The sequence below is a fragment of the Scleropages formosus genome, chromosome 3, assembly GCF_900964775.1.
Source record: "Scleropages formosus chromosome 3, fSclFor1.1, whole genome shotgun sequence".
NCBI classification, from domain to species: Eukaryota; Metazoa; Chordata; class Actinopteri; order Osteoglossiformes; family Osteoglossidae; genus Scleropages; species Scleropages formosus.
The window spans coordinates 6341133-6409972 of NC_041808.1; the positions used below are offsets into that span (position 1 = coordinate 6341133).

General features: G+C 46.6%; 7 protein-coding genes across 7 annotated transcripts in view; 3 read left to right on the plus strand and 4 right to left on the minus strand.

Annotated features, from left to right (window-relative positions):
* Positions 1-1427: 1427 nt before the first annotated feature.
* Positions 1428-4830, plus strand: sh2d4bb (SH2 domain containing 4Bb). The gene is made up of 8 exons (XM_029250130.1): positions 1428-1590; positions 2102-2261; positions 2374-2521; positions 3025-3163; positions 3398-3704; positions 3996-4123; positions 4432-4652; positions 4738-4830. Exons 1-8 carry the CDS (start codon positions 1428-1430, stop codon positions 4828-4830), a joined length of 1359 nt encoding a protein of 452 aa, XP_029105963.1.
* A 6431-nt stretch (positions 4831-11261) lies between these two features.
* On the minus strand, positions 11262-16729 carry LOC108940413 (tetraspanin-14-like). Its single transcript, XM_018762572.2, has 9 exons — positions 16669-16729; positions 15177-15268; positions 14619-14669; positions 14285-14431; positions 14034-14204; positions 13158-13280; positions 12990-13040; positions 12768-12887; positions 11262-12438 (listed from the first exon to the last, which is right to left on the minus strand). The coding sequence occupies exons 2-9, from the start codon at positions 15255-15257 to the stop codon at positions 12373-12375; spliced, it is 810 nt and encodes a 269-aa protein (XP_018618088.1). The 5' UTR covers positions 15258-15268; positions 16669-16729; the 3' UTR covers positions 11262-12372.
* Positions 16730-17415: 686 nt separating this feature from the next.
* bms1 (BMS1 ribosome biogenesis factor) lies at positions 17416-27398 on the minus strand. Its single transcript, XM_018762654.2, has 23 exons — positions 27241-27398; positions 26609-26788; positions 24826-25016; positions 24629-24708; positions 24310-24498; positions 24085-24227; positions 23863-23984; positions 22893-23086; positions 22649-22788; positions 21800-22539; positions 21589-21690; positions 21353-21510; positions 21190-21271; positions 20994-21076; positions 20556-20729; positions 20266-20454; positions 19923-20103; positions 19773-19831; positions 19515-19637; positions 19230-19377; positions 18957-19132; positions 18675-18836; positions 17416-18554 (listed from the first exon to the last, which is right to left on the minus strand). The coding sequence occupies exons 2-23, from the start codon at positions 26782-26784 to the stop codon at positions 18327-18329; spliced, it is 3840 nt and encodes a 1279-aa protein (XP_018618170.1). The 5' UTR covers positions 26785-26788; positions 27241-27398; the 3' UTR covers positions 17416-18326.
* Positions 27399-28772: 1374 nt separating this feature from the next.
* mxtx2 (mix-type homeobox gene 2) lies at positions 28773-30300 on the minus strand. Its single transcript, XM_018762587.1, has 3 exons — positions 29950-30300; positions 29496-29683; positions 28773-29390 (listed from the first exon to the last, which is right to left on the minus strand). The coding sequence occupies exons 1-3, from the start codon at positions 29969-29971 to the stop codon at positions 28773-28775; spliced, it is 828 nt and encodes a 275-aa protein (XP_018618103.1). The 5' UTR covers positions 29972-30300.
* A 3417-nt stretch (positions 30301-33717) lies between these two features.
* Positions 33718-38531, plus strand: tmem254 (transmembrane protein 254). The gene is made up of 4 exons (XM_018762656.2): positions 33718-33997; positions 36060-36163; positions 36859-36918; positions 37242-38531. The coding sequence occupies exons 1-4, from the start codon at positions 33899-33901 to the stop codon at positions 37363-37365; spliced, it is 387 nt and encodes a 128-aa protein (XP_018618172.1). The 5' UTR covers positions 33718-33898; the 3' UTR covers positions 37366-38531.
* Positions 38532-41252: 2721 nt separating this feature from the next.
* On the minus strand, positions 41253-53948 carry LOC108940454 (serine/threonine-protein kinase 32C-like). The gene is made up of 12 exons (XM_018762655.2): positions 53555-53948; positions 49560-49615; positions 47437-47588; positions 45569-45742; positions 45157-45194; positions 44835-44924; positions 44033-44136; positions 43614-43730; positions 43024-43149; positions 42814-42942; positions 42569-42636; positions 41253-42340 (listed from the first exon to the last, which is right to left on the minus strand). Exons 1-12 carry the CDS (start codon positions 53634-53636, stop codon positions 42169-42171), a joined length of 1308 nt encoding a protein of 435 aa, XP_018618171.1. The 5' UTR covers positions 53637-53948; the 3' UTR covers positions 41253-42168.
* Positions 53949-65995: 12047 nt separating this feature from the next.
* LOC108940428 (vertebrate ancient opsin-like) overlaps positions 65996-68840 on the plus strand; it is a 6246-nt gene continuing 3401 nt past the window's right edge. Inside the window, exons 1-2 of the mRNA XM_029250590.1 lie at positions 65996-66356; positions 68115-68325. Of these exons, the coding sequence (XP_029106423.1) occupies positions 65996-66356; positions 68115-68325 (572 nt within the window). The remainder of the gene's footprint in view (positions 66357-68114; positions 68326-68840) is intronic.

Below are 68840 nucleotides of genomic sequence, written 5' to 3' on the forward strand. Positions count from 1 at the left end.
GGCGTAAACTTTATCACCTGGTTTCTGCTGGCTTAGTAAGTGGTTAATATCTGCACGGCTGCACTGACTTGACACAGCCCTGTAGACACAAGTCCCATGACCCGGCGAAGTGCACCCGGCTCAACGGTACCCTCAGCAGACTTGAGCGATTAAAAATAAACACAACATCCTTCGTCGTGTTATTGATCACCGACACCAGGGAACACCAGACACAAACTGTAAACACCGTGGAAGCGAGTTGAACTAAGGCGGCCCCCCACACTTCTGTTGTATGTATATATATGCTCTTAACTGCTCTAGCCATGTAAAAGTAAGTCTGATTTACTCCACTGCGGACAAAAAAGAAGAAGGTACGATGAAATAAATAAAGTGGAAAATGTTCGCATCTTTGCAAGCGTGTAGCCGTAACACGAGGAGCCCGTGTGCGTGGGGAAAAAAAATGGAAAACCGAGTTACGAGGAAGCTTGAAAGTGTCTCTGTCCCTCATACCGACACCTGACGGCCGCTGCTGAGCTCCACTGAGGTACAGGAGCACTGGACCCTTACCTGTAACAGGCAGGTAATTACTCATCGAACCTGCAACACTGGTTAGTGGAACGGAGTGTAATTAAGTGCTTATGTGGAGCCATTAGACACATTAGAGCTCAACGGCTCCCGCTGTCCCCTCAGCAGGTGAAGCGGAACGAGCCGTCGTGGAGCCACGCGGGGGGTCCGATTACTGGGACGCAGGTGAGACCTGGCACACGCACCTGAGATCATATAACCAGCACACACACCCGAGATCAGGTAACAGACGCACACACCCTAGATGAGACCGCAGAGATACAAACAACCATAACTCTGCTATTAGAGCTCATGCACACACAACTGATATCAGATCACATACAAACACACACTGCCAAGTAGATGTACATGAGTGCCTGTGTACACACACACACACACACACACACACACACACATACACAGATGTGCAGACCTGAGATCAGATTACACATATACACACACCTGCTATTTGGTTACACACTCCAGGTGCATTGCGTAGGACCCGGAAGAGCGGCAGAGACGGGCAGGTGTTCACGGTGCTGAGAACCTGGTGGAGAACTTGGTGTGGACAAGGGTGAAGCACGTGTGTGGAGTCAACAGGAGGAGCATCTCTGTGAAGCACCTGCAGGAGCCCAGGGGGCAGAACGAACCCCAACAGGGGGCGCACAGGAGCACCACGTGAACAGAGGAGATACGTTCTACAAGGTGCGCAGAGGAGACCGAGCAGGAGAGGATCACAGAGGTGGCGGGCGGACGGGGACGCGGTGTCTGGATGACAGGGTCTCCGTGACTCGGTAGGTGCGTGAGCCGTTCGGAGAAGCTCTGGGACGCAAGGAGGCACAAGGAGACGCAAGGAAACCTTGCAGGCCCGCAGTACCGTCGCGATGCAGCAGATCCTGGAGGACATGTTCATTGAGCCGGACCTCCTGGCTGAGCTGAGCGAGGAGCAAAAGCAGATCCTTTTCTACAAGATCCGTGAGGAACAAGTGCGGCGCTGGACGGAATGGGAGAACCAACACGGGACCCCCGCCACGCAGACCCCCCAGGGTGAGTGTTGGTGGTGGAGGGTGGGGGGCGGAGAGAGGAGCTGTAGAGGAGAGCGAGGAGATGGAAAGAGAGCAGCACAGTAACGACAGCTGAGGTAGAACCACAGTATTACCACAGTATTACCACACTGACCTAACAGAGTATCACCTTGTTGCCCTAGTGAATTACCCTTCTACGCCACTGATTTACCACAGCATCACAACACTGACCCACTGACCCATCGCAACATTTTCCTACTACGCACTGATCTACTACAGTATTATCCTACTACCCCAGTGATTTACCACAGTATCACCCTAACTATGCCATCAACTTACCACAGTATCGACACTCTGACCCACTGACCAATTACAGTACTGCCCTACAACCCCAGTGAGTTACCACAATCTTCCAAAACGGACACACTGACCTACTCTGCCTCAGTGGAACTACATCACCCCTCCACCGGTACGACTCGGTTCCCATGATGCCGCGTGGCGGGGCTCACGCGCGTGCAGCGTGTCGCGTGTAGCCCGCAGGCGCCGTGTGCAGTGGCTGCTGGGAGCGGATGGAGACGTGTGGGTGTGGGTGATGGGCGAGGCCCCCGGTGACCGACCCTTCGAGGACATCGTGGAGGAGCTGATGGCCGAGAGGGCGAGGAAGCAGGCCCAGCAGGAGGCTCGGGAGCTGTGGTGAGGGCGGGGCCTCGGGGGCGCTCTCAAACCGTTGGGGTCCTCGAACCCGGAGGGTGCAGGAAATACACACCGTGGTTTCTGTTTCTGTTCTTTACGGCGTGCCCTCGAGGCGTGTGAAGCAGGCGGAGATTGAGAAGAAGTTCCGGGACGCCATGGCCAAGGAGAAGGCTCGGTGCGCGGCGGGAAAGTGGAAGGAGGAGACGGAGGACAGGAGAGCAGCCAAGCTGGAGGAGGAGCGCATCCAGGCTGAGCTCAAGGTGGGATGGGCTCCCATAAACATGTGGTGACAACTGGGTGCAACTCAGAATGAACAAAAGTGCATCAAGCACAGGCAAACAGCTTTAGACACAGACACAGGGTTATCTGTACGTCATCATACATCATGCTGTTTGTTCGCATCCCTCAAGTAGCAGCCAGTAGAAGTGATGTTCAATACAGCAAACACATAGATAATCATAGCACATGGAGTTGGACTCATTTATGAAGCTTTCAGGAGGTGAGGAGAGAAGTGGCTCTGAAAGAGGCAGATCTGAGACTCTTCCTGAAGGCTGGGAAGGATTCAGCAGCTCTGAGGAACAGAGGGAACGCATTCCTTGAGAAGAGCGCTCTATAAAAATAAATTGAATTGAGAATGAATTAAATTCCCTCACAATGTGGCGAAAGCCAAAAACCTTGTAACTTTTGACTTTGGAAGAGCACAGTGCTCTGACTGGGGTGTAGGGGGTGATCAGGTGCTGTGTTACCAGTGTGTTACCCGCAGAAACGTGAGGAAGAGGAGCGGCGGCGTGAGGAAGAGGAGATCCGTCGCACCGAGGAGAGGAGGGCAAAGGAGCTGTACCTCTCCCTCATAGAGGAGGAGGGGAAGAGCGAGAGGGATGAGCAGGAGTGGCAAGAGCAGCGTGAGCACCTGGACATGGGTGGAAACAGATGGGGAAGGCGGAGACAGATGAAGTGGGAGGAGACAGATGGATTGGGGGGACAAATCAGGGAGGAGGAAGTGGTGGAATGGTGGCTAATGAGGCAGGTGAACATTAAACATGTCCAGTGAGCCTTAGAGGTAAATATCTAACATACTCTTCCCAAACTTTTCCCCAAACTCCGCCCCGACCGCTTCTGAAACGCCCCGCCTCCAGTGCGTCGCTCCAAAGCGGCAGACGAGGAGATGACCCGTAAGGCTCGGCGTGCGCGAGACGAGTACCGGCGCCAGTCGCTGCGGGCCATCGAGAAGGGCCTGGTAGCAGAGCTTAGCGGCCTCTTCCAGGAGACGCATCCAAACGGATCGGCTTCGAACCGGAGACACAGCGCCCCCGCGGAACCCCGCAACGCAGCACCTGTCACCGAGGGGAAGCACACCTCCCACGGGATAACAGCCCCTCCTGTCCAGCGTCGCAGACAGAACCGCAGACACAGCGCGTCTGCAGTTCCAATGCTAACAGACAGGTACAGACATGAAGACAGGTGTGCACGGGAACAGAGAAAACAGGACAGGTGCACACAGATAGAGACAGATACAAATAGGTACGGACAGGTACACACAGGTACAAGGAGATATCGACAGGTAGAGAAATGCAGACAGGTTTTCACAGGTGCTGAGATTTATTAACTGGTACAAGCAGGTATAAACAGGTACACATTATGGTACAGACAGGTACGGGTATGTTAAACAGGTGTGACCAGGTGAACTCAAGTACTATAACAGTTCCTCTCTCAACCTGCCCTTCACCCCGAAAGCCCCGCCTGGGTGCGCCCTCCTCGGCCCAACTCCCGCGAATCCATCCTACGCTGGTTCAGGGAGGAGCAGATGCCCAGAAGAGCCGGGTTCGAAAGGAGCAGCAACACCATCGCCCCCTGGTTTCACGGTGAGGACATCACACGCCTGCAGCTGTTCAACTGTCCTTCCTGCGGGGGCGGGGTTTATCACACACCTGTGTCCACGTAGTCCTCTGTCCCACTGTCAAACTCCTAGTGGCTCAGGTCCCTAAAACGAGAGACATTTTACCCCCTAATGTCCTTAAGTCAACGGTCCTGGTAGAACCACACAGCTGGAGGTGTGGCGGAGATCCAGATGTTGAACCACAGGTGCCTGCAGGGGAGCAGGGAGCCTGTGTGTGTACAGATATGCATGCGGGGGTTCTCAGACACACACACACTGTGGTGTCTCCCGTAGGCATCATCTCCCGCCAGGACTCGGAATCCCTGCTCAGGAAGTCGGGGGAGGGCAGCTTCCTGGTGCGCGTCAGCGAGCGGCTCTGGGGTTACGCGCTCTCCTACCGCACGGCCAGTGGATTCAAGCACTTCCTCATCGACGCCTCGGGCGACTCATACAGCTTCCTGGGCGTGGAGCAGAACCGTCATGCCACCCTGGCCGACCTCATCGACTTCCACAGGGTGAGTGCGCTCGCTGCGTTCTGTCCCCCGGTTCCCGTTGGACGTCTGTCTGCGTTCCTCTCAGCCTTGTCCCTTTGGCTTCCAGGAGGAGGTCATCACCACAGCAGGAGGGGAGCTGCTGAAAGAGTCGTGCAGACCAAGGATCTCCTCCACAAACTACGGGGGGCTCTTCCAGTGAACAGTGCTGGAGTGCAATGGAGACGTCATGAAAGATGACCCATCATTTCCAGCCATGGACAACACGGACCTCTAGACATGTCAGCTTTCCCAACAATGGTCACCAAAGATCTCCAGGCACCCCAGTATCTCCAACGATTGACGCTACCGATCTCCAGAAATTTTAACATCTCCGACTATGGACACCACAGACCCCAAGACATTTCAGCATCTCCAACCATGTTCACTAAAGACCTCCAGACACCAAATATCTACAAACATGGACATGATGGACCTCCATGAATCCCAGCATCTGTGATTGTGGGCACCACAGAGCTCCAGACATTTCAGCATCCCCAACTATGGTCACTAAAGACCTCCAAAGATGCCAATATCTCACACCATGATCACAACAGACCTCCAGAAACCTTAACGTGTAACCACGGACACCATAGGCTTCCAGACTTTCCATCTTCAACCTTGCTCACAAAAGACCTCCAGACACCCCAATATCTCCAGCCATGGAAACAATGGACCTCCAGAAACTCCAACATGTGACCATGGACACCACAAACCTCCAGACACACCGTCTCCAACAATGTTCACTAAAGACCTCCAGACACCCCAACATCTCCAACCATGGATACAATGAGCTTCAGGCATCTAGATACCTCCATCCCACAACACCCTAAACTTCCACCAGCCAAGTATCTGAGACACATGTCCACCCATGTAGAGCATGGAGCCCACAGCCATCACGCATCTCATCTCCCTTTCACACACCAGGTCGTGGGTTCTTAGGAACATGACTTAAAGATGAGGCCCTTTCAGTTTGGTTTCTCTCACAGCAGAAGATGTGTGTAAAACATGCCCCAGGCCTCATATGAATATTCATAAATACAGAGAGGTCCTTCGTAAATATTCATGAGTACAGAGAGACATTGCAGCTCTGCATGTCCCTCAGTGTAACCCTGGGGTGGCAGTGGAGGAGTTCGGCAGGTGGTTAATAATGCAGATGCAGCTGGCGCTCTCTCTCTCTCTCTCTCTCTCTCTCTCTCTCTCTCTCTCTCTCTCTTACACACACACACACACACACACACACACACACACACACACACACAAATCGATGGAGACACAGCGCCTCTGGCCCTTTCACAAGCACAGCCGCATCCGCCTGGAAACTGCGCCACCTGAACGGAACCTCGCTGTTACTCCGGCTGCATGAAGTTCTGCATCAATAAACAAGAAACTTTTCCTAAAAATATAACAAAAAATCATTTCTATTCTTCAGGATTTATCGCACAATGAATAAATTGTAAAAGCTGTAAAAAATTCATCCCAAGAACACGAGGGAAAACAGTTCAAACCCGTCTGCTGTCAGCACAGAGGAGACGGGTGTGCGTAAGTTCATGGCACTGGGGCAGAGGAGTGTGTGTGTGTGTGTGTGTGTGTGTGTGTGTGTGTGTGTGTGTGTGTGTGTGTGTGTGTGTGTGTGTGTGTGTGTGTGATTATTCAGTACAATGAAGATACCAGCACTCTCAATATTATTTTACATCAAGACTCAAAACCCAATCACTGAAAGCGCCGAAGCTCCTCCCACTTCCCATCCGGCCCCATGGGGATCAAATCTGGGTACCACCCTGAAGTCGAACATCTACTGGACAAATTCATATATTTGAATACACACATTTTCTGAACCGCTTGTCCCATACAGGGTCGCGGGGAACCGGAGCCTACCCGGCAACACAGGGCGTCAGGCCGGAGGGGGAGGGGACACACCCAGGACGGGACGCCAGTCCATCGCAAGGCACCCCAAGCGGGACTCGAACCCCAGACCCACTGGAGAGCAGGACCCGGTCCAACCCACTGCGCCCCCTATATTTGAATACACACACACACACACATTTTCAGAACCGCTTGTCCCTCACGGGGTCACGGGAAACCGGAGCCTACCCGGCAACACAGGGCGTAAGGCCGGAGGGGGAAGGGGACACACCCAGGACGGGACGCCAGTCCGTCGCAAGGCACCCCAAGCGGGACTCGAACCCCAGACCCACCAAAGAGCAGGACTGCGGTCCAACCCACTGCGCCCCCTATATTTGAATATTTATATTTAAATTTTAAGCATATACCTGATTTTATCTAAGAGGTAGAAAGTTACCTCTTACATATACAATAATATCTTGCTATTTTAGAATGGAACGTATTACCTTCCCTCATATAACAGGGTTCTGTACCGTGAAGACTGGAAATATACACCCTTTTTTCATACAATGGGCTGATTATTCAGTACAGCAGCATTTTTGCCGAGTTAGACGCTCCTTTCACTTCCACACTATACACTGCCTCCTATGTCTCTGTGCAAAACACACATTCTCCGCACTTCTACCGTAACTAAACCAGCTACTGTACATACAGGACGTCCTACTGACCGTCGCACTGACCATTTCAACCGGTCACGACGCTGATGAAGGTGATAAATGATCTCAACCGAAAGAGCAGATTCAGTAATAACTTTTAAACACCCTATAAACATGTAAATATTAATCTCTTTGTAACATGAAGACCCTTACACTTAACAAACAGTGGTGGAATTCAATACTGTTTATTAAATATTTTATTAACTCTTACCATTGTGATGTATAAAATAACTTTTTATTTTGGTATTTTAATTCATTTTAATTGACAGGTATATGGGTGGCACAGTGGGTTGGACCGGGTCCTGCTCTCCAGTGGGTCTGGGGTTTGAGCCCCCCTTGGGGTGCCTTACGATGGACTGGCGTCCCGTCCTGGGTGTGTCCCCTCCCCCTCCGGCCTTGCGCCCTGCGTTGCCGGGTAGGCTCCGTGACCCCGTATGGGATGAGCGGTTCAGAAAGTGTGTGTGACAGGTATATTTTTTGCCTGGAAACCTTTTCCCTCCCGTAAGGCACGCACACACACACACACACACACATTTTCTGAACCGCTTGTCCCATACGGGGTCGCGGGGAACCGGAGCCTAACCCAGCAACACAGGGCGTAAGGCCGGAGGGGGAGGGGACACACCCAGGACGGGATGCCAGTCCGTCGCAAGGCACCCCAAGCGGGACTCGAACCCCAGACCCACTGGAGAGCAGGACCCGGTCCAACCCACTGCGCCCCCTCCTCCTCCCATAAGAAATCATGTTAAATCACCGGATCTCACACTAACAAAGGGAATTTTGCTAATGGAGTGATTTCACTGACCAAATCAATCCCATAAAGTGAGGGGAGAGTGAAGTGATTAGTGCTACTGCCTTTAGTGCCAATGGTTGTAGGTTCAAATCCCGCCTGCAGCACCCTTGAGCAATGCACTTGCCTTCTATTGCTCTGCTAAATTACCCAGCTGTATTAATGGGTAAATTTAATAAAAATAAAAAAAAATAGGCTGGGTGGGAAGCTGGTAAGCATAGTGGTGAGAGCTGCTGCATTTGGCTCTGAAGGTCATAGGTTTGCATCTCACCTGAGGCTGTAGTCAGTTTAAACAAGGTACTTACCCTAAATTGCTCTGGTACAATTACCCAGCTCTATAAATGGATAAATAATTGTAAGTAAATTAAAATTTCATATCACTTTGGAGAAAAGTGAGAGATAAATGTACATCTATCACACACAATGTCTACGATCACTTGTCCCGAGCAGGGTCGCGGCAGGCCAGAGTCTAACCCGGCAACAGAGGGCGCAAGGCTGGAGCGGGAGAGGACACACCGTCAGCAGCATGCCAGTCCACCCCAAGCAGGACTCGAACCCCAGACCCGCCACACATCAGGCCACACCCCCACATTCATATATATTCTTCTTAAATAAATCAAACCTGGATCTCACACCCAAAAGCGCCTCCTCCTCCTCCTGCGAACCCTGAGCTGAAAGCAGTTTTTTTCCATGACTGCACTGCTGTAATCAGAGAGCTTCTCGGTCCAGTCTACCCCACCTTCATTACCGCCACGGCCCTGCCGCCGTGGCGTGGGCTCCGGTTTCTTTGGACGCATCAATAACCCAACGTCCCGCCACTCGAGAGCCGTTTGGAAACAACGGGCGCGGACGCGCCGAAGCGGCGGCCCGCGGTTCCGGAAGGATGCGCTCCAAAAGGCTTCTTTTCCATGGGTGTCTGCTTACCGTGGTTCTGCGGAGCACGACCGGCGTCCGGTGAGCAAAGGGCACCGGGGCGGCTGCGAGCGGGGTCCGGCCCCGGCGATTTGCAGCCCCTGCCATCCCACCCTCTTTCAAGACTCCAACTGCAAAGCAAATAGTGGAGCCAAAGATAATTTAACAATTAATCCCTAAAGAGCAGCAGGGTCATGAGGAACATATTGCGTTTTAAAAAAGACCTCAGCCAGGTGAGCGGACCAGAAATAATGGCATCTTTATCTTTTACTACTGTACATATGTGGTGAGTACAGCTGTTTTTACACCGGGAGCAAACTATCTTTTCACCCGCTGAAGAAGATGCTGCTTAGCTTTGCTCTTAAAACACTATTTCCCATTAATATGAAAAGGGAATCCCAACCGGAATTCATCTGCAGGAGGAAAGTCAGCATGAGGAGAATAGCAAGTCAATGAAACACCAAGCTAACAAGCACTGGAAGGTACCACATTTTACATTTATTTAGCAGACACTTTTCTCCAAAGCAACTTCCAATGGATACTAGGTAGTGTTATCAGCCCACACACCTTATTCACCATGGTGACTTACACTGCTAGAGACACTACTTACACTGGGTCACTCATCCACACATCAGTGGAACACACTCTCTCTGTCACTCACACACTATGAGGGAACCTGAACAGCATGTCTTTGCAGTGTGGGAGGAAACCAGAGCACCCCAAGAACATGCAAACTCCACACAAACTGAGTAGGGATTGAACCCACTTCCTATTGCACCACCCAGGCGCTGTAAAACAGCAGCACTACTTGCTGTGCTGCCTGTCACTACAGAGATACCCTCAGCTAAAGGCATCACCTAAACCACCAATTGTTGCATTCAAGTTCTGATCACTGTGAATCCAGGTTCACACTAACAGATGTGGAGCCTTGGATTCAACACATACTTATCCTGCTTCCACGATCCGGCTCCTCGTCCAGGCCATGGTGATGTCCTGCCTGGCCTTCATGCCGCTGCCATCAAACCTCTCCTGTTGATACAGGATGCTGGCGCACGAGTGGTGTTTGGCCTGCCGAAGTGTTCCCATGTCTCCCTGCACTGGCTTCCTATCGCTGCTTAGATCAAATTCAACACTCTGGCTACGATCTACAAAACCATCAATAGATCTGCTTCCCCATACCGGCAAAACCTGATCACTCGCTACACTCCTCCACCTCTGCCTGCTTGGTGGTTCAAAAGCACAAAGGTTCTTGGTTCTGGCTCTGATGTGGTGGAATCACTCAGAACTGCTGGAAGTCTCTCTGAATTTAAGGGTCTTAAAACACCCCACTTCATGACTCACTTCTTGCAGGAGTTGCAAAGAGCTCTAGTAGTGCAGTTGGTTAGTGTATGGTACTTATACAGCAGTTCAATGCAGAAGGATGCTGAGGTTGAGAGTTCAAACCTCACCTGGAGCATAGCTGTTTGGACCATGAGCAGGACATGGCAGGTGGCTTTCAATTATACAGCCGAGTCAAAATGTGACTTTGAACCCCCTGTATGACCTCAAGAGTGGAGAAAAAAGAAAACCTTGTATGCTGTGCACAGTGCTGCTATGATCATCATGTTCATCTTTAATTTAATAATGGAGCTAACATCTACTGGATCATACGGCTGACTGTGACAAATTGTCTAATCAGAATCATGTCTTAACGCACTTGTATTGCTTGTGGACATACGTCACTTTGGAGAAAAGCATCTACTAAACAAATTTTACCCCTTTAACTCTGCATCAAGTCCCAAAGGTATCAGTCACACCAGTCTTTATACTCTCAGTCTCACACACAGACCCTGCATCTTTACAATACAGCATACCTTGATGAATTTGCTCTTCATAACTCCCAGCTTCTACATCTTGTAGAGAAACTACTGCAAAACAACTGTATAAATATAATGGACTAATGACCCAGGACAATTGAATGAGAAGTTAAAGATGTGAAGAGAAACTTATTTTGTGGTTTCTCAAGGGTTGTTAACAAAAAAATTAACTTATTTAATATCTTTCCCACAAACACAAAAAAGTTGAGCTCCTGCAATTCACAGACTGGACACTAGAGGGCACCTCCTACATTTTTGCTTTCATGCTTTCAGCTTCAGAGAGTAAAATCAAAATAACATATCTACACCACTCAGAAAAAAATAACTACAGTAAAAAATCAAAATGGCATGAAGAAAAATAAAGCAGGGAAACCAGACAAATCAGAAAAACTTCCTGAAACCCCCTTGCCGCCATCACATGACAAGCCTGGTTATCTTTCTACAGGTGACAATCACAGCACAACAGACAGACATAAAAATTATAAAAGCTTTTAATTACATACAAAACGGTGCAAAAAAAACATTCAACATTTAAAAACAGACAAGAGAAGAAAGTAACGAATCCTCCAGCAAAGCATGCCTCTCTTGCTCATCTTCTCCCCACAGAAGTTCATCATGGGAAAGGAATGTTAAGAATTGGATCCAAGGCACCAGTGCATTGCAGCATTTGAGGAAGACGCCTTTCGAGAGGGTCTTGCAAACTATGATTTACCGACCAACTTCTCACTGACAAGGCACTTAATGTTTGTGTGAGGGTGTGTACACTGCCACAGAAGTCCATGTTCAAGTTTACAGCTAACAGTAAAAACAATTGCTGTCGATTAGTCATAGCTCAACATTACTCAGCAGAGGCGGTAGAAAGTACTACTTATGTCACACACTGGGCTGACACTCCACTATGCATCTCTTTGGTGTTGAAAATAATATGGCTCAGTCGGCAGCTAGATGGAAAAGGGGGTTAAATGTATTAAATACTGATTACTAAATACTTCATGTGTGAACTTCATTGGCCCTCAGCCTCATATCCTGCATGGGGGACACAGTGAGTAAATGACTGAGGGGAAACAGGAGTCAGAATCACACCCTGGTGAGCTCACACACGCCTCCGTGCTATAGCTGGGTCCGTCTCCTTCACTGTGATTCTGGAATGTGCCAGAGGTCTATGACACCGGCACCACTGATGGGGTGGAGAGATGTTGAAAGGGGAAACTGAACCACCGCAGCTGGCGAAGGGTGAGGAAGAGCAGGCGGCCAATGGGAGACTGGCATTCAGGTAGTCAGCAGGCAGGCCTTTAAAGCTCGGGGATCACTTTCAATTAGACCTGTGTTTACTGAGCCAGGGAGAGGAGCGAAAGCATGCTTCCCAATGTGTGTATTTTATCAACAGTGTGGGCCAGGGAGGTAGAAAGCGAGTCCAGAACGACTTGCAGAGAGGGTAAAGTTCCTTGAGAACATTACAAGATGAAGGCGACCACATAGCGAGGGCATTTATAGTCTGCTGATCGAGTTTCAAGAGTTCAAAAGGCAGGGTTCATCTGAATACTGGCTGCCGTGACCGAGTCCGCGAAGCAGGGGCCACACCCAAATCAGTAGTGGAACTTGACTCGCTCGATGTCCGAGATGAGCGCTCGCGCCAGGTAGACACCCACCATCTGTGGACAAATGCCAAGGTCACACCTCACAGGACAGGATGGAGAAGCTGACGGAGAGCGGGTTCATACAAACCAATCTTTTCCGTTTACTAGAGTCGGCATGGTAACCTGGCTCACTTGAGCCATAACTGCCTGCACACAACTAATCAAATGGTTTCAGTGATTCACAGACCTCCCCCACAACTGAGCTTGCCTCTACAGAGGCGCACAGAAATCAACATTCCGCTCCCAAGTAGACATGCTGCCTGCATCCAAGAGGAGCACATAGACAAACCTGCTCCCTCCCCCACTGAGGGATTCCACCTAGGCGCGGGGCCCTATCCGCTCACCTGCAGAATGGAGATGCCGATGAAGACTCCCGCCACTATGTAGATGTTGCGGGGAAGCCACTGCTCCATGGCTGTTATGCAACCTCTCGTGTGAATGACGGTGTCCAGTTTGCCTGTGAACTTTTAGGAGGATGAGAACAGGTGTGATGAGTAACGATTCAGGTATATTGGGTATGTGAAATAACACCTCTACAGAACTCCTTGGGGTGTCACGGATCTCACCTTTCTATCTCGGACTCCATAACCACACTGGGTGTTCACCACGTCCTTCTCCTGTGGAAAGCAGCAGCATGTTGGCTGGGGTACAGTACATGTTAACACCCTAGTACAGTCCCCAACAAGAGAACCAAAAGCATGGGCACACATCCACACACACATGGCGGCACTCACAGCCGGGTCTCTAATGCAGCAGGAGAAAGGCACTCCGCATCTCTCAACACTTTTACTTTGGGAACAGTTGAAGTAAATGTTCCTATCCCAGTCTTCAGGACCTTGGGCCCCACAGCATTGGTTCTGAGGGGCAGATGGAGCAGCAAGGGTCACACGGAGTGGTCTGAGCACACGGTCTAAAGGGCCGTCTTGCGGCCTTTGAGCAGGGGACTCAACTTACAAAGAATTTAAATTTATTAATTTAGCAGATGCTATTCTCCAAAGCAACATATCCCAGAACAAGTGTGCGCATTACATTAACAACATAATAAAAATAAATGCCATGTAAATGTCTGGCTTACAATTGTTACTTAATCTAAAATGCCCAGGAGGGGTGGACAACCACTGGCCCGTGGACCCCCAAGGGTTTTTTCTCTGTCAACTTTCAGTTGGGAGTTTTCGTTCCTTTCCCCGGTGGCCAGTAGACTTACTTATAGCTCTATGAAAATACTTTATTATGGTAGTGATTAGTCGACTGTCTTTGTTTGTATCTGTCTTTCTTGCCTTGTCTGTGTTAAAGCGCTCTGTGTCACTGCGTGAGAAGAGTGCTCTATAAAAATTAATATATATTTTCAATTCAATTTATGTTATTAACCATCAGGATTAAACCAGTGTCTCAGTGTCACTTCTTAGTGGTTTTTCCTTACAGGTTTGTGATTAAACCTCCCTCATTATGTAACCAAAGTGTTCCGAAGGGCCTCCTGCAGTAAACCCACAGCTTCCTTTTGCCTGTATTTGTGCAGAACACAAATTCTGACCTCAACTCTAAGCCATCTGGATCCTATTGTGGGGAATCATGCTGGCTTCCCACCCGTCATGCTTTGCTCGTATTCTCACCAGTTTCTGCAGAGAATCTATGAGGTTCTGCAGATCTGCGTCATCCCGGTATCCTTTGATGTTTGTCAAGAAGAAATCGTTAATCCACTCCTTTAGCGGGTTCTGGAAGACGAATGCTAGGACAGCTGCTGTCAGCTCCAGGAAGAAGATGATGCTGATGAGACCGGTGAACTGCAGAAGAGACAGGTGGTGTTGTTTCTTGAGGAGACAGGGTTCAGGCCACAAGGGGGCGACAGTGGTGTCAAACTCACAAACTTGAGAAGGCAGATGTTCTCCCTCAGTGCCCCCACGCAACCGGCAAAACCCAGAATGAAGGTGATGGCGCCCACCAAGAGCACCAGCCACACGGGATCAAAGCCGTGCATCCGCGTCACCTGGGTGAGGTCCAGCAGCACCCCCTGGAGGAAGACATCGGGAAGATTACAAAGGGCAGGATGCTCTGAGCTTGTTAACAGGAGGAAAGTTTTAAAAAAGAAGTGTGCGCAAACAGAAGGTCAAAGGTGAGGCTGATGCAGAGGAAAGACCAGGTGACTCACAAGCCCACGTTTATCACATTGAGATCTTGCAGAAACAGGAAGAGCTCACCTTCTCACTCCAGGCCCAGAGACCGATGGCAATGAATGCTGCCCCAGCCAGCTGTTGAAAAACACACACAAAAACAGTGAAAAAGAGGGAGAGCAGGCTGGCCTGCTACAGCTCAGGGAACACACAACAGCACGAAAACTGCAAATGAGGACACTGTGGGTTAACCAGCAGTCAGGATGAGGTTAACGCTCCTCGAGCAGGAGTATAACACTCCTCCATTTCCTACTGACACAGACAACAGTCTGTGGGAAGGGAGGGGCCCTTGCAGTCTAAATTGCTCAAGAGGAAACAGCTGTGAGGGGCGGTGGTCAGTACCAGCTGGGTCAAACATGGGGGTGGAGACAGAGACTTACACAAGTGCCTGTGGAAAAGCGATAAGAGAATAGGGGAACTTTTGTAAACACACAGCTAGTTTTCAGAATGTGTGCGCACACACACCAAGGGTGACACTGAGAATTTTGCAGCGGTTACTATGGCTTGGGATCTTCGTTGCCCCTCCCTCGATCTGAGCCTGCTGGCTGATCTCTAACTCACTACTCCTCGCTCCATACTACTCACCCAGAAGATGATGTTGTAGCTGAACATGAGGTACTTGTAACAGCAACTGACCTCAGCAGCCTCATAGCGGTAGTAGTGCATCGTGCCTCTTTCTGAAATGGAAAGCAGGCAGACTGTGAGCACAGGCAGCGTAATCAATGCGTTTTTAGGAAGTGTAATGAACTTCAGTCAAAAAGCAAGAACACTCCCAACTGAGTCACGGGTTCCGGCAAGGCAGCGTTGCAATAGTTCACTAAAATAAAGCAATACTGCCTGTTCACATCACAGACACTACAGCATGTTGGTTCAAATCCCAGCAGGGGTCCTCAAGGAAAGTGTTTTATCAAAACTGCTCCACATGGCAAAGTGTCTCAGTTTGGACTGTTTTGACATCAGGCCTGAATGACAAAAATACTAACTGCAAAACTACTTTAATACCCACCTGGACACATTACCATTTGTAATGACAAGGTGTCCAGCTGGACACATTAACAGACACGCATGACAGAGTCTATAGGACAAATCTAAATAAATTAAGACAGAAACCATTTAAAGGCACAGTTAGTAATGATAGCAATCCAGCTGGATGAATTTAAGAGACTAACTAACCACAAAGACCATATTGGACACATTTAAAGACACTTAAGACTCATTCAGAGAGGCAATTACAGTCGAATGCATTTAAAGATGCTCCGCAAGACCAGAAACTGAGATGGACACTTTGTTAGGACAGAGACCAAGTTGGACACAAACACTTAATAGGACTTATTGTAGAAACACTGCAATTATTATAGCAATGCAACTGACTCCATTTAAAGAGCAGAAACCGAGATGGGTACATTTGGAGACACTTTAACTTAAGTTAAAGGACAAGGTGTCCAGCTGGACACATTTATTTAACAGGCACTAATGACAGGGTATGAAGGACAAATTTCAATAAATTTAATAAAGAGAAACCATTTAAAGACACTGTCACGTAGTAATAACAGCACTGCATTCCAGCTGGATTTGGAGACGTAACCAACCAACCAGACACATTTAAAAAACCCAAACAACACAGAGACCAAGTAAGTTGGACACGTGACCTTTAAAAGACACTCAGGACGAGAAGCAACTGAAGTTCAGCAACACTCCCTGTTGTTGGATATTTATTATCTGCACTTTTTGCTGCAGAAACAAGTACCGAGATGGACACTTAGTCTTAGAGACATGATTTTGTTACACGACAGAGACAGCCAGCAAACACGTCTACACACCATTCAGACAGAGTCTTTGAAGCAAAACCTCAGCAAATAACCTCTAATCTCATTTTCAACCCAAAACACGCAAGAGATCCGTCGCGTGGTTCTTCTTCTTGACGTCGGTCGACGTACAACTCGTATTTCCAAGCGCCAAAAGTTCAACAGAAATTACCAGAAACTGTTACTTTAACCCGAGGCATACGTTTAAACCAGAAACTGCAGAAAGTCAGTTAATATTTTTACAATTATTATTGTACTTAATTTGTACCCACCTTTAGCTGGTACCTCCGCTGCGTCTACTGCACTCAAAAGTTCCAGCCCCAACCAACAGACGCACCTTTACGTCACTTCCGGCTGCCTACGTTAGCAAGCTTTGTGTTTCAACTTAAAATTAATACAACATACAAAAAGACAGTACAAAAAGCGGAAGTAGAACATCAGGAGAATACAATTACAAATTACGATTTATGAATCTATTGAAGGATTTACAAAGTGTAATAGTTTTTTTTTATTACTGTATTCTTGGATGTAATTAATAACACACTGTCACAAAGTAATATTTTAATTATTTTGCATTTATGGGTTATGAAATTAATATGATTATGAAATTTGGTGAATAAGATTAAGTAAAATTTGCAATTCTTGCATAGCCCTAAGGTACACTTCAGATAGTGGGGGTGACGTCACATCCGGCTTCCGGTCCGACTATAGCGTAAATTTAAATCAAGAAGTGTAAAGTGTATTTTTTTTTGTTTGTTGGAAGGCAGAACTTACCCGTTGTGTTTGTTCAACACTGGTATTAATATTCAGTGTAAAACGTATACTGTGTCTCCAGTAAAGTCACCAGAGGAAATGGTTTCCCGTGAGGGTGGAACCCACAGCTTTTCACCACAGTCTCTCATCAGTGTTTTTTGCACGTTAGTCACTATGAAAAGCGTTTCGAGCCCAGTTCTGTGAACCCAAGCAATCAGATGTTATTTCAGCCCCGAGATGGGCAACATTCAGCCAGCATTAAGGGATAAGACACATTTTTTCTGGGGTACCCATTTGATACGTCAACTGAGATTTTGAACAGATCATATTTCCTAATAATGGCTCACGCACCAGAGGCACCTCAGCATCCTGGCAGCCTCAGTCAATGAATGCAGCAGTTGTCTCCATTTCCTGTTTTCCTCTCAAAGTGACTGCAGAGTTTTGATAAGAAACATGCCCTAGTTTATTGTAGCAGTCTCGTGAGACTATTTGATCTTGAGAACATCGGCTACAATATCACGATGGTTATATATCACATGGAGACAAACTTTTTCAGCTGGCATAAGAATCCCAGAAAGATTTCACCCTCATCTGCTGCAAACTTCCTGCTCCACTGGCGGTTTCATCTGCTCTGTGCAAACACAACAACGTACTCACTTGCACACACACAGACTGGAAGTACTGACTGCTGCTGTTGAACTGTGACGACCGCCTTCGACAAGGCAAGTGAGGAAATCATGAGCATGAACCAAAATAAACTTGTGAATGAACTTGTTTATAGGACCGAATGGAAACTGGCGTCAGTCTGCAGCAAGGATTTATATCTGCTGAATAATTTACACTCCTTTTTATAAGGAAAAATAAAAACAGACTATACGATGGAACTCACAGGTGGCCGATAGCCCCACCTGACACAGCAACACCCAACTGTGAGAGTGCTGTCCCCAGCCTGCAGTTGTTTGTGGAGGCTTTCATCACACAGTAAAGGAGTGTGGAAGCCAAACATTGAAATCTCCAACAGATCAACCTGAAACCTTCAATTCACAACTGCCTGGTGGGTTGCGCCTCTCCTGAGTAGTTCAACAGTACAAACAATGCTGTCCAGGGGAGGGTGATAGAGTCTGTCTGCAGGAATGCTCCACCAGCAGAGTGTGGTACCATTCATCTGGATGAGCTCTCAGTCATCCTTTGATGACCCCTTAAGGCTGGAGCGCTCGCGCTTCTTCTCCTTCTGGCCCATGATACGGTACATCTTCTTGCGGGCCTCCTTCTGCCTTTTCAGCTTCTCCATCTCCTCGCGCTCCTTCTGCTTCAGGAACTCCTTGTGCTTTGCGTGCTGCTCGGCTTTGGCCTTCTTAGTCTTGTAGTTGTGGACTGTGGAGAGGGCTGTGAGCAAGGCTGCCACCTGGTGGACAGGAAGAGACACGTGGGTTAAGAAGAATACCATCTCCTGCCAGGTAGCGTGCATATGTGTGTGCGCATGTGGTGTGTGTCTTCGTGTAAAGTAACTGCAGACTGTCTATACCTTGCGCTCATGGGGCTCCCTGATGACTGCTGGCCTCTGGAGGTGCCGGGGGGTTTTGCCCTTCTTCTGGTCCTGCTTGGGTTTGCTCTTGAAGGGCAGTGCCTTCTGCAGCTGCTTGGGGATGTGCAGCGGGTTGAAGTGGCGCTTGGTTCTCACCACCGGCTAGGGGAAGGTAAAGGTCCGAGGTCAGCCTCAGCCATCGCAAAGCAACAAAATTTAACCAAATACAGAAGCGCATTTTCCTTCTGCGCAGTCAACCCCACCCGGTTGGCATGGTTCTACCTTGTACAGCGAGTCCTGATTGGGTTTGTTGCGCAGGCCAAGGTCCCGCTTGAGCTGCCCCAATGTCCTCATGCCACTCCAGCTGTCTTTCTGTCCCACAGGCTGCAGCAGAGACGTCACGGGGTTGTAAAGCTGGGGCACGGAGACTGGACACCAGGAGCGCAGTAACACGATGTCTGTGACACACACACACAGTTTTACATTGTGGGAACATGCTCATGCTGTCTAGCTGTCAATACAAAGTGAGGAAAAAACAGAGTGCCACACACTCACCGCTCATCAGTATGCGGTCCTCAAAGGTGGCCCTATAAGCCCCTGAGGGGGTGCGCAGGGCTTTCTTAATCTGACCTCTGATCCCGCTGACCGTCCGCACAGACGCCCCCTCAAATTTGGCCACCTCCAACATGGTGTTGAACATCCCCTAGAGGAGCCAAAGGGAGAATGGGAGGGACTGGTACCAAGGAAACAAGGGATTCCTCACTGCCTCTTGCAAATGCTGCAATGACTACAAGTCAAGAATCAGAGTGTGTGTGTGTGTGTGTGTGTGTGTGAGTATACCTTGATGAAAGCTGTGTTCTTAAATATCTTATACGGATATCCAATCAGCTTCAGCTTCTTCACAATGGTCACTGATTTGTCCAGATCCAGAATGACCCCAGTGGCAGCGATGCGGAAGCCAGCCTGAGAAATGCGGAAACACCAGAGTGTGAGCTTTACCACCATTCCACACCTCAACACTAGCTGCACCCAGCCCCCTATGACTGTCCCTTCTGCCTCACTCTAATTGGCTGTTCAGGATCCTGTTGGAGCCGTTACCTGAGTTCCAGAGACGGACTGAACGGCCAGGAATCCAGTCCCCTGTGGCGTGATGGGACCTGCAGCGATAGAGGGACCGTCAGCATCCGAGATGCGCGCATGCACACGCATGCTCACACACAAACACGCACACACACACAAAGCATCTACCCCAGATGGTGGCGCCACAGTGCATGTGCTGGGGTGTGTACTTGAGCAGCCTATGGCGACCGTTGTGGTCCTCTATGTGGTACAGTGGGATGCTCTGGAAGCGGCGCCAGCCCAGTGACAGGATCAATGGGTCGCGGGTCTTCAGGATGCGCTGGTGCCAGCGATGCTTCTTCAGCCTCATCTGGAACACAGGGGGAAGAATAGGTCAGTCGGGGTCAAAATGGGTTCCAGTAAACTCACACACGCTGATTTACACCTGACACTACGCAGCAGGACTGAAGGTGAGCTTGGAAAGCGGAAGCCCCTGCAGTGGACTGACTGCTTGTCCTCTGCTGCCCCCTACCTGCAGGTAGCCCACATTGCCTTCGCTTGCTCCTAGTCCACCGAGGATGATTGGATAGTGGGGGTCAAAATTGTTGACGAACTCGCAGGGCAGCCCAGGTATCTCCATACGTATATACATGCCGGGGCGGAAGCCCTCATACTGAACACGTGCTTCGTCATCGATGTTCTCAAATTCAGCCCGGTTCAGCTGGGGGATCGAGAAACACCGTTAGTTTACTGCATTTCACACCACCCACAGGTCTGCTATACCTTCCACATGAGTCCCGAAGTGACACTATGACTTCTGACCTCTGCCTGCTTCTGCATCTCCTCCTTGAGGTCGTCGAAATACGTGGCATCACCGTCGTCATACTCTGAGTCGAAACGCTCCTTCAGGCGCCTCTTCTTCTCCAGACGTTTCTTCTTCTGTTCCTCCTCTGCATCTTCTTTCACCATAACCTCTTCCTCCTCCTCACCGCTCTCCTGCTTACGATACAGAGGGTGACTGCCTTGCCCTTCTAACCAAACACCTTTCCTCCAAAAAGGATGAGCTGGACATCAGCAAAATAAGACTGATCTTCCTGGGCATCTAACTAAATTCACTAAATACACACTAATTAGTAAAATAGTAGTATTCCATCTGTAAAACTGCACAGTTTAAAAACATTCACAAATATGCATCACAAACTCATTCTGAAATGTTATGAAAGCCATTTTGAAAGTTTATCAAAATCTGTCCATAAAAACCTCAGCAGAGTCCTCTTCCTTGGCAGGCTTCCCATGATGCACCTCTCCAGTCTCCAGATCTTCAAAGTCTCCATAGAGCTCCTCTGCAGGAATGTAAAGAACAGCAGAGTGAGAGTCAGTGAGAAGGTGATAAAGGAAGGAGAATTTCCGTCTGAACACAACTCGACAGCCCACCGCGACCCAGAGTCCTCCTCACCGTCCTCCTTCAGAAGAGTCGCTGCATCTTTGCTCTCCTCCCACTTGCCGGTTACGAAGCAGTCTCTGATGGAATTCAGCACCTGTACACACAGCAGGAAGTCAGCACACCTGAGTCCTCACTGCATGACATCCCAGAACACCCTCTGAGCGCGAAACCAAACCTCCTCTTGATCCCAGTCGTGGGGACTGTCTGGCACGAAGCGAGAGCAGTCCATGGCGTCCACCCGGCGGCTCCTGCTCTTCTCGGGACGGCTCACTCGGAAGAGCCCCCCAATTTCATCCGCGTCCTCATCGCTGGGGGAGTTCTGTTCCTCTATCACTGAAGTGTACAAGAAGCTCAGTTACACCTCCTTCACTTCACCTCACCGGACCTCAGCTGATCCCGGCCCTCGCTCACCTGAACCATAGACCAGCTTTCGCAGGTTTGGAGCTGCTTGCTGTTGTCGTAGAAACGCTTCGGAGGCTTTCTGTGCCAGACCTTCTTTCCACCTGAGAGCACCTGAGGAGGGATTAGAGTACCACAGTTAGTGGTTCAGGGGAGTGGAAAGCGAACCGAGCATCGCTGAACACGGTCATATCAACCCAGAGAGCAAAGAGAATAGTGGTACCTGTCGACTCGTTGCCCAGCTCTCCCGCGTCACCGTCATCCTCTTCCGCCTCTTCTGACAGCACTGACACCTTGGCTTTAACTGGCTTACTGATGTTCACAGGAGCAGTGACCTCAGTTTCCATGTCTGAGTCTTCATCATCATCATAATCATCATCTTCTTCATCATCCTCCTCCTCCTTCCCATCCTGCTTCTCTTCATTGTCATCCTCTGCCTCATCTTCATCATCATCATCCACCTCTTCCTCTGAACAGTGACCTGAGTCAGCTGTCCCACCCTCTGCTCCCTCCCTCTCATCTTCCTCGCTCTGCTCACCATCATCACCGCTCATCTCCAGATCGTCCTCACTGTCAGCGAAGGCGGGCATTTCCACAGGTGGCTTTGCCTCCACCCTCTCCAGTCGCTGCCTCTTGACACGGGGGGCTTTTTCCTCCTCATCCTGCCCTCTTCTTGCTTCTCCCACCTTACTCTCTCTCGCTCCACTGCTCTTCTCCTCCTCGTCCCCACCCTGCAGTCCCTCTTCGTCACTGCACTCCTCCTCCTCCTCTTCACCACTATATTCATGCTCCTCCTCCTCCTCCTCACTCAATTGCTCCCCCTGTTCGCTCTGCCCTTCCTCATCACCTTCATAACTCTCGTCACCGTCGCCTTCCTCCTCATCATCGCTGAACACAGCCTTCCGCCTCTCTCTCTGGGTCACGGGGTCCCAAACACGATTCTCCAGGGGAGCCTGTTGCTCCCTGTGGGGGTAAACAGGGTCCCCCTTAGTCATTTAAATTTCAAACATTTAAAATCATTACTTATATTACCTGTCACCACCTTCCCCCAAGCCCCCCACCCTCTACGCACCCCAAGTTCTCCGCCTCTCCTGGGGTCATGGCCGCCGCACCGCTGAACAGCGACACTTTGCTGGCTGCCAGCTTGGCATCCAGCGTGGCGTGGGTTCCGATGAGGGACTGGACCAACTCGGCTGTGGGACGCATCTCGGCCTGCCGCAGAGACACACGCTGACACCCTGACGCATGGGTAACACACAGAAATGCTTACACCACAAGTCAGACACACAATGCATTCCACACTGCGGTTAAGGCACCTGTGGCTGGTCCACGTGGCTGCTGACCAGGTCGATGTACACCGCGTCCTTGTCGTAGACAACCCCGCCCACGCCGGCCATCGGTGCGTACAGCAGGCGCTCCTTCTGGTTGAGCGCACGCTTCTTCTGTTCCTCGGGGAGAGGACAGGGGTCCGGCAGGAAGCTGACATCCGCCACAGCAAAATCCCCCACACCTGTAGGGGGTTCACTCCATTATACCACACAGAAACATAGCTGCACCAAACAGATTTTTCATTGTTTCCCCAGTTACTTACATTTGTTTTAATTTCATTTTTCGCACTTTGTGTCTTTAACATTTTATTAATGTTGTTATGTTAGGGTATCATTAGCTTCAGACCTGAAGGTCACAGCTTCAAATCCCACCTACTCATCTTGCACCCTTGAGCAAGATACTTACCCTGAGTTGATACAGTAAAAATTACCCAGCTGTATGAATGCGTAGACTGACGTCAGTAGCTGAACACCAAGTTGCTTTGGTGAAAAGCAAGAATAAATGTACATGTAAAATACACTAATAAATCTACAGGTGGCCCCCGATTCACGATGGGGTTACATTCCGCGCAACCTGTCGTAAGTTGAAAATGCATTTAAGACACCTAATACACACCTCTGTGTGACAGACTGGGAGATGCGGATCGCTGCCGCTGCCCAGCATCGTGAGAGAGTATCGCCCCGCATATCGGTTGCCCGGGAAAAATCAAAATTCGAAGTACGATTTCTACTGAATGTCTATCGCCAGCTCACCATCGTAAAGTCAAAAAATCCTAAGCCGCACCATCGTAAATCGGGGACCATCTGTATATGTAAAATGTCTTAGTATTTATGGAGAAAAAAAGTGCAGCATTACAAGTACGACGTATTAGAGAGACGCATTTAAATACATGTTGTGTGGTTTGAGACGGTCTGGCTCTCTGGTCCAGACCAAAGAAGATTTGAGTTGCCTTCCTACCGGGAATGTGCACCTGGCCCTTATTCTTCAGGTATGTCCCTCGCAGGTAGCCGTACAGCGAGACTGTGCGGTCACACTTGGGATCCACCCTCAGGGTCTCAGGGTCTGTCAGGTCCTCCATGCTGCAGGGAGGAGAGTGGTGTTAGACCCACTGCCTCTCACAACCCATCAGGGCAGCGCTGTTGGCCGGGGAACCAGAGACCCCCCTCCCTCAAAACTCACCGGTCAGCGACCACGTAGGGGTGTGAGGTCTGCCACACAAGCGGCCGGAACTTCATGACCGAGATGAAGCGGCCGAGGTTCTTTACTTCCTGCGCTTGGTACTCACCGTGCACCATGCCAGACAGGTAGAAGAGCTTGGCGCCCTGCAGACAGAGTCTCCGTTACCTGGAGTGCTTCTTATCCCGCTGATGCATTCCCAGCATGCATTGCACGCCGATTTCTCACCTGGTACACCTCTGTCCAAAAGCGGTGTTTGAGGCGCTTCTTGGTCTTGCGCAACGTCTTGTTGTTCTTGAAAGAGTCCAAGTGAGTCAGGACACCCATGATGCGCGGGAAACCGTGCACCTGCAGGATGTTGAGGAACTCGAACGTTTCCATCTCGAACCCGAAACTGGCGTCAATCAGCATGAGCACCTGAAGGGGAAAGGGAACACCCATTAGCACGGAGATTTGCCTGAACAACCCAGCAAGTGCGGCACTTGCGAAACCAAAGAACCAAACTGGTAATATTTGCTCCTCCCGCTAAGAAGCCCCGCCCACCTACCAGGTCCGCCACTTTGGCCAAGTCAATCATGGTGTTGATATCGTTGCCGCATTCGATAAAGGTCAGACGCCGCTTCTTTCCTGCAACACGGGTGGTTTTTAGATAGACAATGATGAACTATTATAGGGCAGCACTATGCCTGCCCAGAGGTTATCCTTCTACAAACCCGCCCTGCTTCCAGCACACGCCTCCCTCACCAGACACAATGGTCACTGGGCCACAGATATCGCCTAGTTTCTGTCGGGTGAAGTTCTTGATCAGGCAGCGGATGATGGTGCTCTTTCCCACCCGTGGGGGTCCTACCACCACAACCACCACCGGTGGGGGCTCCAGGGGAGTGCGGTCCACCAGCGGGATGTGGTGCTTCTTCGTCTTCAGGTCCTGAGCCCTGCAGATCCGCAGAAGCAATGTCCAATGTCTCAATGATAATCAATGGTGGCACCTTGGGTTACGAACATCTGAGTCACACATTCCTGAAGATAAAAACATTTCCGTGTTTATTTCATTGGATTTTCTTCACCTTTTTTCTAAAAATTCGATGTCGTGCAGCAAACTGAACTGTGCTTCTATTGACTGCCAGTAGTTGGCACTGTTCGTAATGGGGCAGGTTCACAGAACTTTACAAGACCAATTCCAGCCATCCATCCATCGTCAACAACCGCTTGTTCTGAGAGGGGTCGTGGCGAGCCGGAGCCTAACCCGGCAACACAGGGCGCATGGCTGAAGGGGGAGGGGACACACCCAGGATGAGATGTCAGTCCATCGCAAGGCACCCCAAGCAGGACTCGAACCCCAGACCCGCCACACAGCAGGCACCAGCCAAACCAGCATAGTTTTTTTTTTTTTTAAATTTATTACAGCAACATCCCAGACTTTTACAGAAACTACCCAGCAGAAAAACAGAGGTATGTGTCAATTATGCTTTAACTGAAAGTGACCAGATACTGACAAACATGCTAAACTGATCAACTGGTCTCGTCCTCATCGCCAGTTTTGTTTTCCTCAGTAGCAAATGAGACACGCGGTCAGTTTTTAACATCAAATACTTTTTTTACACTCCTGTCTCACCTGATGCTCAGGAGGAACAGGGCACTGTGTTCCATGTATAAACCAGAATGCAATGTACCGAATAGGAGGTTGTGGAAGTTACATATTTTTTCCATTTTCAGTCATTTTAAACTAGACTTTAAAGTCTATTGTAATGTCTTTAATGTTTCTTGAGTTTAAGTTAAAAGGTAATAAAATAAAAATCCAGATGTTGTCCTGTCCCGCTGTACCTGTCTCACGCCTGATATTTCCAGTATAGAGGAACAGTGAGATCCTGAGTTCCACAGGTTGATGATGAAAAAAGAATTAAGAAAAGTCTTTTAGCTAATTTGCAATTCATCATAACTTAATATGTGTTTTTTTTTTTCCCCCCAGAACTTAACCAAGGAATAAACTTAGGGACATCCACTATTAAGCTTCTATTTTTTTGGGACATTGTGCTTGGATTTACAACAAATCACATTACAAAGTTGGTACAGCAGGTAGCAGAGGGGTTAGAGCTGCTGCCTTTAGACCCAAAGGTTGCAGGTTCATATCCCACCTCCAGCTGTAGTACCCTTGAGCAAGGTACTTACCTTAAATTTCTCCAGTAAAATTAGTAAATCAGTGTAAGTAGCTTAACACTGCAAGCTGCTCTGGAGAAAACTGTCTGCTAAATGAATAAATGTAAGTTGGGCTTCTCGTGTAATTGGAAAACCATCGCGTGGAACAAAGTCACAGCAATGACAGATGAAACAAAGACACTCATATGGGGGTATTTTGTGCTGCCAATTTCAGCCACTTACAGTGATCGCTAGAAGGTGCTGCAAGAACCATGAGAGCCCTGACCCTAAGTCCAGATTGGTGTGTCTTGGACGGAAGTTCTGCGAGTGACCCAGCGATCGCCACAAACACCCTGGTACAGATGCGAGTTTCGCGGAGGTGGGCACTGACCGGTGGAAGGTCTTGGCCATGCGGACGGCCGACTGCACGGCGAACGCCCTGGGGTTCCTCCTGCGCTCATCCTCGTCCGGCTCGGCTCCCGGCGCCCGTTGCTTCCGACTCTTCTTCCTCTCGGCCTTCGGGCCGCTCTGTTTGCGCTGGTGCCGCTTTTGCTCCTTCGCCTCCATCCTCCTGCGGGTCAAACGACAGGTTCAGCATCAATCTCACATCACATCATCATGGCAGTGTCCACCAGGACATTGCAGTGGACAGCAGGGAGGAGCTCCAGCCACTCCATGAGAGCCAAACTAGTCCATTTCCATAGAACCAGACACGTGGGTCTTACAGATCAGATCTGCCTAACATACGACTGACAAATTAGACAGATATACCATCATCATGCCATATGGTCTAACTTAGGCCGGAACTGTAACCGTGATGTTTCCCAACAAGTCTGGACCTGGATCGTTACGATTTCTAAATATTTTTCACGCTTGCGGACAGCCAGTTCGAGCTGCGATCATTTTTATTATCAAACAAGGGCGATTTCTGTGGCCTCGCTCTTCTTCTTCTTGTTTCCAGAGTCGAGTGAGTCTGAGTGTTTCGCCGCACACAACCTCCCGAACAAACTCAGGGTTCGTTACCTTAAAAGAGAGTTTCTTCAACCGTCGCAGCGGTTCGCAAAACCCCTCCAAAGCGGTGGGATCGATAATTCACAAAAATTGACACAGTGCGCAATTAATAAGACCGTAGGGACTGCTTCTCCGTACAACCATCCCCTTTTCACGTGCGAACTTCAAACTGCGGAGAACCAGAAGTTGTCCCGTCTCCGATTTTGGTCCGACGACAACGACGGTCTTGCTTTCCCAGGTTCCGCCGATCAGCGGCGTTGCAGGCAGCCGGGCCATTCGCAAGGGGGCTCACTTCAGCCAAGGCTGTATACGCGGTGTATGCAGAATAATATCCAAACTGCTGTAACATATCATACCAGTAGCTAGACTAGCTGAATTTAAAGCTAAATAAAGTTATTTTGTCTATACATTCTGCAATTTAAAAAGTTGAGCTCCAAGTGTATAAACCTGAGTAAATATAAGATAGAATATTATCAATAAACAAGACCTTTTTGATGATGAAGTGGCACACCGGCAGCAAACGAGATGAAAAATAAACCCTGGTGGGGGGTCAACGTCTACCGACACTCTAGTCGGTGTGACCTAGGCCTGTGGTACTAAGTAACTATCAAACATGAATGCAGCAGGTAGAGATAAATCAATCATTTTGCAATAGGCTCAAGGAATTAGTCTTAAGCCTGGTATTAAAGGCTAAGATTTGGCATCAATTATACCTACCTGGCAGATTATTCCAGAGTTTGGATATTCTGTAACTAAATGACCTTCAGTTGAAATTGTAATGATCACAGTTACTTCAGTATATACAGGGTGGCACAGCAGCACAGCAAGTAGCGCTGCTGTCTCACAACACCTGGGTGGTGTAGGAGGACATGGGTTCAATCCCTGCTCAGTCTGTGTGGAGGTTGCATCTTCTCCTCATGTCTGTGTGGGTTTCTTCTGGGTGCTCTGGTTTCCTCACACAGTCCAAGGATATGCTATTCAGGTTCATGCAGAGTGTGTGAGTGAGTTCCACTGATGTATGGATGAGTGACCCATTGTAAGTAGTGTATCTAGCAGTATGAATCACCTTAGTGAATAAGGTGTGTGGGCTGATAACACTACTTAGAGTTTGTTGGAAGTCACTTTGGAGAAAAGTGTCTGATAAATAAATGTAAACATTTTGCACTGAAGATTGTAGCGGATGCTCTGGAACTGAGGGATAAAATAATGAAGATGCAATTTAATTTATTACAGGTATGATATGTGTCACAAACAGTGTTTAAAAAACATTTTATGGTTTGAGTGAATAAAGTAATACATCTGAAGACAAAATAAACATGTCAAAATGCAACATTTTGAGCAATAAATATATTTATTCAAAAAATGTGATTATTATATTAATTTCCTGTCTTTTAACATTTTTGTTGTTTTCCTCGCTACTACACACCACCTTCCACCCATAATCAAGTTATAATGGGAACATAAGGTAATAATGTATAATAACGGATACATAAGTTAATAATAACAGCAGCCTGCAGGACTGCTAGGCAGCAGCACTAGAAGAGCTACTTGATCTTCCACCAGTCTGGCTGCAGCTCATCTAAAATTTCTTCCAGTGACTGCGGCAGCTGGCTGGGCAGAGATGTCTCTTGTTGAGCTTCCGGCTTTGCTGGAGGCCACTGCAGTATAGGGCCCACGGGGACCGCCCAGGTCTCCTCGGGTGGACAGAACCAGGAGGTAGAGGGGGTACCTTGCAGCCCTATTTCCCAATAGCCAGAGTTGGGAGAGGCTGGGGTGGCAGCTGCCCAAGGCTGAGGGCTCCAGAAGGTGCTGCCAGGACCGTGGTTGGCCACCGGCTGGAATCCAGGACTCGGTGGGGGTGGACTGGTGCTGGTCCCCAGCAGCCTGGCCTGCCTGTAGCTGAATCCAGGAGTCACTGCACTGTACACATTTGGCCAGAAACAGCTGTCATCCTCATCAGTCGTTGGGGGGTATTGCTGCTGCGCAAGCCCCAGCTGTGCTCCACCTGACAGCCCTGCACATCTGGGCAATGGAGCACCAGGGAAAGCAGTCGGGGATGGAAGGTGCACCCTGGGAGAGGGAGACGCTGCCTCTGTCCTCTGGGAGGCCTGCTGGCCTCCCCGGCCTCTCAAGGTCCTGGCCCTGCGGTTCTGGAACCACACCTGAGGGGAGCAACCAGAAAGAGAGATGTAAGAACTCTGCGAAGGTGCATTCTCACACAGCCATGAAGGTTTGAAGGGTTTTAGATGGTGTGTGTTTGCGCTCACTTGGATGCGGGACTCCGGTATCCCCGTAGCTTGGGACAGGCTCTCCCGGACACCGATGCCAGGGTACGGGTTGCTCTGGAAGGCGGCCTTCAGCAGCACCAGGTTCTCCTTGGAAAAGCTGGTTCTTCTTCTGCGGGAAGAGCATTTGTCTGGGTCTGCAGGACCAACGGGGATGGGGAGGTCAGGAGCTGTGGGAAGCCCATGCCATAAAAAAAAATGTAAGAAAAGAAATTATATGAAGCATCTGCACATACCGGGTAACTACATGAAAACATTTCTGTGGACATCAAGTGAATGACCTTTTGACCTTAACTGTTACTGTCTGATAAATTAATCATCATTATAGATATGGAGACACTAATCCCCATCATGCAGCATTTTGATGGGCTACATGCACGGGCAGATGTGACTTCAGAAACAAACTTATAATGCTGGTTATTTTGCCAATACTTACCGATGCAAGACTCCGTTGCCATGGTCACACCGGAGCTGGGACAGTCTCAGTGTGTGCTGTCTCAGTGTGACAACTCTCTTAAGGTGGCCCACTCAATTTATACCAAAATTATCTAGCCTAGGCCCTAAGATTAGTCTATTGTTAGGTGAGAGGTGTGTGCAGGGGCCCCTAGGAGATGTTCACACCTTGGATACCTATTATCCTCCCCCTTTACTCATGAGGCATCTCTTCAAAGCAAAACACTAAACAGGTATTCCGAAAGACAGAATGGTTCATAAAAATGTTCGTAATGCTCATAATTCACAGATCGTTTTCTTCCCTTTCCCCCCGTGGAGAATTTAAATGAGCACAAAAATCTTCCCGATGTTGACTTTGATCCATCACAGCCGTCACGTCACCGTGTGTGAGTTGCGTGTGTTCGTCTCTCGTGTTCCCCGCATTGAGAGAGAGCATTTCTCATATAAAGATGGGAGGCAGAAAACTGCATATGCACCAGGAAAATTAATTTCTTTAAAAAAAAATTAAATTAAAAAAATTGACTGTTTTTCTTATAAATTTTTTCTTTAAAAAAAATAAAAAATAATTTCTTTATTAAAAATTCTAGAAGAAAAATTGTCTAAATTCTCTCGTGCAGAATAAAACAAAACCGTAAAGTCTCATTTTTAACGTAATATACATGAACTAAAATGTATCTTTTTTTAATCGGCTGAAATTCCGCCGGAAAAGTCAAACTCATACTATCTTAAACGTAAATGCAAATGCGGAAAATCGCAAAAATACTCCGAGCTGATCTGAGAACAACATTCTGTTAGGTCAAAACAATTAATGCTGACTAGGCTGAAAAATGTAGTGTGTAGATGGTGTGTTATTTACTGTCATCCTATTGATGAATTGAAACAATACTTCTTTATTTCCCACACAAGGGGTAAGGAGCATTTAATCAGTAACTGAAAAGGCTCGGAATAATGACTAATCAAGACGAGGGAACAGAAAAACAACTTTGATGAACTTTTTTTTTATTGAGGTGGGCCCCAACACAATGGCAGCAACCTGTGTGATTAAGGTAATCATGTGGCAGTTTCGCTTTGTCGGGTCAGGTGATCAGAGCTGCGGGTTCCAGTGTCTCCAGCCTCTGACGTATCCAGACATGTTTTCGCGTCGCTGCCAGAGCTCAGGATCAGTTCAGACATGTAAACTGTCCGAAAAAACCCCTCTTTCACCCCACACGTAACCCTTAAACTTTGATTTTTCCATTATATAATTTGTAATTACATTTAATATAAATAAGGGAAGTGATGTTATACAGCTAATGGGACCTTTGTGTGTATTTTTATTCGGCTCCCAGGTTTTCCTCGTTTTATTTTCACTGTGCTGCTTCCACGCCGACCAGCATCATTTCACTTTGTTTTACTCCGTATTTCAAATCTGCAGACTGCTGCACATGTTCTCAAAAACCTTGATGATCTGTGTTGTGCATTTTGTGTTTCTATGCGCTGCTCTTATCGCAAAGGACCATTTGTGGACATGTGAGGGATGCTGTTGGCACATTAAATATGACATGGATGATGTGGACTCCAGCATGCGTCTGTGATCCCGTATTGTAGTTCTGTATTGTCGGCTCTGTTCCCCGAGTCTGAAAAAAAAATTAGACTTTAATAATTTCAACAAAATAAAGGATATCAAGAAGCGCTGAGGTGTTTGACAATGTAGTGTCTACAGGTTAAATGATAAGGGGCTGGGACTGTTTTAACGCAGAGCTACGGTTAATTAGTGAATCGCTGTACCCTTTTTTTAATTTGTTACAGTCTGAAATTCCAAAATTATATTTGCATTATACAAATCAATATGTTTTAACAGGAAATATACTGCAATCAGAAAAACGATTTAAATTAATTGTCCTTCTGCTGTTTTACATGGCTGCTTTTGTTTTTACTTGTATCAAAGTCAACTTTATTGTCACTTTCACAATATGTTCAGAACATACCCCCCGCCACATTTCCTGAACCACTTGAACCATATGGGGTCACGGGGAACCGGAGCCTAACCCAGCAACTCAGGGCGTAAGGCTGGAGGGGGAGGGGACACACCCAGGACGGGACGCCAGTCCATCACAAGGCACCCCAAGTGGGACTCGAACCCCAGACCCACCGGAGAACAGGACCTGGTCCAACCCACTGCGCCACCGCACCCCCTTGTTCAGAACATACATCGGCGTGAAATAGCTTTTCTCCCAGTCCGCGGCGTGACAGAGACAGCAATATATACAACATATACTATACAGTATATACTAAGGATACTAAGTATAATTATATACTAATATATGATAAGCCAGCCTTTCATGTTCACCATGAAAATAGGTTATATAAAATAATTATGTAAAGGAGCCTTAGTGGGTGTAGATAATCACTCTGTTCTTGACATACCATCGTGTTTAAAATGAAGTGTGACAGCGGAGTCCCTGTTACTGCATGGTGGGTCAGTAGGGCCCCGTTACTATAGGGTTAGGGTTCCCGGGGCTATTGGGGTTCCATTACAATTAGGGCTAATATGTTCATCGTTAATAATCACTTATTTGTTTTTGTTATTATTGTTTACTATTGTTTTAGCGTATAGTGTCTTACGTAAATTTCTTCGTAATGTTTAGCATTTTGCTTTATTTGTAACCCCGAGTCTGTCTTGTGTCAGTTGGGATGATGGTAAAGGGGGTTTAGTAATGATAAAATTATGGGTTGTTAGAGTCAGTGTTATTATAGTAGCCATTTGTGGTGTTAGAATTATTAATTAGCTTTATTCATTTAGCTGATGCTTTTCTCCAAAGGCGATTTACAGGGTTAAGGTATTTACAACTATTTACTAATTTATACAGCTGGGTAATTTTACTGGAGCAACGTGGGGTAAATACCTTGCTCAAGAGTACTACAGCCGGAAGTAGGAATCAGACTTGCAACCTTAGGCTCCAAAAGCAGCAGCTCTAACCACTACATACTACTGTGGCAATTTTGAGGTTATTGGGAGTGTTTTTATGGTGATGGTTTTGGAATTAAAGTTATTTGAACTGCAATTGTCATGGGTTGTCTTTATTTTAAGGTTTCTGTTATTATAGTCTGTTCTGGAAGTGGTTAGTGGAGGTAGAGTCATTAATATCGGGGTTATTGGGATTATGGTATTTTAGTGATATTAATAGGAATAGGAAATTTAATTTTAGGGTTATGGGGCCACGTTGTTATGGTCATGGTCAGTGGGGTTACGGTTCCTAAATTATGGCTGATCCATTCAGAGCCAGTTACACAATTACAGAGCTGTGGCTGGATTTTTACAGAAGAAACCTGATATGGGAAGCTGGGGGACTTCAGTAATCTGGATTCTTGTTTTTTCTTAATCAAAATATTGTATTGTGTATTATAACAAATTATATAAAATGCACTTTGAAGTCTCGTGTTTTACATTATCTGTGTGTGACTTTGGACTAATAGTGGCATTTCTGTGAAAAATACTACTGTTTTACAGCAACTTTCAGCTCATATCTATCATACTCCAGGTGATGATGGAGTCGAAAAAGAATAAAACCATACAAAATAACCAGAATCACAAGTTCCAGTGCCTATGGAGCTCACCGACTGCCTTCATTCATCAGTTTATTCATTAATTTATTGTTCTACTGCTTTCCTTCCTTTATTCTTTTAATCGACGTTTAAATCACAGCATTTTATTCACCCGTTTTATTCTTATTCAGTCATTCTCTCCCGCGTGGCGCATCCTAAGCGCGACCGGAAGTGGTGCCACGCACGCGACTCGGGGGTCTTGGGGCATTACGCGAGACTGAGCTCCGGCTTAAAAAAAAAAAAAAAAAAAAAAAAAAGCGCCAACGTCATCATATCTTTAATAATCCTCTCAACATCAGTCATATTCATAATCATACAGCGCTCGCGCTGAGCCCTCGCGGAGCCCGATGGCGCACAGCGACAGGTCGCGCGACGGATCCGCGTTCTTCAGGAGGACGAGCCTCGCCTGGGTGGTTTCGGTCTCGCTCGCCGTGAGCTTCTTCACCGTAAGTCACCGGTACCGGACCCGGGCGACGCCGCCGCCGGGCTCGCGCCGTCATCGTCGTCACTTGTTACTTTGTGTCACTTTTTCCATCATTACGTGTTACTTTGTATCACTTCCCTCCCCAACACTTTGTATCACTTTGTATCACTGTGATCACTTTGATCACGCTAGTCATCTCGCACCGGCGCGTCCCTTTGATGATTGTTACTTTGTATTGTTTTACACTGTGACTTTTTTCTGTTACTTTGTTTACTCCCGAACGCGGTGTCACAGGAAAGTCGTTCCGACGCCGCGCTCGTCTGTTTTCCACCTCCAGTGACTGTGTGTTGTTTTATTCCTGTGGTTTTAATACGTTCATCTTTCGTTCGTTTCCCGCGAGCGCAACGGCGCGCAGTGATGCTGAACTTCACACGCGCTATTATATATTTTAATCGAACCGCGTATCCAATGATAGCTGTATTCCAGGAGTATTAAGTGTCGCAACAGTGAGTTTTGTCAAAACAATGGACAAGATCAAAGTTATTTAATAAGCCGTCAAGTTGAAACACATATCAAGATATGGAAAAATAGTGCAGTAAACGTGAATGGCGGGTTGTGGTGTAAAACAGGGGTCGATTTTTTATGATATTCAGTAAAAAATGTGTTCAGTACGAGAACTTTTAAAGAAGGTGTGTGTCACTGTCACGCCGGTCACCTACATTAGCAGAACACGGTGACGTTTCAGCTCCGGGTTCCAGCAGCTTTTGGTAAAAGGTCCCCCCTATAAGACGCACTTTTTTAGACGCTATCTTCTTCTAGCGTCCTATAGCCTGGAAACCAAATCTGTTTGGCAGTTTTCACAAAATCCCCAATTGTTGGATGTTTTTATTGCTGAACTGGGTAAAACTCATTCTGCTAGGTCAGAATCATTGGGCAATTTCTTGGTCATTGATTAATTTCAGGGGTTGGAATGAATGGACCGAGAAACGCGGAAATGTTGACATAATGACTCCACTTGTTTCTGCCATAGAGGTCTTTAATAAACTTTAATGATGTGATATAAGAACTCCAGTGATATGATAAGAACTCGAGTTCCTCGTCATCCTTAGAAGTGCTGAAGTCCTCCTTTGTTCCCCCCTTTTAAAATTAATTACTGTGAAATATTGTAGTGAATGTTGTGTTAATCCTTGCCGAATGGATTTGAAATAAGTTTTTGGCTGTTAAATTCTGGTTTGGCTCATCTATTATCTAATCTGTTGTTCTCGGTTGTTTTGTAAAGGTCAGGGTGTGTCAGCATTACCATTACAAAAGAGCTTTTACTATTCAGCTTAATTTTGTTGTTTTGACCTATGTAGGTTGATCAGTAACCATTGTCATTAATCAGCTGGTCTATTCATCTGTTATCAAGTCAAGTCTCTTTAAACCTGTGTTTTTCGCACTAAATATAGGTGTTTATTTCGTGAACAGCTGTTCGTGCTTTTGAAGGAAGTCTGAACACTAAAATAAAATGCATTTAAACTTCGCCAAGGAATGAATTTGAATAGGTGGCAAAGCGGCTCCATGTCGTGATGGTCCCTCCACCAATTTCCAGTTCATCAGCTGGTCAGTCACACCCAGTGTTAATCGTAAAGTGTGAATAGGGTCACCTTTATCACCAGCTGGCTCTGCTTGTGCAGCAGTTACTTCAACGTCCCAGCAGTAGACAATCAAGCAACCCCACATGCTTAGATTTACATTACATTTATTCATTTAACAGACACTTTTCTCCGAAATGACGTTCATCTCATCGACATTACAGTGTGTGCGTTACGTTGGCAGGAAGAGGGACGTAGATGCAGACGCGTTATTCTTAAGTGCGCTTAGTTTCACCGTATGAACGTCGATCATACGAGTAGCTGCATAAAACTTTATCAGAAGTTCTGCTTCAAGTTGCTTCAGTTTCAGTTTGTATGTCTCTACTCGTTTTGTCAAAGGCAAGATGAAAGTGCGGCACGTCCGGTGTCCTTTCAGTGAAAATGAAAATGTCGATTCTAGAATTGTTCATTGCCGCACCTCCGAGAACTGACTGCGTGTCTGTATTTCAGTGGACCGTGTTTTGGCCGAACCAGGTGCCCTACGAACGGCTGGGGCCCCTTGGCCATGTGTCCCATTACCTGGTGGAGCACCACTACCCAGTTATGTACTACGGGTAAGTGGTATCCTGCTCGCTAGGTCACTGTTGATTACGCACATTGACCGAAACTGCTTGCCCTGAGCGGGCTCGCGGTGAGCCGGAGCCTAACCCAGCAACGCAGGGCACAAGGCCGGAGGGGGAGGACCCAAGTCCGTTGCAAGGCACCCCAGACGGGACTCAAACCCCTGACCCAACGGAGAGCAGGACCCGGCCAAACCCTCTACGCCACGACACCCCCCTTTGACTGTTGATTAGTCACGCTTAAGTTCCTAATGTTGGGAAAGAGCACAAATAATATATGTGATGTGAACCACTGAAAATGTAAAACTTGTACGTTTTTTTGATAATTTTAGTTCTGCAAGAAACATTTGTTTTATTGTTTAGCGAAAGGTTTGCTGCATTATCTCTACGATTCCAGAGTTACTTATCACGTTTCTTTCAAAGACACTGTGGCTCAAACACCTGCAAGTTTTTTGCAGTATTACACTTCGGTGCTGTGACTGCATCTCTGTGAATGTGACGTTTTCAAATTTATTACCGAGCACCGTTTTGAAAACGTAAGGTCGTGGTGTGTATGACGTTGTTGCTGGCGGTGTCCTGCAGTTCTTATGCCTGATCATGTCTTTGAAAGTAATGGAACACGATGTGATCTTGTTGCAAGAGAAGGTAAAACTGCAGGTCAAGAATGATGACACGCCACTACATTCCAGGTGGTGGCTTGCTCTGATGGTCCACGTGGGTGAAGCTTTTTACAGCCTCAAGGTGTGCAGGTGAGTGGCGAGTACAGCAAAAAGCAATTGATTTTCTGTCGAAGGACAAACATTCATACACCTCTTCACTCCATCTCTGCTTCTACCAGAAGCTACCTGTGGCAGGTACATTTGTGCCCACACCTTGTTACTGCTCTCGCCTTTCAAAGCCAATTTCTAAGACTGCCACATAGTGGCAGCAGAGATTGCTTTCTATTGGATGAGAGAACTTTTTTATTTCTCATTGTTTCGTTCTGTACCCCTGGGTTATTATCCCACGCGACGCTTTTCTGATTCATCGTAGCTGTACGGCAGCAGTAATGTATGTGTTTGTGTGCCCACAGTGACAAGGGTGTGGACAATCTGCTGGCGCGTGTCCTATGGTTTGTACAGACATTCCTTTTCGGCTTGGCTTCTTTGGGGCTACTTCTGAAGTACAAGCCTGATGCTCGACTGAAACGGCAGTGAGACCACCGGGACCGCATCTCAAATGGAACCGACCAAAAGAACCTCAGCCCAAGTGCAACTGAGGCCTGCAAGAGCATCTCCGCAACGTGAACCAGAAAGGATGAACTTCATCGACCAAGCAAAGTACAGCTGAGATGACTGTGGCAGCAGCTACATTGTGTAGCTGCACTGGAAAATCCCAAAATTTCCCACAGTCTCCACTAAATTAGCCCAAAAAACTTTCAGACAGTCCTTTTCAAAGAACGACCCCCCTGCCGTGACGCAGCATAATCGGATCCTCCGGGAAGAGGGGTCACGCGGTTTTATGGTTCCGCTTCTTCTGCCTCAATCTGACGTCCTCCTCCGTGTAATATGATTTATTTAATTATCAGCGTGAAGAATTTTAATTTGAATTGTGAAATATGCAAATCTTTGCCGTGCAGTTCTTGAAGCAAACCGTTACAGCAATTTGATATAGTTTGACAGAGTTTTGCTCTGAGTTGGATAATAAAGTACACTAAGGATCCTTGTGTTGGTTTTGTCAGTTTAATATCTCCCAGGTTTCTTGACATTAATTGCACATTAACTGTATTCCATCCACTAGCCCATATTTTTGTTTGCCTGAGTGTGGTATAAAGCGGAGACTAATATCTTTACGTTAACTCTTTATTTAGGGCACAGCAGTTTGAGTTCTCTCCTCACATCGGTGCAGCACTATCGCAGTACTCGTATGACGGTACTCGTATGACAGTAATCACTGCAGTGATGCTCGCTAAGCCGGTAATCTCTGACAGTTATGTGGGGGTTGAGATTTTTGTTGGCACTCTCTCTCGAATCCGGCAGCCCACAGTTCCCACCCACTGGTACAATGACGGTGTCCAACTGTGTCCAACTTGGGCACCTGTTCTCAGACCTCCATGGCAACTGGGCCCGGTACCATCACGTCGTCCCCAGGAGAGCCGGCAAGCAGAAGGGAGCGGGGGACACTCTGGTCACGACACGAGTTCAGAAAGAGGAGTCTGTCAGCATATGCAGTTGACATAATGGAAACAAATTAATAAGGTGAAAAAAGCACTTGAAGTACGTCCACTGGAACTCCCAGCATCTCATAAAACCTCAGAAGGGTTCATAAAGTCCTGTATGGTTCAAAATATTTTCTTTAATTCCTTGATTAGTTGACTCGACAAGCAGGTGGAAGTTCTGTAAGGTTCTGAAGAACAGGCAGAAAAACCGCTGATGTTTTCAGCTACTGCAAGTACTTGGTTTGTTACACCATAGAATAGTTTGGGCAAGTTTTAATTTTTCAGAAGTCAGATTTCATGCCTAATTTGCTACGCTTTTGGGTGGACTTTTGGGTCCTAATTGTACTCACTTTTTAGAAAACATAAATGTCTCAGTTTTTAACCTTCTGGAAAAGCCACGATGCAAAGAGATCACGTAGGCTGAGTGTCTCGGACATCGCTGTGCCGGTCTGCGGACGATGACACGCCAGTGTGTGATCATCAGAGCAGCGAAGATGTGTTATATCATGTTTTTCTCCTTCACAAAGTGTTATTTGACCTGCATGTATTAAAACTTTGAATTTTGTATCAATATTCTGAATAATCTGTATATTGTATGCAAATGTTCATGAAGAGACTGATTTGGAAAGATTAAACTCATACCCAACATGCCTCGCTATTCAGGTGACCAAGTGTGAAGGATCTATCCCCGAAACACCAAATCCAACCCATTGTATGCGAAACAGCCCCATCTGCACATACACACATTTAAAACACACACACACAGACCTGTCCAGCATGTACACATGTAAACACATTCTCACACGCAGACACTTGTGTCACCCCTGTCAACAACGAGCACGCATGTGTGTCGATAAACACACTTTACTGTCGCGTTTCTTTCCAAACCCCACTAATGAAACACTTGACATGTCAACTCATTCTCTGAAACCATGTTGTGTGATCCTTGTGTCTCAGATTAATTGTTTTTTTGTAAGAAAGCGACAGTGAAAGAAATGGTGACCAAATATGCAGTAGATTTCAATTTATTTCTCAATCCAGGCAGAAGGAGCAGGATGTTTTTACATGAAGGAGTGGTTAGAAGAGGCACAACACACCGACAGTCTGCACTTTCCTCACTTCCGACCTCGGCCTGGAGGTCCATCCACCGATTCTCTGCAAAACTCGATCTGCGGGGCATCGTGGGACCCGAGCAGCACTGTCCTGAAATGTCACTGTGCATCCTGTACTGTGTCTGAGGTGCGGAAGTCCAGAGTGCCATTGCTAGTTGCTCTTCTCGATGGTTTAAAATGCTTGCAGAGGAACACAGAACTGACTGCTGGATTTCACCTGTATACAGCACAGTCTCGATTCTTCAGCATTTGATTATCAGCCTTTGTGTGCTGTCCAGCCACAGCTATTTTTTTCTTTTATATTGGACATTTTACCAAACACCTGTGAATGAAAACCCTACCAAGTTAGAACTGCTTGCAACATCAAGCAGTGCCATTCACTCCTCTTCAAACCTCTTAGCCCACATAGAGACTTCTTTCATATATTTCATGCATGTTTCACTTCTTCACCTTCATTGCGTGTGGAATTGTGACAATGCAATAACTCTGGTTTAATTTTGTTTCGCTTAAAGTTTTACATTCAAAACACTGAAATAGCACTTACTGCCTAGGGCTGAAAATGAAAAAAAAAGGTTTTTCTCATTACTGATCCTCTTTAACTAATATTTTAAATTCAACTCATATATGGTTCTGTATTATTCAATTTGGTTCTGTATTATTCCATGTGATTCGGATTTTTTGCAGTCCCGCCTACTGATGCTTCAGTTTAGGCCAGAAAATCGAGACTGTACCGTATGGAGACAGCAGTGTAGTGAAACACCGTCCAGGTGCATGCCAGGCCTGCTATCTCAGGACCCCCATGAGGATGTAGGATAACTCAGAACGTAAAAAATCGGCTTTACTCTGTTAATAATAGGGCATCAGTAAGGATGGTCGAAGACATCAGATATCCATCTGATTGCTCTACAAATTCCCTGTCTATGTACATGGGCACTGCATGCGATTCTTCAGGCAAATATACATGCAGCTCATTGGTTAGGGCTCCCCAGCCATTGTAACATTTCATCGTACTGTTGCGGATACAATGATATCGATGACATCGATTAAATGACGTTTAACCAGCTGTGGTCAAATACAAACTATTCCAGCACTGTTCTCCTAGATATGATGGATGAATGCAGGTTTTCAATTCGCAAACACATTCATGTGAAAATAACTTGTCTGGTCTACATGCTACAGGAAACACAACATGCGGCTCTTTCGAAAACAGCTACGCTAATGGTAAAAAAGCTCTGAGCGTGTTTGCTCGCAAGTTGTGCCAGCACACTTTAAAATAGCGCTGTGCGAACGTTCGACATCACACTTCTTATCAAGAGTCTGCTATGTGCTTTCCACATAAAACTGTGGAGCGGGAACTTCTCCGTTATAACTATTTACATGTAGTATCAAGTACAGTCGTTGCCCGGTTAATTTCGTACGTGATCAACAACTGTGCCGCTTTCGGACCGTGTTCACTAATGCTCACTTTCGGGACCGCGCTCATAAGTGCGTAATTGTTAAAGCTCACGTTTAGGACCAAACCTCTGTGTCCTACCGATAATATTGTTCTCTGTGCAGTCGGTATAACTCGCACAAGTGCGTTGTTTAGATGTCTGATGAATAAATATTGATATTCGTTCATTATTCGCAAATAAAGACCTAAAAATAAACTGTACAGTGAAGTAAATAAAATACATATATACATGTACATTCTATTATTTATATTTTATGCAATTTATGACTGTACTGTGTATGTTCTGCATCATAAGACACGATGGACAAATTAATACGCGGTATTTTGAAATATTTTAAGTTTTTTAATTATTCCTTTTGCAACTCTGGTGCCTGTGATTATTGTGTAATGTGTTAGCTCAACACATTTTGTACTGGAATAGTTATATACTGAGATTTCCCAATTATTTAGCTAAAACGGAATCAGTTATTGGGCCTCATAGAATGGATCGTGTCCCTCAGTCACGCGGTTAATAGACAGCTGCGGTCACCGGTGGTCCTAACCCTGATACTAATCGGGCAATGACTGTATTAAAGGAGAGTGACGTCACACGGGCTTAGACGTCCAGGAGGAGGCGCTAGCGCATTCGTTCAGCTAACAATGACAGTGAGTGCAAACCACACAGTCCAATACCTAACAGTCCTACACTAGTCTAAAATAAACCCCTTTCCTAGGTTAGTAGCAGAGCTAGAGTCACCTACTATTGGTCTAAGAGATCAGATTGTGGCAGGTGCCCCCGAAGGGATGCGGCGTAGTGCTAATGTTAAACAACAGGTGTCGACCACGCTGAGTCCAACAACAGATCCAACACGGCAGCCTAGCAGCTATGGGCATCCTGGCAGCCTATGAGCTTTGGCGACAAGAAGCGAATCTACTGTAGCGACTTTAAATTCAATGTGTGTTAAGTTCTTCCTACAAGGCAAAGGCAGCACCTTCGCGCAGCGACGAGGGCTCCTCGGATCCGCCCCTCCGTCCGCGGGCTCCGCCGGGGAGAGGATGGCTCCCAGGCACGCAGACAGCGCTGTCCGTACTGGGGGCACTCTGCGGCCAGGGTAACTAACCACGCTAGCGGTGCTAACTGGGCTGATTGCTGCTCCGGGTTCTGCCCTAGCATGCTGAGTTCAAGGCAGGCCGTGGCGCTAGCTGGATTGAGGGCGTCATCCACGCGAGCACGCCCAGCACCGCAGCATCAGACGCGTCAGCAGCTGCTCGCCGAGGAGCCCATGGAGTCGCAGGTGTTCGGGTCGGACGACTCCAGCTCCACCCCTGCGTCTCCTCCCGGGCCCACGTCATCTTCAGATCCTCCTTCATCACCCGGTTCCTCGTCCCCTGGGTCCTGCTGAGATGCCTCCTCCTGCCTTTTCTTCAGTCTGAAGCACACGCAGACACACACACACATATATGAAAACAAAGCAGCACATAGCATGGAGAAGCCAGTCAAACACCCACACTAAACACAGATCAGCAAGGAATATCAGAGATATCTTGGAGAGAGGAGGGATTAGTGGTCCAACGGTGTGGATTGGTTAGGTCCAACAATGAGGATGGGTTGTTAGGTTGGACAGCTCTCCTTCTAGTGAACCATGTGCCCTCCTTACTTCTCTCGGTTGAAGATGACGAACTCCTGCTGGACAACCTCGAGGCACTCCTGCAGGTAGTCATTCTCCTGCGGAGGTGAAGCGTTTGTGGTCAAAGTCTCCATTATGAGCAACATCTTCTTTCTTCTACAGGATGACAGCTGATACAGTCTAGACCTTATCCAGTAGTGAGTCATTACACAAAGTGCCATGCTGTAAGTTTTTGACTGTCTATCTGCAAATGTGTGTGTGTGTGTGTTGCTTACCGACTGAGAGTCCTTGCTGCTGTCCCGAGACCGGCTCTTGGCGAGACGTTTCTTCTTCTTATGAAGAGGACGAGATTCCAGGATCATTTCCTCCAGTTCAAATGTGGGGTCACAGTGGAGACGACCTTTCTGTGAGAGACACACACTGACTGAAACTCTCTGGAAGACCTCCTAGGAATACATCTCATGACCCACACATGTTCTCCTTACATTGGGAACGAACCCGGCCTCCACCCTCTTCTCATACACCATCTGCCAGTCGACCTCGCTCAGGCAGGGGATGGCCTGCACGTGCGCCAATGAGGAGCACCGGTGCTCGGGGTTGACCGTCAGCAGCTGTGGATGCAGACCAGTCAGCGCGTCAAACATCGCTCAAATCATCACACCCAGTTGGTCGCCTCACAGCCCTCAGCCTCCTTCTCCCTCCATCCACCCAATGTATGTCACATTATAGTCCTGGCCTATTTTTCATGAGCTTAGTCACATTTATTTCCTGCTTTTTTCTAAGTTCCTTGCGATCCCCAGATACTGCAGTGAAAAGTGGATGATGGCCAAACTCGTAGCACAACTTGTACCATTAGGGGGCGCTCAACGACATTCTGTAACATGAGCGGTAACGTACGTAGCAGCGTGTGTCCTACATAGCCAACACGAGCTCACATGCAATTAACCAAAGACCCATCAGTCCCAGAATGAATGGTCTCGAACTGATAATTCCTAATCTTTGTGGCTGTGAATAAACCGACCAGCAGCTGAATGGATGTGTGAATCAGAAAAAGGTGGATCTGCCCATTTCTCACCTTTCTCAGCAGGGTCACCATGTCCTTAGACCACGTGGGGCAGTAGTACACGCTGTTGGTGCTGTACACCTGTAGGAGGTTGTCCAGGGGATCGGTGGAGTGGATCTCATAGGGCCTCTGGAGGAGAAGCGGAGGCAGAGCGACCGAGCATATGACAGAAGAAAGACAGACAAGAGGAAGAGGAGTTGGAGATCACCACGGCTGCTCCCTGAAGTTGAGAAAGGCATCTATAATCAATGTTATAACAGCAACATTGTTAATATTTTAACACAATTAATAATTATAAGAGCATAGCATTATGGTTTATTTAGCTGACACCTTTGTCAGAGGTGATATATAACTGCCAAAACCAGACTAGGTTTCCTGATCGATTAGATGTTTAAATCATGTATGTAATGATTCCACCAGCGAATCACCACCTGTCCTCTGAGCACTTCATAGGCTGTCACCCCTAGTGACCACCAGTCCACCTCGAAGGAGTAGCCGCTTCCACCGCTCACAAAGGACTGGAAGATTTCCGGAGCTGTTGGCAGATGAGACCATGTTGGTCATGAGATGGAGAGAAATACGGTTCACTTAAACTTATGAAGATGGTTTCTACTGAACATGTTCTGGCTGTACACGTATAGGATATTTGGAATGAAGAGCCCATTTCAAGTGTTTTGCTGAAATTTTTTTGTTAAAGACTATCACACCAGGGGCATGGCATGCCTATTCACATATAATTTGATATTTGCCCCCAGGAGGGACTCTCTTTCCCATATATGATGTGCTTCCTCCCAGTGGTGTGGCACTCTATACATATATAGTTTGGTTTTTACATTAACATTTACATTTATGAATTTACTCTAAAGCAATGTACAACTCAGAGTAAACAAAAATGCATTTCACCGAGAGAGAGTTATAAACACAGGATTCTCGATGCACAACCAGCGTGTCCAGTACTACAGTACCACAGTGTTTCCCCATGCACGTTACACTATCTTCGTATGGAATTGATAAGAAATACAAAGGTTGTTGCAACAGCTAATTTAGTGTAAGTTCATAGAGCATATAAGAAATCAGGAGAGAAGGAACTCTAAAAGAGATGTGTTTTAAGACCATTCTTGAATGTTGACAGGGATTCAGCAGTTCTGAGGGGGAGAGGGATATTTTTTTCTAGAGGAACGGATCCTCCACCAATATGAGGTTTGGTCTTTGCCAGAGGAGTGACTCTATTACCCATATAAGGTTTGGTTCCTGCCAGGGCAGTGGCTCTCTCTCCATCCTTTATCACTGTAGCAATGTTAAAGTCTGTGAGGTGAGCATGACCTGTATGAAGGAGGCAGAAATTTATTGTTAATAACAGTTAACATCTCACTCAGCTACAGCTGGAAAACAAAATAAAACCCTAAATTCACCACCCAAGCTGTAAAGATGGCAACAGAAGGGCTTTGGCTGCTGTTGGCCCAGCCAACAGGTCACCCTTGGACAGGGACCTGCTTGCCAGAGCCCTACAGCCGGCCTGGTCCGCTTCAGCCGAAAAGGAGGGATGGTGACTCACCTTGTTCATCCAGAAGGATGTTGTCAGGTTTGATGTCCCTGCAAGACACACAGGAGGCAGAGAAATGGGACTCAGTGAGGTAGTGACCGTAACAGTCTGCAGATGAGTGAAGACTCCCAAGTTGTTTGTCACATTTCGTACTCTTCTCAACCACTGCCTTTGTCAGTGTTGTTTCGTCTGTTTGACTCTGGTCTCGTTCCTGAGTTCCAGAATCTGTGCAAAATACGGTTGCTAGGAGACTTGTAATCGGAGTTGCTGCGACACTATAATTATATAGAATTCTCTTGTCAAAACCTTTGTGTGTGGAGAAGCAGAGGAGCACGGCGGGTCCACACCAAGGCAGCACTGAGTCACCCAGGATGCTAACCCTACGATCGCTCAGATTATGCTCCGGGGGATGGTGAAGGCTAACCTGTGAACAATGTGCTGGCTCTGCAGGTAGTCCAGGGCGAGGGCCATCTCACAGATGTAGAGCTTTACCGCTTCCTCGTTGAACTGGACGTTCTGCGTGAGGTGGTAGCGAAGGTCCCCGCCCAACAGCAGGTCCACCACCATGAACATGTCCTCCTCATCCTGGAAGGAGTACCTGAGAGGGAGCAGCAAGGCCAAAGTTCATGGGCTCAGAGCAATCACAATGATATTCAGACACGAACTGCCTTTGGTGCCGCTCTATCTGTGGCTGTAGGTGATGGTGGATGAGAAGGTGGAATGCCACACGTCCTCGACAGACAGCTTTGAAGGTCTCCATCAAGGTATTTTACACTGTTCTGTCCAGTGTTTGTCCCAGTTCCATGGTTTTGTAGAGACTGCAGTCTATTTCATGTTCTGTGTTCAGACCACAGCCTTCTCTCAGTCTGGTCAAGTCTATTCAAGGGCCTAACCAGTTATGGGGAAAGATTTAAGTGTAAGCTATAAATGGCTGTTTCTGTAATTAAAACATTCCTTGCATTCCTTGGGTGTGACTGTCTGACAACCTTGAAACGCAGACCTGAGGGTAAAAGGAGTCGTGAGCAGGGAAAGTGTTCTCATACAGGTGGTTTACAGAAAGATAGGTGTGGACCCAACCTAGACCACACTAATCATTATCAAGCTCCTCATGGATGCCTTGTGTTACAGGATAACCCACATAACGCGGCTGTTGAGGAGCTTGAAATATAATTGGCTGAAATGTTTCCTGCAGTAAATCACAGGTGTGAATCTCAATGAGACACAGACTGTTGCCCCATGTGGAGGCTGAGCGCTGGGAGGGGAGACGGAGATGTAGGTTGCGGGAAGGTGTGTGAGATAACACAATGAGGCCAGTATGATTGAGTGGGAAACAGTAGAGCTATTTTAAACACTCCCTGGCCTGCTACAGCTCCATCGCAGCAGGTGGCTGTGGAAGGTGAGCGTCGTGGAAATGTGAAAGGACCTGCACTAGTGCACCAAAAGGTGTGAAGGTGCAGGATCTCATTTCAAACAGACACAATTTATACTGAGCTTTAAATGAAGTACTTGGCTAAAACAGCGGAGCACAGAATGCCTCCCGATCAGATGTTTCTGCCGAGCAGAGACACGTCCAGGATGAGGGTGCAAAGGTGAGCTCTCTGACTAGTTGGATAAACGTGCATTTTTTTTTTTCCTTCTCTTTCTCGCACAATAACCGGCAGTGAGACGTAGCAGGAGGATGACAGCGGCATCCAACGCAGCGAGTATAAAAAGATCAAACTCTCCTGAAGTCTGAAACTTTCACCAAGTCTGGAACGTCTAAACAGAGATGTGAGGTATTCCTTGTGGAATTCATGTCTTGAAACGGCCTACCTCGGGCTGTTATTTTGCATCCTTGAGGAAACACAGTCCTTCTTATTAAAAAAAAAACTCAAAAAAGATTTATTAATATAATTTCTTGCTTGTTTGATCTTAAAATATGCACAGTAATATTACTTCTTCATATTCACTTAAAGCCTGTAGAACTTTTATAATAAACACTAAATATCACACACAATAATAATAATATGTACATATACACATGTTGCACTATGTGCCCCTTATGTTATTTGTTTGTATCGGTTTTTCATTAATCAGGAATCACTTTACGCTTTAAAATGGCTTTGTCAGGGTTGACAAATTCCACAGTGCATATGGAATTTCACCGTGCATGCGGAATGTATAAATTACAGCAAAAAAAATATGAGTAACATGGAGAGAGGTGGAAAGAGAGAGGCATTTTGTCATTTAATCTGTTGGTTAGACCGAGTGGTGCAGTGTGAACAACAGAGGAGGAGAAACTGAGAAATTCACCAGAGATTCACAAGAAACACGTGCTCGATGTCCTGCAGAATTTCAAGCTCCCGGAAGACATTCGGGACTTCGTCTCTCTCTATGCACTGCTGCTTGTTCATGTACTTCATCGCGTACATCTTTTCCGTATCCCTCTTCTGCACGATGCACACCTAGAGGAAAAATGTCATTATCTAGAGTGACTAAAAAGTGATTGAAAGCAAAAACATACCCCTAAAAACCGTGTGCATTGTGTCTGATTCCTGTGTGTTACACTCGTCCTTGGAAGCCATCACGTGACAAGGAATAGCAGGGCAAAACTTTGCCCGGTCTATTTCAGTTTGGTGTCCTGCTATTTGGCTGCACGACTGCACCCTGCAGTGGCCCCAGGCTCGGTCCCCGCTGGATTTCAGACCCACTTTCATCGCTGCGGTAGCCTGCTTTACAGAAGGAACTTCTGCAAGCCTCTTCGTGCCTAACTTTGCTTGTGAAGAAGCGGGGAAAGAAGGCGTGCAGCCCGGCTGTGAGATCTCCCAGCAGCTGGTCAGCATTGAGGAGAGTGGAGGAGTAATTGAGACGCCTCTCAATGTGTTAATGAGAATTTCACAGTAACACGATTTTGGACGGTTTCTCCAGCAGGTGTTATTAAATCCACGAGGGCGTTTAGTGATGCCATTCCTGGAACAAAATTCCCCTGTGGCATTGCTCAGCCTGACCGGTCTCTGTGGGTCAGACAGGACGATTGCACTAAGTGATGTGAACAATGAAGCAGTCGGTTTGCTGTGGTGCTGTGACTGGCTCTAGATCATTGTCCTGATCGACGCTGTAGCTCTGACCGTATCTTTAAAACGCCTACCCCCAGAGCATTTGTGGGTAACAAGCTTTTAACTAACCGGGGAATAACTACTCAACCGCAAATAAAAATTTAATCGAATTATAATAGTCTTGGATGCACGTGCCCGAACTTCAAAATCCGGAACAAAGCAAAAACTGGTTCAGTCACACACATTTCAGATTACATTAGGTTTTAAATTCCACTTCAGGTCTTTTGTATCTGGTTCTTCGGTTCTTTCCGGGACGCAGAAGCCTAGGTGTTACGGAGAGCCATTCGGCAAAGGCGTTCGCTCTTGGAAACGTTCTCTCGAGCCTGCTACAGTTGCAGACGTTATGAATTGTTGTCATGATATGGCGCTCATGGGACGCTGAGTTTAAATTTAGTTCAACCGGGAAATGCATGATTTACTTTCTGGGTCAGGTAAGCGCTGACTGCACCAGCAATGGCAGTGAAACCTTGAAGAGAAATGGCTCTTATTGAATGACCCTGATGAAGCTGCCAGTGCAGCTCAAATATACCTTGTGTACATGGGGTATTCGCATAGGCTTTGGGGAGAAAGGGGATACTGGACTTGTGGGGGGCTTCCCAGTTTGGGGATTAAAAATAGAGCTGTTGGACTATGTGTCTCAGGGATATGTGGGCAGTTGTGTTTAGCTAAGAAGGCTCAGGTTGGGGTGAACATATAATTTGAGAGTAATCCATATTTTTACTTGTTTGTTGAAAGATGAGGGCTCGTGATTATGAAGCTGGCCAGCGAAGCCCTTCAAAGTCTTTCACACTCAGCAGGCAAATGACACATTTGAGAACATTTTGCCTCTGAGCTGCGATAAAAGCCCGAGTGCTGTGACAACCTGGAGGGCGGCTTGATGAAGCTGGCTGAGATAGACTGTGAAGCTGAAAGGCCACTTGATGCGCAACTGCTACTCCCTTTGTACCTGCTGCTCGGTGTGTAGCTACCGCTCGGTGTGTAACTGCCGCTCAGCGTGTAACCAGCCTGTTGTATCTAACAGCGGGTTTGTGTTCTAACGACCACCTTTGCTCCATCGACATCCCATCAGGGGCAACCTGTTGCTTCATTTTGCTTAAACAAATGTGCTTATGATTAATTGAGATTAAAGTGTAATTACCGACAGCCGACTTCGCGGTCGGCAGCGCCCCCCCGCAGTGATCGTGCGAGGCTTTTAGTGAAATTAAATTACCCAGGAGCCCAAGCAGCTGAGCTCAGCGACTCTGAGCAGGAGCCTCACAGACACCGCATATATCTACATGCACACTTGGAGTAATTCATATGTAAACATTCGGAGATTACCTTGCCAAAGCTTCCTTTCCCGATGGCTCGGAGGATTTGGAAATGGTCAAAGTTCACTGTAAAGTCAAAAAGAGCAGCGAACTGGTGAGCAAAAGACACACATACCTTTAAAAGGGATACCAGAATATTTATTACAGGTTATTTCGTGGTGTGAAATGTGACCACAGTTTGATTGTTTGTTCCTAAGAAAGATTTCGTAGTGCAAACCTCACTGACAGGTAAGACGGAACCCAAAGGAATCCAAACGTCCAGCAAAACCAAAGGCACTTAGGAACTGCTTGACCGGTGATCAAAACTGGGAACAATTTCACCACGATGTTTCCCTACTGGGCACATATCTACTGTAGCAAAGCTGCAGGAATAGCTCATTTAAGGGATACAACCCGCAGTAGCGGTGGGGTCAGCCATCAGTTTTTTGGCAGTTTCCGGCAAGAATCAGTCCAAGCAGCCCTTGGACTCCACATCTTTCTATTAACAAATGTACACATACACACATATATGACAAAAATTGTTCTTATTTTACATTTAGATTAATTCAGATCACAAACGAGCGAAAGGTAAAATTGGAATTTATACACGCACACCTCGACTGAAACCACTTGTCCCGAGCAGAGGTCACGGCAAGCCGGACTCGAACCCCAGACCCCCCAGAGAGCAAACAGAGGCCAAACCTGCTGTGCCGCTGCACCCGCTTTTGGAATTTAAAAGCAATTGTTAATGTAATTATTTATAACTAAGGGAACATTATATATGTACAGAGCACACACACACACACACACACACACACACACTGTCTGAACCACTTGTCCCATACAGGGTCGTGGAGAGCCAGAGCCTAACCTGGCAACACAGGGGATAAGGTTTGGGTGGGAGGAGACACACCCAGGATGGGATGTCAGTCTGCCGCAAGGCACCCCAAGCAGGACTTGAACCCTAGACCCACTGGAGAGCAAGACCCAGTTTACCCCACTGCGCCACCATGCCCCCCCCATGGATGGAACATTAATTTATATTTTCACTACTGAAAATGGAATAAAAACTAAACACTTCCGAGACTCAAGTTTGTTAACAATTAGATTTAGGCTATTTACAGCATAGACCGACAGTGTGTTTCATGAGAAATGTTACCTCCAAAGCCGCGACATTTCAAAGATACGGGGCGGCGATGCGTCATACGATGTTTACATAACATATAAGGTGGCAAATCGTCTTCAGTTTTTTAATAAAACCGTTGTGCTATTGGGGGGTGCGGTGGCGCAGCAGGTTTGGCCGGGGCCTCCTCTGTGGTGGGTCTGGGGTTTGAGCCCTGCTTGGGGTGCCTTGCGACAGACTGGCGTCCCACCCTGGGTATGTCCCCTCCCCCTCCAGCCTCGTGCCCTGTGTTGCTGGGTTAGGCTCCGGTTTGCTGTGGCTCTGCTTGGGATGGGCGGTTTTGGACACTGTGTATGTGTGGGTTTTTAAATGAATCTGTTTCCAAAATTACAATTTATTTCCAATTTTCTCACCAAATTTTGGCGCCCCTAAATTTTACCCAGGCTCCCTTAATGATAAAATCAGCCCTGTCAACCATCGGCACCAAACCACAAGAAACAGCAGGGTGAATGTGTGAGGGAATAGGAGGTGACCTGACCAAAACACACAATAGAGCAATGATACTGAACATCTCCATAATCCCCCGAATGAACAAAATGCTTATAAATTCATTATATCCTCACAATTATGCCCAATATTTGGTATCCAGTGGAAGTTAATCTCCTCTGGATGACCTTTTGCTTTACTCTTTAGCTCTGCAGGAACCTTGTGGTGGGATGAATCTAGGTTGACCTGAACCTCCTTGTAGGCCATCAAACCTCTTGGTTACGGCTCCCCGTCACCCATGTGCCTTTGCTTGGTTTAAACTGGTCTGTGGGCAGTGGGAAGTCACAGCACCATCAGCGCAGTAACGGGCAGGTCAGGTGGTACTGTACAAACTCCTCACTCGGTACAGAGTCCGCTTGTCGTGATCATCATTAGATGAATCCGTAGCGGCGCGGAAAACGGGCACCTCGCGCGCACCAAATCATAATATGGAAGAGCACCGTGGTACATCAATGTGGGAAAATCGAACAGACGTCAGTTTTCGCAGAGTTAAGAAGGGTGTGGTTTAAAATGTGTGTAACATGCCTGCTTTGTGAGTGTGTGTGTGCATCAGAGACTTTGTGTGACTCTCGGTGTGCGTGTCTATTTGTGTGACTTGCTGTGTACAGCATTGTCACATGGGATACTCCACCCCCATACTGGACATATGGTAGAAGGTCACCAGGGGCTCTGAGTGTACTATGGTCTTCTACACAAACGCTCCCAAAACCAGAGTACAGGGCTGACTGCAAGGCAGCGGTGAGGAGCCGTGTTTGCGTTTGTGTCTGCGCGTGCGGTACAGAACCGGCGGGGTTCGAGCGTCATGGGTCTGGCTGCCCTCCTGACTCTGCTGGGAAGGGGTGGTAACCAACTGTGAAGACATAAGGTGGATTTCCTGTGCGTCCGTGACGTGGTCATGATAAACTAATGTACAAACACAAATGCAGACATTCGTCCTAAACTGAAAAATATGAATTTTTACATACAATTAATCATTTTTTTCTTTTTTTCCCTCCAATTAACAGTTAACTAGTCAGGGGACAGCTGGTAGCACAGTGGTTAGAGCTACTGCCTTTGGACCCAAAGGTTGCAGGTTTCGTTCTTGCCTCTGGCTGTAGTACCCTTTAGCAGGGTACTTACCCTAAATTGCTCAGGTAAAATTACCCACCTGTATAAATTACTGTACCGTCACTTTGGAAGAAATGTGTCAGATAGATGAGTAAATGTAACCGGTTACCCGTCGCATGGTGCGACACCACCAGGTGCCCCACCCAGTTCTGTTGACCCCGCAGAGCCACAGAGCCAGAGCTTCGCAGCAGACACTGATACTGACACAGATAAAACTGCAACACATGGAGCATCTCATTGTGCTTCAGTGCCGTCATGGCAACAGCATCTGCAGCGTCTTTACTGCGATGACATCAAAAGCACCTGGTTAGAAGTCTGGATGTGCGATAGACTGACGGTGTAGCGTGCACAAATTTGAGAAATTAAAAGTTTTTTAACTTAACAGGACAGCTGAAAACATTAGGGAGCATATCGAATATTAAAATCATTATGACTGGCTAAGGGGGAAGTGAGAGACCGGCATGTGCCAGAGGGGCTGAACTGCAATAAATGGGGTCTGGGGTCAGGGGTCAGGTGGTACAAGGTGGGGGGGGGGGGGGGTGGATCCCTGTTGCTTCCCTAAAGAGGACCATCAAAATCAATACAATGAGAAATTAAAGCAATAACTTTTGTCAAACTGTGACGCCAAAATAAATGAAAGAATTCTTGAAAAATCTGTATGATTTGTTTCGCTAAACATGTGGAGAGACACATGATCATGATGATGGACCAACAAATAACAGGCAATGTTTCAAAAACCCCGCAAGTTAATTTATTGTAATATTTAGCCCTGGCTTGTGTGATCAAACTGTTCCTAAAAACAAGATTCTCATTTCTCCCCCATCTACCTGCCTTAACGTTTCCAATTCACCATTTTTCACTTTTAAAATTAATGCAGTTGTTGAATGATTAACCTCCGCTGCTGTAGGAAATTATGCTGTTTGTTTTTTTTTAATACATCATATTACAGCAATTTACATCATTTATACATAATTTAGCCGTGCGGCCAATAAAACACAATGGATGTCAACCAATAATAAGTAATAACGGTTAAATCATATCGACCACGACCTGACCACAGCCAACTAAGCTGGCACAGTTCATCTGAACGAAAGAGAGCTGAAATAATGGCAATTTCTGAGCAAAAAAACATTAACAACCGACACGAGACCTCGCCCTGTCGGTGCCGAGTCGGTGCCGACCGTTAGGCTGCAGATCATTATGTAAATGAACCAGAATTAAATAGAAATAAAGGCGCTTCTGAGTCTCACCATCCTCCTTGTCGTCGAACACGGGTCTCTTGCTGGAGGAATTCACTCCGATCCTCTTCTTCCATTTACTCCAGTGAAACATGGTAGCAGCAGATGGTCACTCACCATTCCAGAGCTTCACAGCGGCTTCAGCATCACTGAGCACAACATCGCAGATCATCAGCGGGCATCGGCGATCAGAGATGGGAGCGCTCCTTCTCCTCCGGCATCGCGGGCTCCTCTCTCCTCAACAAAACGAGGAAGGAAAGCGGTGACCCGGGAGATGACTTCCTGCGATGTGCTCTTCTAAAAACCCTTGAGTCGCCTATGAGTCTCCGCTCATCACGTTCACACCTCTAACAACCCGCCCGCTCCCGAGCGCCGCGACCCACATCACTGGTCAGATGATGCTGGATGATGCTGGATTCCCATGTGGGACTCCACAGCGCACTTTTTTTTTCAAGTGGTCAGATGATGCTGGGCGATGCCGGATCCCCACGTGGGACCCCAGAAAACACTTTATCCTAGTGGTCAGATGATGCTGGGTGATGCTGGGCGATGCTGGATCCCTACGTTGGACCCCAGAAAACACTTTATCCCAGCGGTCAGATGATGCTGGGTGATGCTGGGCGATGCTGGATCCCTACGTTGGACCCCAGAAAACACTTTATCTTAGTGGTCAGATGATGCTGGGCGATGCTCGACGATGCTGGATCCCCAAGTGGGACTTCAGAAAACACTACCAAAGTGGTCAGATGATGCTGAGTGATGCTGGATCCCCACGTGGGACTCCAGAGAACACTTTATCCAAGTGGTCAGATGATGCTGGGCGATGCTGGATGATGCTGGATCCACACGTGGGACACTTACTGTCGATAACCACACGAAGACACAAAGCAGCTCGTCAAATAAACACATTGTTTTAATTAAGCCGATCAGTAATTAATACTTTGAAATGCCGTTTCATTCCCCGAACACGGAGCCATATAGAGATAACAGTTCAGCAAAACCATATGAAATACACTGTGCCCAAAGCCTGAGCAAGTTGCGATGTCTTTTCTCAGTGGTTACCATGGAAACAAATGACATTTAAGCGCTATCAGTGCTGGTTGCCTTTATCTAATTAGCGCTGCGCTATAAATTCAGATCGCGTGTTTGTACATGTTTGTCTTCTATCTGCGTTATTAATTTAGTTTGCATCATCACTTTGATGTTCGAGGAAAAAAACAAAAGTACACATCAAGATTCCGACTTTGTTAACAGGAAATATTCAGGAAATTGAGCGCAGGGATCCCTCTCTATACAGCGCAATTATGGACAGAGAATCTGTGCGTAACGGGTCTTGTAATCCCATAAGAAACAATGTAAAACATCGTGAATGAGGTTCGTGTGTCGGTAATTATTCCTGCTCTGACTCTTCACGTTGTTATCGATGAGTACTCAAAAAGTATTAATATTTAAAGCAGAATCCCAAAAGTTTAAGCATGTTAGATAATCTATCTATCTATCTATCTATCTATCTATCTATCTATCTATCTATCTATCTATCTATCTAGCTATCTGCTGGGGGGCACGGTGGTGCAGCGGGATTGACCGGGTCCTGTTCTCTGCCGGCTCTGGGGTTCAAGTCCTGGTTGGGGTTCCTTGTGATGGACTGGCATTCTGTCCTGGATGTGTCCCTGTGCCCTGTGCTGCTGGGTTAGGCTCCGGCTCTGTGCGACCCCTCATGGGACAAGCAGTTTCAGTCAGCGCGTGTGTCTGTCTATCTATCTTCTCTTCATTACTGCGTATAATAACTTTCTGGACTTAGTTATTTTCCTGATTTGGCAATTTGTAGCAGTAATTGAAACTATGAATTGAACACGGCAGCAGGAGGCAATAATAGACTACAAAACACTTCAGTATCATACTGTAAAATATATTCCCTCATAGCTTTCTTTAAAAACACATTTTAAAATCATTACAGAGAGTTTTTTGATTAAAAGTATGACACTTTGCAGTTTTTCTTCATAATTGTAGCATAGTGCTTAAAGATGCTGCCTTTGGACCCAAAGGTTGCAGGTTTGAATCTCACCTCTGGCTGTAGTACCCTCGAGCAAGGTACTCACCCGAAATTGCTCCAGGAAAACCTGTATAAACGGGTAAATAATTGTAAGTGGGTTAACATTGTATGTTGCATTTAGAGGAAATTGTCATCTAAATGTAATGTAACCTTTGATTGAAAATGTCATAGCGGCACATGGTTATGATTCAGGAACAATGTGTTTATGAACAGAGGCGTGCACTATTGTGGATACTCTCTGTATGTCAGTGATGCCTTCTAGGACAAAGAAATCGATATCCATAGGAAACATTATTAAGTATTAATCAGACGAGCTGAGCCAAGATCGGGATGTGAAAAGCAGAATTAGTACATTTGACTTTGACATCCTTGGGTTGGTCAGCTGGTTTGGTGAACTGTTCCTTTAAGTGTTGATAGTTTACAGTGTTGTGGAAGGAGCTGCTCTTAGTCCTGGCTGAGTAAAACGCGGTTAAGTCATGTAACCATCCCGTGTCCTGTGGCAGCGCTGCAAGGAAGAGCTTGAGGGAAAAATCAGGCCTGGGTGCCCTGTCCTGCTTTCACTGACGGAAAGCTGGCAAACCCAGCGTGCGTGCAGATCTGTGCAACACACTCGTGTATGTGTGTGCATGTGTGTGTGTATTTGTTTGTGCCTGTGACTGACAAACATGAGCTGTGCAGAAAATGAGACAGGGCGCGGCCCGCACAAACCGGTGATTATTCAACGCACCATAGATGGATCTCACAATACAGACACCGCCTTCTGCCCAACTGCCGAAAAGCTCTTAAGTGGAACCGCTCTGATAAAAATATCTGCATGAATCAGTGAAATTTCACAGGAGAAAAAATTCATCTCAGCAATAAATTTATAATAAGAACCGACTGAACTGGGCGCAGGTCCGTTTTAACTTTAATCCTCTTTTTTGGTTCTGCCATCTGGTGGAGAATGCCTGTTATTACCGTGGTAAGAACTGGTCGTCAACAATTTTGCATCAGGTTTCATAGTCCAGCAGATGGGGGAGGATGAGATTCCAAACGAAATGGGTCAGAAAATAATAGCAAATCAACATCAGCATAAAACAGGGAACTGAAGTCAGCTTTATCCATAAGGGCAGGAGGGGGCGTAGTGGTTAGAGCTACCAGCTTTGGACTTGGAGGTCACAGAAACAAATTCCACCTCTTGCTGAAGTACCCTTGAGCGAGATACTTACTCTAGAACTGCTCCCGCAAAAATTGCACAGATCTAAAAATGAATAAATAAATATGAGCAGCTCAATGGTGTAAGGCGCTTTGGAGAAGGGTCAGCGAAATGAATCACGCATCCAAAATTTGTTCAACCCTTGTCCGTCCGGAAGTTTGACCTCAAACGAAAACCTTCACTGATGCTCCTCAAAACCTGTTTACGCATGATCTGATGCATAAAACATATCACTTGAGTCCTTTCCCCCAGCCGTCTGCCTTTAATAAACTTCATGTATTTATTTATTTGTCCGACGCCTTTGTCCAAGGCAATTGAAAATGTCAGGACTGGACAAAAACAAATCTTACAGCCATGTTGAACTTTATCTATTTTTATGTGATGGCAAATGCTAATGTTCAAGGTTCCGTTCTTTTTCCTGTAGTTCCGCTGTTCATTTGCATGTCTTCATGAGGTGGACTGTCAGTGTGGAGATGAATGTACAGCATCCCCTGCTGTCCCAGCAAGGCCTCTTGGCTGATCGATGGGCCGCAGCTGGAGTCTCCATCTTAAGGGCTGAGTCACCCCTCTGCAGGCCTTGAACCCCTTTCAGCAGGTCCACAGGGACCCTCGGTGTCACTGCACACCTTAGCGGAGTTTGTTACTCAGAGAAGTGCAAATGGACCATAAAACGCCAATCGTTTCAGCATATTGCTAAACACTACACAATACTGGGTACTGCAGTAATATTGCAACATTAAAGTAGTGTGTTCACAAGCGGGGGGTGTGATGGCGGAGCAGGTTTGGCCAAGGCCTGCTCTGTGGGGGGTCTGGGGTTTGAGTCCCACTTGGGGTGCCTTGTGATGGACTGGTGTCCCGTCCTGGGTGTATCCCCTCCCCCTCCAGCCCTACGCCCTGTGTTGCCGGGTTAGGCTCCGGTTTGCCGTGACCCCGCTTGGGACCAGCAGTTTCAGGCAGTGTGTGTGTGTGTGTGTGTGTGTGCTTGTTTGTGACAGAGGTTCATCACAGAAATAGAACCAGTAAGTTTTCAACTTCTGCTCCATGAACCTCTTGGGGGGTCTGTGATTGGGCTTTCAGAGGGGTCTGGGAAGCAACAACCTCGCTTTGAAAATAAATCAAAATAAATGAAAATAATAATTAAAATGCTATTACGATGGGGGTGCGGTGGCGCAGTGGGTTGGACCACAGTCCTGCTCTCCGGTGGGTCTGGGGTTCGAGTCCCGCTTGGGGTGCCTTGCGACGGACTGGCGTCCCGTCCTGGGTGTGTCCCCTCCCCCTCCGGCCTTGCGCCCTGTGTTACCGGGTAGGCTCCGGTTCCCCGCGACCCCGTATGGGACGAGCGGTTCTGAAAATGTGTGTGTGTGTGTGCTATTACGATCTATGACATAATAGCATGTGTGTCTCATCAAGTTTAAGAGAAATAAACTGAGTGGAAAATTTTCTCAAAATTTATTTATGGGCATATTTCTAGGTGGGGGGGTCATTAGGTTTAATGAGATTCTTAAAGGACTCTGTGGCTGAGAAAAGGTTAAGAACCTCTGCTCATTAACTTCAATATCATTCACTTCGAAAAGTCCACTTGTTAGTGAATCCATAAATGTACCGTATATATCCAACAGAATGGCCTGTCCATGGTGAGCGCCCGGCGGGTCCCGAGGAGGTGACGCCGTGTCGGCCTTGTCCTCAGCAAGAGGAGCAGGTCGTTTGTCAGCGGCTGACATGTTTTGGGTAATCTGGGTAAATTTGGTTTATCAGTGTGGAGGTATTCAGTTTTGTGTCCTTATTTTTGTCACATGTGAGGACGGAGTTCAACTCTGTCACACTGGGTCCTCTCGAATCTCCACTTCGTTTAGTTTTTCATCATGGACAGATTGTCGCCCAGGGAGCTCTGTAATTTTCAGACCATGTCAGCACTGCATTAAATTGTGTCTCGTTAGTCTCGCTCTCTTTGCATCTTGTACTTTCCCTCAATTTAGAACCTAAGGATTGCAGGGTAGGCAGAGGGATGTAGGCAGGAAAGGGAGAGGGCAACGGGGTAAAACTGGGGTAAAGAGTAGGGCAGATGGGACTCCCATGTGGTGCTGGGTGATTCCCCAGGGAAATGGATGCTTTCACATGATCCCTGGGAGCTTCCAGCCACACAGCTGAGCTCCCCAAATGTCTCGAAGACATATGTCCTCTGTGCCGTGGAGTGGATCTCAGCATCTTGGGTGGCTTCTGGAGTTTGTGCTTCCGTGAGCCTTTTGTGGCCATGTCCACTTTTCTTTTGATAGTTCAGATTTTCCACAAAACGTGTTTGTTGATGTCATAATTCAGCAGATTCGTCATTGTTGAATTTCTGCCCCAGAACAGTTTGCATTCTGATGTCTGTGATTTCGACAGTTTGTACTGCATTAAAGGGGTGGGGTGGCGCAGCAGGCTTGACTGGGTCCTGCTCTCTGGTGGTTCTGGGGTTCGAGTACTGCTTGGGGTGCCTTGCGATGGAGTGGCGTCCCATCCTGGGTGTGTGTTGCGGTAACTCATTTCCATCTTCATACATTGTTTCATCATTTTATTTTTCACTTTCCTTTTATTTTCAAGTTTTTTTACTCCTCCATTTTTCACATTATCACATTGAAGTTTCTAGTAACTTTATCACTGAGCTTAATTTTTAAATGCGCCTTGTTTAGGTTATGACTGTGTTTATGAAAGGCGTGTTTCCCGTTGGTTTAACAAAGTTTTAACAGGAATCCAAGTGGGACTGATTCATTATTCATTCAGCGCTCTGTGAGAAGAGTCTTGTATAAACATAAATTGAATGATCCATTGAAGTTAACTTTTTAATAATGACAACAGCATTTACTTATCAATCAGATGCTTTTCTCCAAAACAAATTCCAACTCTATGTATCACTCTCTGCTTATCAGCCCTCACACCTTATTTACCAAGGTGACTTACACTGGGTCTCTCATCCATACATCAGTGATCACACACTCTCTCTGTCACTGACACACTATGGGGGAACCTGAAGAACATGTCTTTGGACTGTGCGAGGAAACCAGAGCACCAGGAGGAAACCCCCCGCAGATACGAAAGAACTTGCAAACTCCAAACAGACTGAGTAGGAGCCAAACCCACATCTTCTCGCACCACACAGACACTGAGAGACAGCAGCACTACTCACTGTACCCCCATGCCACCCCCAACTATTGAGAAAGCAATCACTTACTCTTTATTGCTTTCTTTTGGGGGTCACAGTGGAAAAGCAGGTAAAAACACTGCATCAAAGCTCCTGAGTTGCTCAGTAGGAAAGTTCAGGTCAAGGAATGTGGAGTGTGCATGTTTCTTCCACGTTCTTTTCTCTCTTTTTTTGAAAACCATGCCAGTGTTTGCTTCACTTGATGGCACTTCCATCCATCCATTTACACTTAGTTTGCTGTTATATATTTTTTCATTATATTATTTGTTATGTCTTTTATAGTACTACTCTGCTACCTCTTTTCTGTTCCTTTTATTTTACTTGCTGCAAATATTACTATAACACTGCCTTCTATAGAAAGTTCTAGAATACAAAGCACCTCAGTAACTGGTAAAATTCCATAGGTCGAGATAACAAAGTGAAAGACCTTGCGTGGGTATCGGGGTGTATAAAAAGGCAGAGCAGAGGTGTGCATGTGGATGTGCATGTCCTTTGCAAGTGTTTCAGTATGTCCCAAATGCATAAAACCTGGTGAAATTCTGCACATGAGCAGTAATATAATACTTTAAAGCTTTAGTGGACCTCAACTTTGAATCGCTGAACTGAACTGTCTGAAAAAGATCAAATCCAATAAGCTTGAACTGGGCCATCGTCATCCCAGGTACAGCTGGCTTTGGGATGTCATTGATTCGTATTTTGCACTGGGGTCTCATAGTTTGTTCATGTTCACCTTGTACATTTTGGAGAGAAACAGTGAAAAACCAAATGAAAATTAATGTGCGGTCTCTGTCTCGTCTTGCCACCAGACACTGGGCCCCAAAGTCCGCTTCTGATGTCAAACCCGTCTCGTGGTTCCTGGAAAGAGGACTGACATTTTCTGCTGAGCGGCGCTCGTCTCCCCTGAAAGCCCTTTGAAGGTTATGCCACCATGGATGAACTATCCTGGAATGTGTTTAGAAAAAGGTTGGCTGACAATCAGCACGTCACAGCCGCTGCCTGTCTCTGTGGGCTGCGCCTCCATGGCTCTTGCTCGACAGATAGTGGCTTGTGATTGTAAAGGTCGCAACAAACGGGGATGACTCTCGGTGTGTGTGATTACACCCATGAGACATGCCTGCTGCACAATTAAAATGAAATAATTAGTCTGAATTTAACCATCACGGCACCAACAAACCCATCACTCACTCAGAGACGTGTGCCGGAGCAAAGAGGACCTGGAATTGACCCTCCAAGGAATTTGCCGAGTGAGAAATCTGCAGATGAGGAACTCATTGCTCACTCTTTTTTTTTACAACTGAATCAATGTAGAAATTCTAGTCTCATAACTGATATCGAAATACAGCACATACATTCGGAAGTTCATCACAAATTATGTTTGTATTTTGTAATTATTATACACACCATACATCTTTTGCTCATGTTGTTGCATTTTTAATTAAAAAATATGCATTCGAAATTTTGAGTTTTGGGTGAAGCTGTCCACAAATTTAGGACCATCTTTTTCTACAAACTCTTCAGTTTTTGTCAGTAAATCAAAGCTTTTCTCCTCATGAAGTGATAATTCATCATGGTTTGCATTCAGTGTCATCCTCATATTCCTATAGTGTCCCCTCTATTTCACTGTCATGATTAAACATTTTATGAATAGTTTCATGACTAGCGAACCTCTCACTCTTCTCTGAATAGAAATAGCTTCAAAGTGAAAGGTAAATCAAGCTCCGCAGTTGATGTCTTTGTGGAAGTTAGTCTATCAGCTATGTCTGAGATTTATCTTTCCTCCATTCATTCATTCATGAATGTATAATGTATAGCCCACCTTTTATTTATACTGTGCCTCTGATCCTTTGTTCAGTGCTCTACGCCACCGTGTGAGAGGAGCTCTGTGCAGAAATAAATTGAATTGAACCGATCGTCAGAATCCATTTATTCTGTAAAAGTTTGGGTCGTGGGTGAAGGCTAGATTACCCAGAACAAACAAACAAAAACACAGGAATAAAATGCAGTCTCAGGGAAGGAATGATGCTTCATGACCAAGAATGAATGCATCAAGTGAACACTCAGCTCAAGCAGAGTGCAGCAAGAAAAAATACATTTTAAGTAGGTAGCATGTTCTATTGAAAGGTGTGAAGTGCTTTCTTCTGCTTGGGGTGAATGTCCGCCTGTGTGGAAGGCAAGCCTGAACAGTTGTGCATGTGAGAATATTAGAACAAATCTTGAACCACATTCTTTCTCTCCCTTTCACATTATCCACAGCTATTTTTAACATCCACCCAGTTAAGCTGGACCAAGATAGCATTTTTGTGCATATTGCAATATTTTGTTTCGATTTAAAATGACACAGGTCTGGTTGTGACTCGGTACAAATTGCATTTTGGCTCAGCGACGTATGAATTCCAACACTGACTACACTCTCGGTCAGTTTGTGTTTCTGTGTGAACCCTTTGGGCTAAATCGTGCTCCTTTTACGGGTCAAGCTCCCCTACTGCCGCCACGTGTTTGGAGTCAGAGTCACTCTTTCTCTGGTTCAGGACCAGGGGAGTAATAAGAGAACGGGACAGTTATCAATTATCTCCAGCTCTGGGTTGTCTGGGCGTCTCATGTGTAAGATAAGAAGGGAGGCTGTGAATAAAAGGCCTGCGCAGATGTTTTAATGCCACAGGGAGACGTGGAAATGAAAGAGTCTGGAAGGGACTGTCTGATGTTCTTCACGATGATGTTCATCACGGGTCTTCATTATGTTTAAAAGGTCCGGAGTTGGAGGGATGAGTCATCAGCACGAGGAGGAGGCTATGAGGCGTGATTTGTCTGTCGCTCCGGGAGAAGCGGGCCGTCTGTTATAGGTCATCGGCGGTACCACACAAACACAACAAACACCGTGGACTCAATCAGTTCATTCAAAGACCGAGTCTCATCCTCAAAGAGACTTGGCTGCCTTCCTGTTCCGGACAGGGATTCGCAGGTGAATTAAACCTGTGCAATAAAGGGTTCACCTACCTGGTCAGATGCAAGCTGCACCTGAAGGGGATAATTAAACCTCTGAACTGCCTTTCATGTGTAGTTGCAAGTTACTCGCATTTTAAGTTAAAATTTGCTGACATGCAAGTTTAGTTTTCATTTCGGTCATAATTTCATAATTTCTTCATAATCGTTTCATAGTTCTAACCCAATGTTGATATTTTTTGTTGAAAGCAAAGAAGTTTTTCTAAACAACCAAATGAAAAACTAAGTAACTTGGGAGTCATGGGCCTTCTTCCCAAAGTCACCAGGGAAAACGATGCATCATAAGTAACATCATAACTCTGAAAACTCATTGCAAGTAAACAAATGTGAAGTAAAGAATACAAAGATAGCAACGGGACAGTGCTGGTACCAGATTCGGATGTGAGTTTAAATCCGACTTATTCTATGAGGAAGATGTGTGTTCTCCTCATATTAGGTTTCCTCCATATGTGGGTTTCCTCCAGGTTCTCTGGTCTCTTCCACCAATCCACACAAACACACACATTTTCAGAACCGCTTGTCCCATACGGGGTCACGGGGAACCGGAGCCTACCCAGTAACACAGGGCGTAAGGCCGGAGGGGGAGGGGACACACCCAGGACGGGACGCCAGTCCGTCGCAAGGCACCCCAAGTGGTACTTGAACCCCAGACCTACCGGAGAGCAGGACCGTGGTCTAACCCACTGCGCCACTGCGCCACCGCACCCCCCTCCACCAATCCAAATACATCTATTTCAGGTGAAGTGCTCACGGTGTGTGTACATCTAAGTGGAAGAGTGTGTGTGACTGCCCTATGATGGACCAGCATCCCATCCAGGGTGTCCCCTGCCTTGTACTTTATGCTTCTGGGATCAACTCTGAACCCCCACAACCCTGCACTGCTCAAGTGGTTATTGACCATGGATAGATGGGCATCTCACTTTAAATCTGCCATTCTGAACAAAAACAACTTACAGAATATACAAATGTAATGTGGTACTAGGGTGCACAAAGGAAACAAGTGAACACTCCATATCCATACAAGTTAGCTTGACAGTGAACAGATGCATGAGGCTCCACTCCAAGGGGTAGGACTATTTGGTGCTCTTCATGCCCTGAAGCCTACGCTCATCCCCAGCTGTCTGCAGTCGGCTGCTTGCTCCACCTTCTCAGTACACACAGACTCTGGCTGGCTGAAGTTCTCCGAATATACTGTAGCTGATCATGTTTTTCTATATTCGATGTGCATATGATGAGGATGATGAAAAATCTGCTCATATGCATCTGCTTGCAAAGCTCATGTTTAGTTTCTGGTTATGTATTTCTGAGCTTGTTTGTGTTTTTGTCAGGCATGTCCTGCTCTGTAATGGCCCAATTCAAATTTCTTCCCAACCCTAAAGCCCGCTAACTCACTTCATGTGGCATAGATTTGAAGAAACCACATCTCCATGTGGATTTCCTGTAAAATTTTCCTCGTGTGATGTTGGCCGTGCCAAAGGGTCATTAGGAGCTCTTAGGTACCTTTCTAGCTCTACTTCCACAGCCTGTGTTGATGGAGCACAAGGGTGTGCTCGATGCTCCTGAGACAGTGTTTTTTCTCCATGATGAGATTTGTTTTGTCCTCCTTTAAGTGTCTCATCCTCTGTGTACAATAAAACATCTCAGTCTTGTCCACCATGATGACCTTCGCTTTGAACTGATGGAAAGCTTGTGGAGGAGGTCATCGGCGGTTGGACCACCTCCAGTTCGGAGGCCTCTGGTAAGATCCAAAACTGACTCATTATCTCACGGATGGACTCAAGCGTTTCTGTGGCATACGCTGTTGGAACCAGCGGTCTCCTTTTTTCCCTCCTCTGACCCGTCTTGGACCCTCCTGATGGTCACGTGTTGCAGGCCACTCTCCTGGTGGCTATCTGAGACCATCTTGTAGGAGGGTACAGGTTCATCTCATCTCCTGACACTCCCAGGTCTCTCCTTCCTGTTGATTTTCTCTTTCAGACTTCAGTTGTTCCTCCCTTTTCACTGGTGTCTCCCACTTTGCTTTGGGGACAAAGAGGACAAGAAGGGCTAAAAAGTGTGAAACGTGTCATGAACAAAATGTTCTGCAGAACCTCATCACAAACTAATATTATGAGTTAAATAAATATGTGGCAGAAGTTTGCTGAGGAGTGTGAATTCCAGTGTAATACACAGAACGGTGTCCCTTTTTCTTCAGGTTATCATAAATAAATGAGCATTTGTAGATGTTGACGGTAACTGACAAAAACTGTTGTAGGCAGAGAGTTAATCAGAATTAACCGGTGGACACGGTCGGATATATGCAGAGAAAAGTTACATTAATTATATGCACATCATAATGCATAATATTTATTTAGAAAATAATAGTATTATTTGTTTTAAAAAAATAGAGTAGTAACTGCAACATACAGCAAATGCAAGGCATTTCACGCTAATTTGACCAAATATCCACACATCAATAAATAATAATACTGCAAGTTTAGTAGTGCCAAATTATTTCAGCGCAGCAATAATGCTCCTCTAATCAATTATAGGCAAATGGCTGTGAGACCGAGCGACACTTTTTTTTCTGCCGGAGGTCCGACACAGCGACATTATATAAATGGGCGCGCGACTGTACCCGCGCGCGCAGCAGCGGAGCGCGGGAGCCGAGCGGAAGCGCGAGCGCGAGCGCGAGACGACGAGGGACTGAACTTTTCACGCGCGGATTCGCGGGATTGATGATGAAGTAACTGATCCAATTAAAGAGTTTATCGATCAGATCCATGAGGATACGGGCGGAGTGTCGGCATTGGGTGTCAACCGTCAGTTGAAAGGACTTCAAAGTTGGAGGATCTTCACAATGTGACCCATTTTTTTCTACCTTCACCACACGAACAGCCCAAACAGTCTACTTTAGATGTATAACAGTCCAGTGTGTGTGTGAATCGAGGAGGTTCCACAGGTTGAGACAGCTTCCTCCACTGAAAAACCAGAATCGCTGTTTGGATGAAGCCTGATCCATCTGGTTGATGTTTGAAGACCTTAGAGATGGACTCCTTCATCCTGTCCGTCAACGGGGTTCTTCACACTCCAGGAGACTCGATGGACAGAGAAGACCCCTTTTCCGGTCCTCTCGCGTCCATCGCCCCCTGGAACTACACCTTCCTGGCTTGTCTCATGTTCATCATCACCTCGGTGTCCCTCACGGAGAACTTCACCGTCATGCTGGTCACCTTCAGGTTCAAACAGCTCCGGCAGCCTCTGAACTACATCATCGTGAACCTCTCCGTGGCCGACTTCCTCGTGTCCCTCATCGGTGGCACCATCAGCTTCCTCACCAACGCGCAGGGTTACTTCTTCTTGGGCAAGTGGGCCTGCGTGCTGGAGGGCTTTGCCGTCACCTTCTTCGGTGAGTACTTTGGTGATGTATAGCACAAAAAACAGCAAATCACAGTGAACATGAGTCCCACAGATAAAGTGTCTACTATGTAAATAAATACAAATATGAATATGAATATAGAATAGATGGTAAAGTACCAAAGATACAGTGCCAGACACACTATTAAGAAAAAACTACCAAAGTACCTGGGCGCTGGAGGGCTTTGGTAACCTTCTCGGGTGGGAATCAGAAGTCGAGTATCGAAGACACACAACAAAAGACCCAGTACAAATACAGTACCAAAGACATATAACCAAAGGTAAAGTACAGATGATGAATTACCAAAGTACCACAGGTTCTCGGTTCTGGATCCGTTGTGGTGGGACGATCTCCCCCTCTCGCTCAGAACTGCTGAATCTCTGTCCACATTTAAAAAGGGTCTTAAAACCCACCTCTTCCAGACTCGCTTCGCCAATCATCTCTTAAGTTCATGCAAGGTGTAAATGTTCATGGACTATAACTTTAAGATGATGCCCAGATAGACCTTTACGTAGTTACTCCTGCAATGTACAAAAATATTTGTATGTTTCATAAAAAAGAAAAAAATTATTACTAGGCGATCAAGAATCGTGGATATTCTGATAAAGTTTTATGCAGCTACTTGTGTGATTAACATTGGTTCATATGGTGGAAAGAAGCTAACCGTACTGAAGAATCACGCATCTCTATCTATGCGTCTTTCTCTCTATGAGATGTACGTTGCTTTAGAGAAAAGCGTCTGCTGAATAAATGTAAATTTAGGTAATGTACTAAAGGTTAAGTACTGACTGAATACCAAAGACAAATACAGTACATGAGGCAGAGTACCACAGGTAATGTACAAAACATTCAGATTAATTACCCAGGTATAGGGAGTACAGGTAGGTTCAAGGTTCAAGATTTATTGTCATCGGTACAAGTATAGTGCATTTGTGCCATGGCTTGTGTTCTCAGCGAAGGTACCTGCAGACGCAGGAGGCATTTCAACGCACGACTGAACAAAGTGGCAATGAGGATGACCTCCATACATATTTAAATATGCATTCATTAATATTTTGTCTCGTGATGGTGTTTGTCTCCAAATGTGGACCACTTGTAAGCAAACACGCGTCGCTCCACAAATTTTCAGACGCAAACGTTTTACACGAGCTACGTGTATTTGTTTTAATTCAGTTTTCTTGGCAGTAAAGAGTGCCCGGACAGAAGAATAATATGGGGCCACCTTAATTCACCTTCTTTCCACAGTTTTTACAGCTCGTGCCTGGTGTTCCTGAATGTCAGTGAGCTGTAAGAAAATGATGAATATCGAACATGAACGGGATGAATTGTTCAGCAAGCCAGATGAAATTTTGGCTTGCGAAAGCAATGAATTTTTATTTTCAGTTATTTTAAATTAGCTTGTAATGTAGCTCAAAGTTAATAAAAAAATTAAATATCTTATGGTAAATAAAGAAACATCTTAATATCTTATTTTTTATTTATCACAGCTATATCAAAAGGTGGTTATATACTGCAACCCTTAACAAAGTTGAGGAATGTCGGAATTATTACCCTTTCGTTGACCGAGACCTAGTGACTGCAGGTGAAAACGAAGTATAGTGGGGTATCACGTCTCAGCTGTGTTCACGAGTTGAGCATTTTACTTTAAACTATTATAATTTCCATAATTTACAAGAAGCTGAGCATCCTTCAGTTCAGGGGTGCTGGTATGCAGATCGCTCTCCGTGTGTCTTTCTTGCTCCCCGCCAGGGATCGTGGCGCTCTGGTCCCTCGCCATCCTCGCCTTCGAGCGTTTCTTCGTCATTTGCCGTCCTCTCAAGAACGTGCGCCTGGGGGGTCGTCACGCTGCTCTGGGCCTGCTCTTCGTCTGGACCTTCTCCTTCATCTGGACGATCCCACCCGTGTTCGGCTGGAGCAGCTACACGGTCAGCAAGATTGGCACCACGTGTGAGCCCAACTGGTGAGAAACGGTGACGCGCATACACGCAGACTTGCTTAAAACGAGCCGCTTCGAAGCACTTCTGGTTTTGGGCAGCAGGTGGCGTAGTGGTTACAGCTGCAGCCCTCTAATTAAAGGACCCAGGTTGGAATCCTACCTCCTGCTGTACTACCCTTGATCGAGGTACTTATCCTGAATTAATCCAGTAAAAATTACCCAGCTCTATGAATGGGTGAATCGCTGTAAGTGGCTTAACAGTGTAAGTCACTGTGGTGAAAAGCATCAGATAAATAAGTCAACGTAAAGCTGTAAATTTGCCAGCTGAAAATGCAGAAGAGTTTGAATATTTCATCAACTCGGTGGAACGTAGTTTTCACCGTATCCAGTCATGTCCCAGAATTCCTCTCGGAAGCTCGAAAGCTCTGCTTCTGCCGTCATTTGTGTTGCATTAAATAATTTAACTCATGATGGAACCATTCGAACCGTGGTTGGAACCCCCCCTCCCAACATCCTGCCCCATGACGCCACAGGAGAGC

What these genes read in the sequence shown, in the direction of transcription:
- bms1 (XM_018762654.2), bottom strand. Translation starts at nt 26,784, where the DNA reads ATGGAGGCGAAGGAGCAAAAGCGGCACCAGCGCAAACAGAGCGGCCCG. An exon ending in GGAGAGGCGGAGAACTTGGG is followed by an intron (nt 22,540 to 22,648) that starts GTGCGTAGAGGG and finishes TTACCCCCACAG; the next exon opens with GGAGCAACAGGCTCCCCTGG. An exon ending in GCTGGGCAACGAGTCGACAG is followed by an intron (nt 21,691 to 21,799) that starts GTACCACTATTC and finishes ATCCCTCCTCAG; the next exon opens with GTGCTCTCAGGTGGAAAGAA.
- mxtx2 (XM_018762587.1), bottom strand. Translation starts at nt 29,971, where the DNA reads ATGGCAACGGAGTCTTGCATCG. An exon ending in GGCAACGGAGTCTTGCATCG is followed by an intron (nt 29,684 to 29,949) that starts GTAAGTATTGGC and finishes GGCTTCCCACAG; the next exon opens with CTCCTGACCTCCCCATCCCC. An exon ending in TACCGGAGTCCCGCATCCAA is followed by an intron (nt 29,391 to 29,495) that starts GTGAGCGCAAAC and finishes TGCTCCCCTCAG; the next exon opens with GTGTGGTTCCAGAACCGCAG.
- LOC108940413 (XM_018762572.2), bottom strand. Translation starts at nt 15,257, where the DNA reads ATGCACTACTACCGCTATGAGGCTGCTGAGGTCAGTTGCTGTTACAAG. An exon ending in GCTACAACATCATCTTCTGG is followed by an intron (nt 14,670 to 15,176) that starts GTGAGTAGTATG and finishes GTTTTTCAACAG; the next exon opens with CTGGCTGGGGCAGCATTCAT. An exon ending in TAGATTCTCTGCAGAAACTG is followed by an intron (nt 13,281 to 14,033) that starts GTGAGAATACGA and finishes TCTGCCCCTCAG; the next exon opens with AACCAATGCTGTGGGGCCCA.
- LOC108940454 (XM_018762655.2), bottom strand. Translation starts at nt 53,636, where the DNA reads ATGTTTCACTGGAGTAAATGGAAGAAGAGGATCGGAGTGAATTCCTCC. An exon ending in GTTCGACGACAAGGAGGATG is followed by an intron (nt 49,616 to 53,554) that starts GTGAGACTCAGA and finishes TTGACTTTACAG; the next exon opens with TGAACTTTGACCATTTCCAA. An exon ending in GCAGCAAGGACTCTCAGTCG is followed by an intron (nt 42,637 to 42,813) that starts GTAAGCAACACA and finishes TCACCTCCGCAG; the next exon opens with GAGAATGACTACCTGCAGGA.
- sh2d4bb (XM_029250130.1), top strand. Translation starts at nt 1,428, where the DNA reads ATGCAGCAGATCCTGGAGGACATGTTCATTGAGCCGGACCTCCTGGCT. An exon ending in GTTCCAATGCTAACAGACAG is followed by an intron (nt 3,705 to 3,995) that starts GTACAGACATGA and finishes TCACCCCGAAAG; the next exon opens with CCCCGCCTGGGTGCGCCCTC. An exon ending in ACCTCATCGACTTCCACAGG is followed by an intron (nt 4,653 to 4,737) that starts GTGAGTGCGCTC and finishes TTTGGCTTCCAG; the next exon opens with GAGGAGGTCATCACCACAGC.
- tmem254 (XM_018762656.2), top strand. Translation starts at nt 33,899, where the DNA reads ATGGCGCACAGCGACAGGTCGCGCGACGGATCCGCGTTCTTCAGGAGG. An exon ending in TACCCAGTTATGTACTACGG is followed by an intron (nt 36,164 to 36,858) that starts GTAAGTGGTATC and finishes ACTACATTCCAG; the next exon opens with GTGGTGGCTTGCTCTGATGG. An exon ending in TACAGCCTCAAGGTGTGCAG is followed by an intron (nt 36,919 to 37,241) that starts GTGAGTGGCGAG and finishes GTGTGCCCACAG; the next exon opens with TGACAAGGGTGTGGACAATC.